Below are 69,710 nucleotides of genomic sequence, written 5' to 3'. Positions count from 1 at the left end.
ACTGAAGCTGAAATGCGTCCTCTTCAAATGTGAATGGTTCGACCCCGTCGTCAACAGAGGTGTTCGGTCTAACAAATTCGGTGTAGTTGATGTCAACGGTGGACGAAGGTACAACAAATTCGAGCCTTTCATCTTAGCTTCACAAGCAGACCAAGTTAGCTTCCTTCCATACCCTCGGATGAGAGATTCAGGTATAAATTGGTTAGCAGTAATCAAAGTTACACCTCGAGGACGAATCATCAGTGGAGAAGAACCACCATTGCAAGAAGAACAGATAAATGAAGTTGAGGAACCTGAACAAGAAATTGATGACATCCTTCTCATTGATCCGCATAATCACGAGTACGAAGATCTTACCGATGATGCCACAGACGAAGCTGTTGAAGACGAGTTTAATGAAAATGATGATGTTTCTAGTGATGACGAGAATGTCGATGTATCCGATTGATGTATTTGTTTTATGAATAAGATGAGAGAGTTTGTTTTATGAATAAGATAATGTGGGGTTTGTTTTATGAATAAGGTAATGTGGGAGTTTGTTTTATGAATAAGCAAATGTGGGAATTGTGGTTTGGAATGGAAATAAAGATGGGGTTTGGAATATATGAAGTAGAAAATAAGGAATATGGGGTTTGGGGTTTCGGGTTTCGGGTTTTGGATTCTAGGGATTTAAACATAACAGTCGTTAATTCCACGTAAGCTTAAATCGTCGTAAAGTCCTCGTATTCCAACGAGTAAATAACGACGAAGGACTCGTTAATTCCACGTAGGACTAAATCGTCGTAAATACCACGTAGGATGAATTCGTCGTAAAAACCACGTAGGATGAAATCGTCGTAAATATAACGTAACATAACGAGGAAATAACGACGAAACCTAAAAATAAATATGGAATATGGGATTTGGGGTTTGGGGTTTCAGGTTTCGGGTTTGGGGTTTGGGGTTTCGGGTTTTGGGGTTTCGGGTTTTGGATTTCGGGTTTCGGGTTTTGGGTTTTTGGTTTCGGGTTTGGGGTTTCGGGTTTAAGGGTTCGGGGTTTGGGGTTTCGGGTTTTGGATTTCGAGTTTCGGGTTTCGGGTTTCGGGTTTGGGGGTTGGGGTTTGGGGTTTCGGGTATGGGGTTTCGGGTTTGGGTTTTGGGTTTCGGGTTTCGGGTTTCGGATTCTAGGGATTTAAACATAACACTCGTTAATTCCACGTAAGCACAAATCGTCGTAAAGTCCTCGTAGGATGAAATCGTCGTAACTACCACGTAAAATGATTTAAACAAAACACTCGTTAATTCCACGTAAGCACAAATCGTCGTAAAGACCACGTAAACATATTTATACATAAACCCGTTAATTCCACGTAAGTACAAATCGTCGTAAATATCTCGTAGTGTACAAACTTGAAAAAAAAAGGAAAAGGAGAGAAATACCAGATTAACATGTGGCAAGACTTCCAGCAATTATAATACGTAAGTCTCGCCCACATGAATTCTAATATCTTCTCCTTTTCCTATTTTTTTCAAATATTTATAATTTGAATAGGATTTTTTTGAGGATTGTGATTTGAGATAAGGTGTGATTTGAGAGTTTGTGTGTGGTTTGAGAGTGAGAGTTGTGGGTATATTTATAGGAAAGCAAGCCTCGTTAATTCTTCGTAAGGTAAATCGTCGTTAATACCTCGTATAAAAAAACACGGGCCTTTGTGATTACTCGCAATTTCCTCATAAAAAAAAGACGGGCCTTTGTAACTGCTCGCTATTTCGTCGTAAACTTACGAGGAATTTGCGGTGATATGTAATCTTATATATACACCCGAGCGCTCACTCTTTCTTTCCTCTCTACTTCCTCTCTACTTCCTCTCCATTTCGTAGCAATGGTAAGCCTCTCTGATTCCTCTCTAATTTGGTTAGTTTAGGATAGATTAGGTGGTTAGTATAGGGAATTTAGATAGGTTTGCGGATTTTATATTATTTAGTGTTGATTAGGTGGATAATGTTGGGAAATATATTGTTGATGTTAATTTTAAAAATTTCATTTTTTTCCCAGGTTCGAAAAGGAAGACTTACTGCCCATTACAGAGAGATCTTCGGTGAGCCGGGTAGTCGTTTAGACCCGGCCTCTTCTTCCGCTCCCAGTTCTTCGGGCCAGGAGACTGTCCCCGAGACTCAGTACACTCAGAGAGTCTCTGGGTCTACTTCTTCTAGTGCACCATCGGCTCCTCATGTGCCTCCTCCGATGCCCTCCTGTGCCTCCTCCGATGGTACCTCCGATGGTCGCCGATATTCATCCTGATCTAATGGTGCCTCCGAGTGCTCCTTACTCGCAGTACACTGTAGAGGACATTCACAGTCTGCCAGGCAGAGAAGGTTTACCAGTCATCGACCCAGACCGACCAGACGGAACGTTGTGGTATGTTGCATTAATTTTTTTTAATTCGTTTAAATTTCTTTTATAACATTAAAAATAATTTATATTTTAAATTTGTATTTTCCAGGTGGGGGGTTGACGGATGTCTTGCATCGGACGTAACCGACACGATCAAGGGTTACTTCTCCATGGCACATCCAAACTGGAGTAAGACGCCTCACTACGTCAGAAAGACGTGGTTCAAAATTTACGCTGTAAGTTTTTATTAATTAATTATATATATTTTAATTTTTTCATGATTTATATATATTCTTTCTAAAAAACTAATTGTTAATTTATTTTTTCCAACAGCAAAAATATAATTGGGCCTTGGGGATCACTGAGAGGGTGAGGAAGAAGTTTAACGCGAAAGCGAAAGTTCGCTTGTTGGACACGGTCTCCAACTGGAAGGGTGACTGGATCGTGAAGGGGTATGAGCGTGGCAAACCCGCTGAGCTCACCACGGATGTGTGGGATGGCCTCATCCGTTATTGGCGCCTTCCTGATTCCATTAGAATCGCCCAGGCTTGCTCTAACTCCCGTAACACGGTCGATGAGCACGGGAACGGGCCGATGCTTCACACTACGGGCCAAAAACCCCACGCCGGTGTCCGTTTGGAAATGGTAATTAAATATTTTATTAAATAATTTTTTTAATACATATATTAATTTATTCTAACTTTCTTAACTGTTTTTTAGGCCAAAGAGACGGGACATCTCCCGTCTCTTATGGAACTTTACGAGAGGACCCACAAGAACAAGGCGGGCGTATTTGTAGATGGCAAGTCCGAGCAAATCTACAACGACGTAGTTGTTCGGGTTGAAGACCGCCAGACTCAGCTGACCCAGCAGTCTACCGACGGATTACCCGTCACCTTATCCACACTTGAAGTGGATAAGATTTACGAGGAGGTAAATTTTCAAAAAAATTAATTTTTAATTATTCATTTAATTTAACTTTAAATTTTTACTTACAATATTTATTTTTTGTTTTTAAGGTTGTCCCTAAAAAAAAGGGACGGACGTTGGGTATTGGTTCCGTCAACGATGTTCCGAGAGCGACATCGTCTTATGGTCAGCGACGGGATGATGAAGTCACGGAGCTGCGTAGAGAGTCCGCTCAGCTGCGTAACGAGTTGACCGCGACAAAATCTCGTATGGGTGGAGTCGAGGGCTTCTTGGACGTTATTGCGGCCACAAATCCGGAATGGGAGTCCATGTTGAGGAACATGCGACAACAACATCCCATTCAAGACGAGTCATCCGACGAGGCGGATGTTACGAGGAGGAGTGATGAATTCTACCGGGCGATGAACGACCCTTAGTTTTTTTTTTTGGTTGTTGTATTATATAAATTCAAAACTTATTTATATATAAAATATTTTCATATTGATTTATTTTTATTTTGAATTTTAATTTATTATTAAATTAAATAATTTTAATTATTTTTTAATTATATTTTTAAATTCTGTAAAATAATAAAAACGAAGTAAATTCGTAGCCAATGTACGACCTCTTTACGTGGAAACCTCACGAGGAAATGACGAGAAACATTTAACGAGTATTTTACGAGGAATCATTTACGAGGAAATAACGAGGAAAAGTTTACGACCATTTTACGAGGAAATCATTTCGTGGTTGTTACGTGTATTTTGCGAGGAAACTCTTTCAAGGTATTTGCGTGTAGGTTACGAGGAACTATTTTCGAGGTATTTACGAGGTATTATAGCGACATCCTTACGTGGAATATTGACGTGGTCTTTACGATGAATCGTCCTACTTCGTCTTTACGACGAAATATATTCCTCGCTAAGTTACGACGAATTAGCGAAGAAATATGTGTTACGACAGACGTGTAACGAGCAAACGCGTTTCCTCGCTAATTCGTCGTAAAGCCTCTTTTACGACGAATTAGCGAGGAAAACCGCTCTCGTTAAGATTATGTTTTCTTGTAGTGGATTGATTGATGAACACTTCAATGGTTTTAGTACACATGTGTTTCCTGCTCTTATTGCAATCTTTTTTCTTATTTCAAAATCATAGACGTTGCAGAAATAAATAAGGAAAACAACAGAACAGAGTTGGGGTTTAATTATTACTTGTCATCCACAGCTTCTATGTGTGTTTGATCCAGTAATGTCTTCGTACACTGCAAATACGAAGAATTACTATAAATAAAACTTTGAAAATATTATATTGAATAGATCTTGATATGGTTTTTCTATGTGTGTTTGATCCAGTAATGTCTCACACGCTGATTCATTAACGTTAACCTTTTAGTCATTTGATTAAAAGTTTACTAATGATTTTATACCTAAAAATTCTGGATTTTAAGTTCAGATATATATTGCGATTTAATTATTAACCAAATTTTGAGCTGTATTTTCAAATCTCATAATTATTCTTGTTTATAAAAATTAATTTAATAAAAATTATAACTACATCCACAATTTATGTACTTTTAGTTTTATATAATTTTATTTCAAATTTATGTATATTGTTTATTTTAATTAGTTTTTTGAAAATTAAATTTTGATTTTTAAAGAAAACATATAATCACTATTCTATATAGATTTTTTAAATTTACATATTTAAAATTAGATGAAAATAATTTATGAAAAATGTAATTTTTAGTTTTATTACATGTGTATAAGTTTAGATTTCATTTTTAAATCTTTGAAATAAAGCGACACATTATTTTGAACTGTTAATATATTTAGATTTTAGATTTGTGAAAAGTAATGTTTAATACACATTGCAAAAAAAAAAGAGTTAAGTTATATTAACTAACTCATACAATAACGCGATATCATAATTGTAAGATAGTATTTAATTTTGATAAAGTAAACAATGTAAATTTAATATAGATTGTGTTGATTTTTTTTTTTTTTTTTGAAACATATAGATTGTGTTGATTACAATTTTTTTTACGGAATAACATATGTTAATATAAAACTTTATATGTGTTTTTAATAATATATAGTTAAATTAAAATTTGATATAAATATAACTATATGATAATCAAAGATTCAAAACAGAATAATTGTTTTTCTGCTATTTCTCACATTTTTAGTTTATTTTTAACAAATTAAAATTGAAACGGGAATGTGATAAAAATAAAGAAAGAAGAAAAAAAAAATTGAAACGGGTAGTACAGATAGGAGGAAATGGTCAGGTTTCATTATTGATTGTGAACATTCTTAATATGTTTTTAGCTCTGTCTTGTGGCTGTCGACTGATATCACAACTTCGCTCCCCCCAATTTTATCCTCTGTGTAGAGTTTGTGAATTTTGAGAGTTCATAGATCTAAAAAAGTTACGTGGATTGCGAAAATGTATATGCATTGATTTATGAAATTTGATCATAACTTTTTTAGATTGATATAGATTTTCATGAATTTGTATTACCTATTTTCTATCATTTTTTTAAAATAAATATAAAATATATTTATTTTCTAAATCATATAGCATGATTATTTATTTTTGCTTTTAAATTAAAAAAAATAATAATACTGATACATACAAAATTGAACAATTTTTTTAAATAGTCATTTAAAAAGATTTTGTTACAAAAAGAGCATTAAAAAAAATGACCAAAAGAAGTTTCATTAAAAGTGTAAAAGACTATTTTACCCCTTACGGTATAGATGTATAAGTAATAAAAAATAAAATAAAAATAAAAAGCTGTTTTTATATTTTTTTTTCAAATTCGAATATTTTTATAATTTTTCTATTTTTTAAAAAAGTATTTTTTTTCAAATTTTCTTTTTGAAATTCGAAAATGTTTTTTGAAACTATTTAAAAAACATTTTAAAATTATTAAGATTTGTAAATCTAATTATTATTATTTATATTAAAAAATATAATATTTTTAAAAATAATTATATATTCAAAAATGTAAAAGTATATAAATTTAATGAATTATAGTTTTGAACATATAATTTGGATTTAAGGTGCAATAGATATTTGATAAGAATAATTATTTTGTTTTCTAGTATTTTTATCACAAGGATTTTGAAAATCACATGGATACATATAATATTTTGAAAGTTGAGTCTTATGAGTAAAAATGAATAGAATTCATCTCCCCATAACACTAGCTTTAGTTAGAATTAGAGAATCAATAATACCTAAACTTTTTGAATAACAAGAGATTTGAATAGATTTTGAAAAATTCTTAAACCAATAATAATAGATTCTACTAAGATTTTTGAAATCCAAGAACCAATAACAATGGATTCTTAAAATTCACGAACTCTACACAAAATTCATCTCCCGATAACCCCCTAATAGTATTTCAATCGTTGCTGTTACATAAACTAATTTAACAGGAGTGAATACAACACATTTACTCGTTTTGTCATCCAAGCACCAGTGGTCTAGTGGTAGAATAGTACCCTGCCACGGTACAGACCCGGGTTCGATTCCCGGCTGGTGCATTTATAGGATGAGCGATGATGAAAATATCTTGAGCTGTGGTGATGAATCTTCGGATGTGATATAAACCTCGCTTTAACCTGAGCTCATCCTTTCCAGTTAATTTTTTTGGTGAACAATTTTATATGTTGAAAATACACAATACTTTTATTTAGTTAAAAAAAAAAACCAAAAAGTTTACTGATCTCCACCCGAGTTAATGAGAAGCCAACCCAAAACCGACTAGATATAATAATAACACACAATCTTTATGTTGTCTATGAAGTGAACTTTGCCCTTTCATCAACTGAAACTCAAATAAAGATATCTCAACAGTGCTAAGTGTTACATAAATATTCTGATACAAAACTTTAAATTCCGAAGCAGCAGAGGGATTCTCAACTCAAGCACTGATGTTTTCGACACTGGCGGTTTTGTCTACTCTCTTGAATATCCCTGCAATCACCTGAGTGTTTGAAATGCATAAACACACATAACTATTAGACGAAGAAGAAAAAACCTCAAACTATATAACTTGAATCACGAAGCTAGAGAAGAAAACTACCTTTCCAGGTCCCAATTCATAGCTGCTCTTAAGCCCTTTGGATAAGAGGGTCTTCACCGTTGTCTCCCATTGCACTGGAGACGTCACCTGCGGTTTCAACACCCCTCTTAGAGTCTTTTTGTTTTTATCACATAAGCTCTACTGAGTATTGATTTTATTTTACCTGGCGTGCAAGTATCTTCTTGATAGTGTCTGGATCTGCATGAGGCTGTGCATCCACGTTGGAGATCACTGGGATCCTCGGACTTCTGATCTCCGTTGATGCCAATGCAGCTTCTAATCTAGACACTGCTGGCTCCATGAAACTAGTGTGGAAAGCACCTGCTACAGCTAGACGAACCTACACCAGCCAACCACCATGTTTTATTGTAGCCTCATAACATAAGATAACTGGAATTAGAGAGAGAATGATACCGTCATGCGGGCCTTGAAGGACTTAGCTTTGGCTTCGACAGCCTCGATTCCCTTAAGACCTCCAGATACTGCGTAGTTACCCTGTAATAAGAACACGCAATGGAATGTGAAAATGGTTTTATACAAGTGCATAATACAAAAGAATCATGAAGGACATATAATTTACCGGACACAAGTAATTAGCGATCTGAACTTTGTCAGCTTCTTCTACTTCTTGATTTGCTGCATCACACAACTGCTGAACTTTTTCAGAGTCCAACCCTATGATACTAACCATGGCACTCTTAGCAGCATCTGCAGCAGCCTGAAAAAAGGCATTTTTTTTTTATTAAATCAAACAAGGTTCAGCCAAGCAACAACAACATCAACGTAAACTTGAGATAATCAAAGAAGGATATACGGAATGAAGTTTATAAAATCATACCTGCATGGCTTCTCCTCTAAGTTTTACAAGCTTTAGGCCATCCTCGAAGCTTGAGGTTAAAAGCAGTAACAGAAAAACAGAAGTCAATTATGCAGACAGGTAAACAGAGCAAAGTAACATGTGCTTCTTAGGATACAGCTGATTCAGCTATTAAAATAAACTGGGGTTCTCATTTTATCACACTACAAGTACATTGTCCTGATTTGGGTATCATAAAGACATGAGACAGTGTTGTATGGTTAACTAACCTGAAGGCTCCAGCAAATGCGAGAGCAGTGTACTCTCCCAAGCTGAGACCACAAGTGACATCAACGGAGTTAATTATCTGCTCGCCGCCTTCACGGACACGAAGCAACTCAACTGCTGCTAGACTTGTGACATAAATAGCAGGCTGAGAAAAAATGAGAGAAACCATTAAGAGCAGACCATACACACATACATGAACATCATAAAAAAAAAAAAAAGCTACATAAAGGATTCAGTTCTCCCAAACCAAGATTAGCAAAATTTGAGATTCAAAAGAAATCAAAGAAGTACAGAGAGAAGATGAACCTGGCTAATGACAGTGGAATCAAGCTTCTCTTTCGGTCCATTAACACAAATGTCAAGAAGATCATACCTGAAAGCCCCCCCTCCCCCCACCCAAATATGGTTTTATTTAATCACTACTAAATGAACAAAAGGTATCAAGAAGGAAAGGGAGGATGCATACCCTAAGATATGGTTGGCTTTGGTATACAAGTCTGCAGCTGCAGCAACACTCTGAGCCTCTTTGCCCATCCCTATTGCTTGAGCTCCCTAATATATATATATATATATATATATATATTTATTTCAAAAATTTATTCATTACACACTTCAATTTTCAACAGACAGTGTCTGAACTCCTTGGTCAGGACTTTGCATCACAAATTACAATCAGATAAATCTGTAAAGGTGGAGCCTTTCTTATCCACATACACATTACCTGACCGGGAAAGAGAAAAGCAGAGGTGGGTTTGTAATCGGCGAAGAGAGAGTCGTTGAGAGTGGTCTGAGATCCAGCGGAGACGCTCATAGAAGCCCTAGATCGGTTGACGGAGAATCCGAGGGAGGAGGCATTTCGGGACTTGTTGAGAGATACGGAAGGAGGGAGGAGCAAGGAAGAAGAGTAGGAGGTGGCCATGGTGGTGGTGCGCAGGATAAGAGAATGAGCTTTCAAAGGAGGAGTGCGTAGTTTAGTACGGTTAAGCAGTGAGCGCATTCAGACAGACAAGTTTTTTTGTGTCCTTTTTAAAGAAAGCTTAAGCGGAGTTAACGAAGATACGAGTTTAGATGGAGGAAGTTGAGAGAAATCAAACCCCCCCACCCAACCACCTTTTTTTGTTTTCTCACCATCGGATTTTTAAAAGAAAAACAAATAAAAATAATTTTCTTTATCTACTAATGTTCATTAAAAATATACAGGATCATGAAAGATAACATCGATCATATAAAATCAAGAACTTAAACTCAGCGGCAGGATTGGCTAACGCTTTATATCTTAAAGTCAAGCAATTGCATTTGTGATTTCGTACCTATAGCAATGCGAGCAATGATGGAACCTGCATTGACACTGGAGATGAAAATAATGATCTTCTAATCGGACTGGAAACAACGTGTGACAGCAGTGCAGAAGGGTTCAACTATCTCAGATTTCCATGGAATCCCTTTCTGATATTTGGTTGTATTTCCTTTATTTTAAGCCATTTTGAGAACCTTTATTTTTGTGGATGGTCAGACATTTTCGATGTGGAACATTTTTGTCTCTAGTACATTTTGCTTTTGAGCATCAATTTCGGAATGTTCGACCAAAGATCGATATGCTAATTTTGGGTCCAATCAATAAATATCAAACTGGATTATATGAATCATATTAGACTATAAAGATCAGGATCTGATACTATGTTAATTAGATGTGTTTCTAACCTAAATTCAATCGGTGATAAGCGAATCAATCAATCTCTTGTGTATAAAACTTAAGAATCATTCCACCTTTCGATGTCTCTCTAATACTGGTGCATATATAAAAAAAAAATCATTATATCTTACATAAGAGTTAAGAAATATGTGTTATTATTTTTCTTCATGTTCTTAAATTTGTGTGTTGATGCAATCTACATAGAAGAATTTCATATGAAATTTGGGAAAGTAAGGTGAAAGAGGATCATTATCAGATTGCAACATAAGCTTTTCACTGATAATCTTTAAATCAGATATATCAAGACACTATATTACGAGAAAAATAACAAGAAAGAGCAGATGGAAACCAAAAGATGAACAAGTTTCAACCACAATACAGATTCAAAGACCCCAAAAGCCTTTCTGATTAAAATAAAAAGCAAAACTAAATCCCACAAATCTTTATCCAACGGTGAAAGATTTTATTAGCATCTTGGAAGATCCAACGGCGGAGCCTGCACAGATTGCAACTGTCCTCGTCCGTTCTCAACCAAGAAAACCATAGCCAAACCCCATCCCAAATGCGAATCAATGTGACAATGCATAAACCATGCTCCTGCAGTATTATAACAAAACTATGTCAAAATTCGTTTTTAATATGGACTAACTCCTTATTTCAAGGTTAATAAATTTAATTCACCTGGATTGTCAGCAACGAACCGGACTGCAACCCAACCACCTGGAGGCGTACCAATGGTGTTCCTCTCCGGTGGGTCAAACAGGTTAAACCGAGCCGGGTCAGTTCTCGGGTTAAAGTTCCCGAAACCAGACCCGACAACATAGAATTGGTACCCATGCAAGTGCATAGGATGATTCTCAGGCGTCACAATGCTCGTGTCTTGTAACACAATCTGAACATTAGCTTTGAACTTAAGCTTGTACGCTTTAGTTCCCTTCACGGGCTGCCATAGCCCACGGCTTACGTTACCGGTGTAATCGAACTGCACCGGTGGAACAGGCGGGAAATCGGTGGTGAAGATACCGGGCATGCCTTGGTAATAAGCCTGCATGATGGAGTTTCTTCGTGGTAGCACGAAAGACTGGTTGTTTATGCTGGCCGCGAAGCGAGTCCCGTTAGGACCCTGGCATCGCGGACTGTTGGGGTTGGAGCAGTTGATTAGTCCCAAACCGACGGTGAAAAAGAGGTTCTCGTCGATCTGAAGCGGTACTGGAGCTCTTTTCCAGTACCGCAGACGGTTTGTGAAAGCGGTTGCGGTTGCAGTGTCGTTGAACCCAGGAAGAACCGGGAAAACCGGAGCGATCTGACCCCGGCCGCGACCACGTCGAGTTGGAGCGTTGACGTACTCCAAGATAGCGGTTGTGGTTGTGTTGTCGAATGGGGCGTTTGCGCTGTTGTAGGCACGAGCTGCCATGTAGTATCGGCCAGGTCGCTGGTTCGCGGTGAGAAGGACGTTAGTGGTTTGGCCCGGACCGATCATGATGACACTTGTGGTGAATGGTTTTGTATATGCGGAATCAGTTTCAACAACAGTGAGCTGGTGGTTGGCGACTGAGAAGAAGAGCTGTTGGTTCAATCCAGCGTTGATGACACGGAGCTGGACAGTCTCACCGGGGAAGATCGGGAAGCGAACTGTTTCGGACCGAGAACAGCGGTAGAGATCACCTGGTTGGCCGTTGATTGTGTAAGCGTCAGAGACATTAGCTGCTGCTCCTGTGAACTGTGCTTGCCTCAGAACGTCCATTGGGTTTCTATCCCACCATTCCCCTGTTCCCATGATTTACACTTTTAGTTTTGACAATAGAAAATACAATTTGAAGTGATCAGAAAGTTGCAAGTTCTTACCGAGAAGAACTGGGATGTCGCGTTTGGGCATATGGAATGGATAAGGTGAACCGAGACGAGGGTAAATGATGAGAGCGCCGTAGACGGTGGCTCTTAGCCAGCGGCTATGAGCGTGCCACCAAAGTGTACCTTCTTGGTCTTCGATTGTGAATCTGTAAGTGTAGCTTTGTCCTGGACGGATAGGACATTGTGTTATGTACTCGGGACCATCAGCCCACGGATTACGCAGCTGTCTGATTCCATGCCTGTCCCAAAGATAGAGCAAAAACAGAGTATAAAAACAGAGCAGAACAGAACATATGTTTGTTGATATGATCAATTTAACTACCAGTGAATGCTAATGTTGTAACGGGCTTTGTTGATGACGGTGATTGCGAGAGAGTCACCGTTCCTGACCTCGAGCGTTGGACCAGGGAACTGGCCATTCACGGTGATGCTTTCGTGAGTTCTGCACAGCCTCTTCACTGGTTTTGGTTGGATCTAAAGTCATCCACAAAGAGAAAACAGACACGAGATTAAACTTAAATCAAGAACATTCGCTAATGCAAAAAAAAAAAACATACAAAGAAGCCAGCTTACCACAAATTCACGGACGTGAAGTTCAGCTGAAGCGAGAAAAGCGAAGTAGGCAAGAAGTGCGATGAAGGCTAGAGAGGAGAACCGTAGGGAAGACTCCATTAAGGCTGTATTGTGAAGCTCTGTGTTGTGTGAGTTTAGAGGAAGGAGAGGAGTAGTATATATATACACCACTAAGCGGGAAAGATTAGAGCTGAAACAACAGAGCTTAATGTGAATTCGTTAGCATTTTGACAATATATATTTTTTTTTTGTCACAAGCATTTTGACAATATTCTATTATATTTAAACTAAAATCGTCTCACTATTAGGTTTAGAGTCAGCAGGAGGGAGAAAATGATATGAAAATTCACAACGGGTTTAGTTGATTTGGTGCACCTACTAGACTGATTTGTTACTAGGATCATCTAATTCAAAGATTCATTTTAATATGTTTTTCCGTTTATTATATATGACAATGGATTAAGTTGAGAATCGCCATGCAATGTGCATTTGTCGCTTTGACTCGGTAACAATTTGGGAGTACGTAAATGCAAACGCAATATCTATGTTGTCACACACCCAGTAAGTTTTAGAGTTATTGTTGACTTAAATAACTACTTTATAAACACGGAAATTAATATTGTGGCCGGGGTCTAATTAACGACGACTAATCACTAATCAAATGTAATTTGGTTCGTCCAAAACCAAAATAAGTAATTAAGGAAGATATGTATAGGTAACGTTCTTCTCACTCTCGTATGTGTCAAACTTTAAATTAAAGCAAACACAAATATGCCGAACTGTGGAGTTGTTTGCTCATATATTTGAATGTTCGTTGCAAATTCCATATTTACATCGCAGCAATTGTTGCTAGTAATGGTGGGTATTTTTCGCCAATGGAAACTGGATGCAGCACAAATCAGATAGCAAAATAACCAAATTTGCAATTTAATCAACATAACTCTCTAATTATCTTGCCACTTAATTAACCGGCTTGCAAGTCTGTCGTTTTGAATTTGTAAATGATGTGTGTAAAGGAACCAAACTTGGTTTACATGATTCCCAGATAATAGCTATTCTTTAGTAATTAATCTGTATTGTTAAATTCCATGTAATAAAAATAAATAAATAAATTACATGTAATATTTCTGTACATATCATAAAGCTTTTTGACTAACCCTATAAACTGATCCGTGTTTAGTATGAAACTTACCGGCGACTATAGAAGAAACCTAATAATTAAGTGACAGATGGAAGATTTGGACGCAAAAGAAAATACCTAATAGCACTTAAACTTGACAATAATAAACCAGTGAAACTAATAATGTGAAGATCAAACTAAGAAAGAAGTAGTTCGATGGGAGTTGAAATTTATGGTATGGATTTGCTATAGAAAACCATAACTAAATAACTAACCTTCACCAATTTTATTATTTTTAAACAAAACTGTTAGTTGACCTTTTTCAGTCGTTTAACATTCATGATACACCTATGCTCGCAGTAAATCGCACCTCTTCTATATTTTATTTATGTTTATAAAAAAAAATACACTAGATGGTTGATCAATGCCTTATGTCTTCCGTTATTGTTTAAAGAAACATAGGATTATGTAGAGTTTTAAAAGACAGCTCAGACATTTAGATGTCATGCTTCATGTTAAAGGACAAGCGTACATATCCAATTGGTTATGTACATTACTTAAAATTAAGAAACTATATAATTATCATTATCTATATTAACTAAAATTAGTTATGTACATTACTTAAAATTAAGAAACTATATAATTATCATTATCTATATTTAAGTAAATCTGCAAATTAGGTTAACAATAAATCTGCAAACTATATATTTAAGTATTAGGACGACTTGAAAAATTACTAGCGTAATTAACTCACACCCAAATCAGGTAAACCTCTTAACAAATTAGGTTAACAATAAATTGACATATTTGGTAATAATGCGACTATGGGAGCATGGACCAATTGGAAGTATGTTTTATCAAGATTATGGGAGTTTTGGGTCTTCACCTAATAATCCGAGTATAAGAATTTTTTTTTTTTTGCTATAAGATTTCTGTTAAAATGCATACGGAACTGATCTTTTAAAATCTTATTTAGAAATAATATTCTGTATAAAAGAGAGTGAATTGAAAAAAAAAAAAATGGGAAATTGCCAAAAATACCATTTTCAAAGTACCACTTTTCATGTTTACATTAACCACTTTTACCCTCATCTTTAATGAAGGGTAAAAAACATTTATAAACTTTCGATTACTTTGACGAAAAAAAACATATGTTTAACTAACTTAAAACTTCAACTCTAAACTCTAAATCGTCAACTCTAAACCATAAACTATGAAACATCAACTTTAAACCCAAAACCCCGAAACATCAACTTTAAACCCTAAACCCCGAAACATCAACTCTAAACCCTAAACCCTAAACCTTCAAATCTAAACCCTAAAACATCAACTCTAAACCCTAAACGTAAACCCTAAATCTAAACTAAAAACATAGACTTTAAACCCTAAATCATCAACTCTAAACCCTAAACCCCGAAACATCAACTCTAAACCCTAAACCCTAAACCTTCAAATCTAAACCCTAAAACATCAACTCTAAACCCTAAACGTAAACCCTAAACCCTAAACCATATATTTTCTGAAATTCGAACCCTAAACCCTAAAATACTAAACCTTCAAATCTAAACCCTAAAACACCAACTCTAAACCCTAAACATAAACCCTAAAGCCTAAAACCCTAAACCTTCAAATCTAAACCCTTAAACATCAACTCTAGGGTTTTAGGGTTTAGGGTTTAGGGTTTAGAGTTGAAGGTTTAGGGTTTAGAGTTGATTTTTTAGGGTTTAGGGTTAATTTTTTAGGGTTTAGGGTTTATGGTTTAGTGTTGATAGTTTAGGGTTTAGTGTTGATGGTTTAGGGTTTAGAGTTGAAGTTTAGGGTTTAGGGTTTAGAGTTGATGTTTTAGGGTTTAGAGTTGAAGGTTTAGGGTTTAGGGTTTAGAGTTGATGTTTCGGGGTTTAGGGTTTAGAGTTGATGTTTCGGGGTTTAGGGTTTAGAGTTGAAGGTTTAGATTTGAAGGTTTAGGGCGCAGAAGACTTACAAAATAGGGATCAAGTTCAAATACACACATCAGCCTAATTTACCGTACAAAATAATCTAACGAAGCCTATTTATCACCCCTCATACGCACCCAGGTTGGCATCATTCTCCTTGTTTTTGAACTCATAAACGTCAGGAAGCTCTTGAAATATATCCACCGCCATCTTATCCCTCATAGTCTTCCCGTTGGCCTTGGCAAAGTCTTTTTTACTAAACTCTATCCCAAGAGCATGACATTCAATGTACTTTAGAGTGTACACGCCACAATCACCAGCTCGGGCCGGAGGTATATTGGTCGGTCTCTCATATGTGAATGGCTCCAAGCTGTATTGGGCACGTTGTTCGTCTGAGGAAGCGCACTCAACAAGCAGATAAGAGACCATGTAGAGAAAAGGCTCCATTACCACATCGAGGTCTTCAGGGGAGATACTGGAACAAATACTGTCCCAGACGACTATGTGCCTCTTAGGAATCGATATCCACATAGCAATCCAATGAGTGTCGTTGTAGTTCACTGGCGCATATACATCATCAATATCCGTCCCCCAAACCTTGTTCGATTGGCAAAATGATGGTGTAGTGCCTGCATAATAATTCCACGCCCCACCAGGGAGTCTTCTTCCTAAACCGTTCTGATCGGGCTCCGAGTCCTTAAAATCCTTGTAGTTGAATCTCCATTGCTGAGCAAAGAGATGATCAAGGAAGCACATTCTCTCGCTCCTGAAATGTTGTGGGTTAGCGTCGTACCTCTTCCTCAGCACATTAATCCAAGCATCAATATGTTGCATATAAAATAGGGTACAAGTTAGAAGATATCAGACGACTTACCAGACGACTTATTGGTAAGTCGTCTACAAAGAAAACTTATCAATAAGTCATCTAAGTCATAGCAGAAGACTTACACAGTCCTCCAGCCACTCTAAGGAGGTCCGGAGGATTTGATACCACCAAGTTCTACTTGTCCATGGTTTTTTTATCGAGAGGTGTTCTATAATGACTGCAAACACAAAATGTTGAAAAGCAATCAGTTTTTGTTGATTGTTCAAAACGATGCTGAAGGTCTTGTTGCGAATTTGTACTGGATTAATATTTAATGAAAAGCCGGGGGGGGGGAGACAAAATGGTGGAAAAGATTATTTAACGGAAGTTACTGTAGACAGTAGGCCTGGGCGTTCGGGTACCCGTTGGAGTTCGGATCGGGTTTTTCAGATTTTGGTTTTTTTTTTTTGCACCTCATAGGTCCCATTCTAGTAAATTTACAAGTACGGGTCGGGTTCGGATATAACACACCGGGTTCGGGTCGGTTTTGTATCACATCATAGAACCCATAAAGTAACCATATATCATTTGGATTCTGGTTATATCGGATCGGTTCGGGTATACCCGAAATAAAATCTAAAATTTAAAAGCAAAACATAAGAAATATATACTTGTTTATATATAATTAAGTATTTAAAGTAGTTATTTAATTTTAAATACTTATTGTTAGATATCATATCAAAATAAATATGAAATTGAATATTTGAAGTATATATTCATGTTTCATATAATTACATTGTATATTAGTTTGGACATTCGGACCGGTTTTTTCGAATATCTTTTCGGATTTTTTGATTTTTTCGGTTTTTCGTTTACCCGTTCGGGTTCGGTTAATAACACTTCGGGTTCGGATATGTTTTGTACCACCTTATAAGATCCATTCGGGTATTTTTAACATTTCGGACCGGATACGGATTTGGTTTTTCGGTTCAGATTCGGTTCGGATTTCGGATTATGGATTTTATGCCCAAGCCTAGTAGACAGGGCTGTACATGCAGCTCTCTGCCATCTTGACCAGGTCCTTAGGACGAGGCAGGTTCGATTGCCAATCCTGCAACAACGATAACAAACAACATCAAATCATATTTTTTGCAAAAGTAAATATTTTGACACCATAAAAAATATACATATGGGAGAATAATGAAAACTAACCAAGTTCATAAGTTTTGGCTCCCACACTGGCTGCAATGTTAGCAGAGATCTTTCTGATGTTTGTAAAAGGCGGATAGATCAACCTGTCCGCAAAGTTCTCTTCCGTCACTTGCGAGGCCAGAGCTTCCGCTGATAGAAAAACAAATTGGAACACACAATTTACAAAGAAGAATCAACAAATGGTGTCTAGCTAGTAGTAACGATGTAATTCGATGCATAAACTTATGGTCACACCTGGCGAGTTTTAACTATAACATTAGTTTCTTAAAACAGTTTTATTGTACTTACAAGCTGCTAGAAGCACGTCATCACGGACACGAATGGCAACAGACATGATAAAACCAAGACCGAGACCTGGGAAGATGCAGCAGTTGTTTGCATGTGAAAAAGGGTGTTAATGAAAAGGAACATTATCAGTGGATTGTGGAATAACGATGTTACTGTAAACAACAAACCGAACCTGGCCAGGAAAGAATGTTTTGCCTTCATACTCAACAGGGTCAAACGGGCTTCCACTTGCAAAGATTGCACGACCCTATAATCAAAACAGTCTTGTTAGTCGCATCAGATAAAAACTCACTTGTTTGTATAAGCTTTAGATCATTACCTGGGTCCATGTGTAAGCTTGTTTAGCGGTGCACTCGGCTTGAGAAGTTGGGTTTGAGAGAGCAAGAATCAAGGGTGTCTGTAACCAACCACAGAGAGAAGACATCAGAAAAAATATGCATAGATACAAAGAGAGCAGATAAAAGAAGGAAACAAAACCTCGTTGAAGGTGGCCATGGCCTCCACTACTTCCTTTGTGAAAGTCTTCCCCACACCAGAGGTTCCAATGAGCACGGTTGGCTTGATTGCCTGATTTGAGAAAAAGTTATGAATACTTAGATATATATGTCATCTACACATGAAAAGATGTTAAGATGAGTTTGTTTTAAAGTACATTAGCAGCTCTCAAGAGTTCATTGACGGGCTCGTGGTCATGCGCCCATGGCTGCTTGAAATGCTGAAGCGATTCCTTGTGTGAGCTAACAATCAGTCCCTGCAAGATCATTCAAAGGATGTTACGTAAGTGAACAAAGAAAAGCAACAGTAGTTAACAATGATGTAGTCAACAATACCTTGGAGTCCACAAGCCAAATCTTCTTCCTGGTCTCATCGATTGGTGTTCCAGTCTGCAAAACAATACAGTTATAGATTCTTGACAAGAAAGAGTAAAGGTATCAGAAATAGCATGAAGCCAAAAGACTACTATCTAACCTCTTTGGAAATCTTAAGAGCAATTAGCTCAGCGATTCCGGTTCCAGCCTGCAAAGATTTAAAAAAGAAAAGCATTAGTAACACAAAACGGACTATATAAAAAGCTTTATTTGGTACGTATATGTTTTCAGGTCTCACCTCTCCAGCACCCAAGAACAAGAAGGTATGGTCAGCTAGGCTTTTACCAAGCACCTTCTGAGCCGCAATAAGACCAGCAAGCACCATGGATGCGGTACCCTGTAATGTTACACAGACAAAACAAGTTTTTACTAGTCACGTTTCAGAAAACTCACAAAAAATGATATTATGCTGAAGACAAGATCTCACTTGGATATCATCATTCAAAACGAGATGACTAGAGTAGTACTTGGAGAAAAGCTCAAATGCGTGGTGGTTTGCAAAACCCTCAAACTGAAACCAAGAGTTACATGTAATGTTATATCAACACAAGATTGAGAAAACAAGTTTTAGCAGTATCGATCATATGGTTACCTGCACCAGCACTTTTTCTCCATAGTTCTGTTTAACAGCACACATGAACTCGTGCAGAAACTCAGTGTATTCCTAAAATAACAGAAAGCAATCAAAACTCTCAGTTTCTGTCTGAAACATAGATAGATCGAACACTAGACGTGTAGAGAGAAGTATGAAAGATAATAATAGACCTTGCCGGTTTGCCCTCTTCTGTTTAAGTCCAATGTAAAACTCATCATTCAGGAGCTTCTCGCTGTCTGTACCCACATCAATGGTAATTGGAAGGCACTGCATGTGAAAATAGATATACACAGTAACATCAGAACTACGGAGAATCAAACATAAGTGAACAACATGTTCAGAAGCTTTTGGTTTCAGTGCTTACAGCCGATGGACGGATTCCTTCCAAAGCTGTGTAAAGAAAAAGCTTGCCAACTGGAATTCCCATTCCTTGTTGGAAATTTTACAGCATTCAAAAACCAACAAAAAAGGTAAAGAACGCATATCACATGTGGGATCGAGTGTTAAAGACTCTGATTACCTGGCAACCAAGATCTCCAAGACCGAGGATACGCTCACCATCAGTGACCACAATAACTTGAATCCTTCTCTGTGGCCAATTCTTCAACACTTCAAGAATCTTTCCCCTAAAAGAAATGTCAAACTGTACTTAGAAATACAAATAATTGAATCCAGACCATATTGTAATAGAGAATGTTGATTTTATTAAAACCGCACTTCTCTTTCAAGCTGATGTAAAGACCTTGAGGCCTCCTGAAAATGCTCCCATACTTCTGACAAGCCTCACCCACGGTGGGGGTGTACACAACCGGAAGCAATTTATCTATCAAAGCTTGTAAAACAATCTCTCGTTCCTCTCCTAAAAGTTTTAAAATTCTCATCAGCTCCCCATTGTATCAAACAAACAAACAAAAACACAAATCCATGAGGGCCACGTAACGGTGGAGAGGAACAATGTACTGACGGAGGTTATGCATCATCTTCTTCTCCTATTAAAGCCAATAAAGTGAGAAATCAATATATAAAGGAGATGTTAAATTAGACAAGGATCCTTTCTCCTATTAAATTAGACAAGGAGATAGTGTTCAGCTAACTCACTTTGGAGGGCGATGGAAAAAATCCACCACGGTTATGGTTCATGTAGTGTTGACTTTGCCTTCCCTTTGTCCCCTGGGCATTATTACGGACAAATGAGTGATACTACAAACGATGAAGACAGTTATTTAGTCAATGATGATAATGACAAACCTGAATCAATGCTATTTTGACCGATGGAAGAAATCCACCACGGTTATGGTTCCTGTAGTGTTGCATTTGCCTTCCCCTTGCCCTATGGGCATTATTTGACCTTCGATAATTATTTCTCCATGTCTGCCCCTTCCTCCTTACTTTCCTAGGGGCCACAGTCCTTCTCCTCTTCTTCATAGCTTGCCTTGCTATTACGGCAGGTCATGTCGTGATACCCTGTCCACACGAGTTAGAAGCGTATCCCAAACACGCCTTACAACCTCTCCTTCATCAAATTTCAGGAATTCATCGCATCTTGAACCTCTACAGTAGGTTAACAAGATGCAATGAGCCGCCGCTCTGATTCGATCGATAGAGTCTTTGTAATCGGCGTCCCATGTTGCAATGAGCGTATTTTGAGGGGTTTTACGCTTTTGAATCCAGGTCTTGATCAAATATCGAATCTTAATATCTGCCGCTTGATCTCCAATGGTGTTAAAAAAATGTTTAGGAGGCCCTGAAATACATAATTAATAATTATCAACAAACCTAATAAAAACACACATAAAACACACACCTACAATTTTTGTGCACTTTTCCTTAAAAGGAATTTTAATGTTCTTTGAATACTGTGTACAGAAACTACATCCACAATTTTTGGACGTCAATTAAGTTATTAATTAGATTGTTCAAAACGATGGTGAAGGTCTGTCTTGTAGCGAATTTGTATGGATTAAATATTATCCCCCATCTCCCATAGTATTAATCACACCTCCAAACTTCACATCCATATTATTAGCGATGTCATTTAAGCCCTTTGTGGTGATAGAGTCAGATAAATGTATTTATAATGTCTAAAACAGAACTCTAAATTACTTATACTGTTTTTATCTTTTACATTTCCATTAGTTAAATCAATCTTTATTGACAAGCCGTTCAGGACTTTCAATGTATTTATCTGCAAAAAGTTAGTCTTAATTTCGTCCCAATGGTAAAAGCAAGACCACTTTTTGACTACCATCGTGCAACCACACGCGTTCGTTAATGCTATATAGACATTAACTTCATTTGTGGTGCCAAGAAAAAAACATTGGGTATCATTATCTATTACTAGGGGCGAGACTGACTTTTTCTGTATTTACAGTAAGTTTTTTTTCTTATCTTTGGAGTCTCTGCAGTTTGTGAAGTTTTTTCTTTGTGAAAAGTGTAGTTTGTGAAGTTGTTATTGAAACTGTGCAGTAGGTGTGGGTAGAACTGTATATTATGTATTTCATGAGTATTTTTTGGTAAACCGTAGGTCGCTTTATGAGTTTATGTAGCTAGAACTGGTTATATTGTGATGAATTTGTGAGTTTGTTATTTTTAGTGTTCAAATGGCTTATCCCAAAGGTACGATTATATGTTTGTTGTTTCTTTGAATTTGTTTAATTTTTTTTGTTAATTGTTTATGTGTGTTACGGTTAGTTGATTGCTTTGGTGTGTTTTATTTTATTTTGCAAGGAAGACTATTTTTAATTTCATTGCAGAGGTAGTAACTGAAATTGCATCGATTATAATTTTAGGCTGTAAGCCTGTAATCTACATTTTTTTGTAATCTACATTTTTTGACTCAGAGAATATTAAAAAAATTCATGTTTACATGACCGATTTTTATGCATTAAACTTTACTGATTTATAAAGTTGGAAACATTGGTTAATAAGTAAAGACACGTTGCTCCTTTTACTATTTTTTTTTAAACAAACTCCTTTTATTATTAAAGTCATAGTAATTTTTACACCGGTAAGAAATAGTGTACATCAAATCAAAGAGAACCAAACTTCACACTTCAAAGTAGAGAAAACACTTAGAAATAGATAATTAAAACAGAGAGGTCGACGGTTAGATGGCCTTGCGAGAATCACTCAGGGGGGATTTGTTATCGTCGGCTGCAGAACCTTGCAGACTTGCTTCACCAACTCTCAGTGAAACCTTTGGCGCATCATATATGTTGCTGGCAGATTCTATATATTGTTCGTCCTACCTCTGCCTGAGTGCCAAATAAGATGTGAAGCTTCACTGATTGCTGAGACTGTGAACGTACAGTGATTTGGAGTGAGGCTGTAGCTTGAAAAGGACATTTTGGTAGCTCCATTTCCTCACCGCTACTAATCTGAATTAGGTAGGGGGTTTGTGGGGATTTAGAGTAAGAGAAACAATTATATACAAAATTATAATAGGAATTGTGTGAAAGTAAAACGTAACTCCTCAAGAGTCAGACTTGCTACCTCCTTGATGAGTTTTGTCATCTCTGTTGTCTGTCCCTTCCGTCAACAATACCTAGTTCAACACAGAACCTGTATCGAGAGGACGTGAAATTTTAGCAGATATTTATATTAGTTTGTTAATTTGAAAATGAATCATCGTGAATCATAGTTTATACCTGATGACTCCTGTCAAGGTGGAAGAAACACATCGGTTTCCTTTGTAAGCTTCCTACTACAAGTTGTGCAACAAACAACGGACCAGCCATTTTGTTGGAGGACACCAAAAATCTGACCAACAATTTTAAGACTTGAAAACAAAATCAGTTTCATGTGTCTTGAGGAGGACAACAGTGCTAACCTTAGTTGAGTTGAGTCTATTCTGGAACAACATAAGAGTACTAAAATATGTTTAAAGAATGGGTGTTACCTGCTCAATAGAGTTGGAACCGCGAATCACATAATTCTCGTAGTGACACAAATCTTAGAGAAGAGACCAGTTTTGAGAAAGAGGCTGAGATTATGTACAACGATCAAGAATAAAAAGGCCAGAAAAAAAAAAGAAAAAAAAAACTTACAGCTCTAAAGAGACGAGAAGGATACGATCAAATCTCCATGTTTAGATGAAACTCACTGCAGGTGATGACAATGCGAGATAAGCTGTTTACAAGTGAGGTTGAAGAATCATATGAAAGAAATCACCAATTGGCAAAAAGTAATGAAGAAGGAGAAAATCTCACACAGGCAAAGAGAGAGAAGGAAACAGAAAGAGGGATTAAAAATTCATAAAAGAAAAGGAAGATATTTTAGTTCTTACCATTCATAGGTCCTCTGAGATCCACTGCCTTTGATTCTTTCCGTGAAGCTTTTGATATTTCTGATTGTGTTGTACCTGCAAAATTCAACTCTTAAGATACCATACGTCCATAACGGAGAGGTCGACATCGTTCAATGTATTTCTCCTATTTATAGATTTGTCATGAAGAATCCAAAGAGGTTGAAATGGTAACTAAGTGAAATGTGGATAACAATTATTGGTGAAATTGAAGCCAGTTACAAAAAAAAAAAAATTATTGGTGAAATTAAGATACGTTGAATGATAGGGGAGGTTAAGAGATGAAAGGAAAAATCTTTGGGTTTGCAGATTAAGTTAACCGTTGACGGCGAGAAAGAAACTGGAAGAACGAAAAGAATGAAACTCTAATCTATTCAACGGCATAAACGCAGCGTTTGACTTATAATCTAACCGAACATGGAGAACCAAGATCAGACCAAACACCAAACATAATCGACCAATCAAAACCGTACAGAACGCGGGACCCACAGACTTTAAAAACTGCATATGTGGACTGCTTTAGGAGTGAGCAAAGTGTACTATTATAATATAGATAGATTGTTCTTCGTTTCATAATAAGAGTTTCTAAAGTTTTACAAATGAATTTTCTTAAAATATCAATTTTTTATTTTACCCCTATTTAATACATTGTTTTATTTATTTTTATTAATAATAAACTAAAATTAAAAGTAAAAATTGGAAAATTTATTTGATAATTGTATTTAAAATTTAAAATGACACTTATAATAAAAAAATTTGAAAACTTAAGATGAAACTTAATATGAATTAGAGGGAGTATAAAGTCTTACTTTAAATATATTTCAATATTTAAAATATTAGCCATTACAAAATGACAAACTTATTAAAGTTTATAATGAATTTGATAGTAACCATTTATAATAAGAAAATCACATATGCTAAACATTAAAATAATTTTTTGTTCCAAAATAACATACAAAGAATTTTGTTTTTTTCCTCAAAATATCATTAACTAAAATTTTAAAGTATTTTATGTTTGAATTTGAATTTAGTTATTAAGATTTATGATTTATTATTTACAAACATGGTGGTGTTAAACCATCTCCAATGTATTGTCATTTCTCATTTAAAATAGAGGAATTTTTATAATAGAAATGAGATAAACTCTAATTTATTCTTCTAATATAAGTATTTGTAAATACAGAGTAAAAATAGATGAATTTTATTTCTTACTCTAAAAATAGAGAAAAATAGCAATCTTAAATATTAAAAAATAGAAATGAGTTAGAATAATTTTATCTCTGAATACTATTATAGAGGTAAAACTATCAATGAATTGGATATGTTCTTAATGTAAAGATTTAAAGTTTGGAAAATAGTCATTTAAATATTTAACTAGTTCTATTTTGAATATTATTATTTGTATGTTATCTTTATCATCATAATTTTGTGCTATCTAAGAGATTTGATTTTTAATATATTATAATTGTATTATAAATTTGTTAAAGCCTTTAAATCTTCTACTAAAGTGTAATTCTATTTTCTCTCTTCCTCTTCTAGTTTTTGTATTTTCCAGGATTCAACAAAAATAAATCTCCAACAATATTGATGGCTTAAATCTGGTGTATAGTTTTAGTTTTCTTCTGTAAAACATTTTAATGAATAAAATAGCTGAGGCGTTTACCATGGTTTTTGTCTTACTTTGGCTTTAGTTAAATAAGACAAACATTTTTTTTTTATACCCGGACGAGCTAGCTCAACTGGTAACACCTCAGACTCCGGTCTGAGAGGTCACGAGTTCGAGTCTCGGGTGGGAAGAAGTGTCCAGGGCCGTAATGGTACAGACTGGCTCCGGACCTAGGAGGGGATTAGGGCTCGTCTTGTTAAAAAAAAAAAAAAGTTTATGAAATTTTATATTTGGCTCTCCGTAATCCGACAAAACAAATGTTGCTTTTCACGCATCGAAGACTGTCCTAAGATGCGTCGCAGAGATTCTGTCCTATGTATTTCTATAGAGAAATACTTATAGTTATCCCAAGTTCTTAATTTAATCAGTATCTTCCCATGAAAAGTCGGGCATCCCCAACATTATTATTCTCATAACCACTTCAAAAAGTTTAAAATAGTGTGAGATGAATTAAGTAATAGCATAAAGAGGAAGTGTTGTGTGAAGGAGAGATTGGTTGAAGTTTTGATGTGAATGTCTTTCTAGCCAACAAACATTCACATTGGAGGCCATTTCTTAAGGAGTCTCGGTCCTAATAAGGGTTTCACGTCATTCTCACTTCCTTCCATAGTGAATTATCCTAACATTTAACCACTTCCTCTCTCCTGATTTTGGCTCGGAATGGTGACTGCGGTTTGAGCGGTACGGGACAAGCGGTTCAACTGCGGTACGATTTTAACAGTTATAAAAACGTATAGATATATGGTATATGTAGAGATTTTTGTTACTGTTAACTGCGGTGCAGGACGGAGCGGTTGTAAACATTCGAAGCCTTTATTCCATTCTTATATTTTATTAATTAATTGCTTAACCAACTTTTCTGTTTCGTTTTTCCTTGTGTTAGAAAAAGTCAAATATAAGCCGGCATATATTTTATTTTCAAACCATGAAATACACTACTGTATATCGGTTATATATTGTTAGTTGTTTGGTTGTGTAGAAGGTGAAATTACGCAAATAAATTGTTTTAAAATCGTATCTATGTATTGATCTGGGTTTTATATAGTAATCCACACGCATTTATGGAGTGATTTTTGTATAATAATGTTTGTTTATTAAATGGTTTTAATATTTTGTAACACTACAATATTTATCGATTGTAAATGACGAATACAAATGTTCGTCTCTGAGATGTATCATCTTTTTATCTTTATTGAAGAGTTAACGTTTTACAGCTTATTTTAATTATTATTAAGACTTTATATGCACAAAAATAAATTAAATTTTGCGGCTGACACAAATCACCAAAACCAGATAGGCAACATCGATTGTAAAATGACGAAAGTGAATTACGTTTTGTGCTCTTGATTTGTGTACTATTGACTCTCCATAAGTGATTTTATTTTTTACCTTTATAAAATTGTACTTTCGTTCTCGTTTCTTTTTCCCTGATATAATTTTTTTTCTGTGAATTCGGTGCATTACATAAGTATCAAATTAAAAAAGATGAACATCTGTAAAAATTAGTTCCACTCCAGATACATATCTAAGAATCAAATTTTTGAAGAAAATCACCGGCAAACTTTATTCACAGGTTAGTGTTCAAATCTAATATATCAAAATGTTATAAAATATAAGTGCAGACTCGAAATACAAATGTATGTCTAGTATATATTCACCAGTTCTGTCTAAAAATTTAATTCTAGAACAACAAAAACAAATTATTTGTTTTATTAGAGGTTTAGTTACTTATACCGATAAAGATATATAATATTTTACCATTCTATTGTATGTAAACTATGTATAAACTAATAAATATTTTTTTTATTAAATGATAAACCAGAAAGCTTATAATAAATAGTTCACATCTCTCATTCACAATTATAATAGATAGATATGATATTCGGGAGAAACAAACATTAGACGAATGATCAAATCTCTCATTCTTCGAACAAACTCAAAAGAGGTGATTTGAATCTTGTCATGATATTTCATTAAAAGATTTTTAGGAATAAAATAAAAGACTAAATTATTTAATCTTAATGAAATAAGGGAAATTGCCAAAAATACCATTTTCAAAGTATCACTTTTCATGTTTACACTAACCACTTTTACCTTCATCTTTAATGAAGGGTAAAAGACATTTATAATCTTTTTATTAACTTTGACAAAAAAAACATATGGTTAACTAATCTAAACTTAAAACATCAACTCACTAATCTTTTTTATCTCCACACAAGGTAGGATTGACGAAATCCGTGAAGCTAAATTTCTTACCTATTATGCAAGGTAGATAATTATAATTGAGGTTAAGGATTCAAATTGTGATTTTGAAAGAAACAATGAAAGAAGGCGAAAAAAGACGATTTGGAAACGGTTATTCTTTGGACTTTGCACTGTTATTTCGGTAACGGTTATTGATGTTTTCGACGGTGGACGACGGTTTACTGCCCACTCCCCGACGATTATCCCCACAATGGCCTCTACACATCGTGATGCACTTATGTATTGGAGTTACTACCCGGAACTCTATATATGGCAATCTAGAATCATTAGATTCTTCCACACACTCAATCCTATCTTGAGCAAATTTTTATTACAAAAATACAGAAGATTGATAACAATGGCGGATAACCTTCACCGGAATTTACAAGAGTTAGATTTGGGTGTTGAAGATGAACCAGTGGCACTACCTCTGGACGTGGTCAACCAAGAAGCAGCAGAGAACCGTTTCATCATCATTGGTCGCCCTGTAATCCCAAGGCGACAAAACATTCGTGAGATCATTGCGGCTTTACAAAGACAGTGGGGACATGCAGGGTTGGTCCATGGAAGAATTGTCGAAGGAAGGCGGTTCCAGTTTGTGTTTCCATCTGAGGTATCAATGGAGAATGTCCTCAGGAGAGGACCCTGGCCTTTGCTGATCGGATGCTCATAATGCAACAGTGGTCTCCTCTGTTTAACCCTTTGATGTTGAACTTCATTCCTCTCTGGATCCAGATAAGGGGTATACCGCTGCAGTACATGAACCAAGATGTAATCATGCACATAGGACGTGCATTGGGGCAATACATGGATGTTAATTACAATGCAGAGACGACGGTTCGTGTGAAAAATGCTCGTGTCAGAGTTAACTGGGATGTTGATCTTCCACTTCAGTTCCAGAAGAACTTCCAGTTCACTCCAGGAGTCAACACACTCCTCAAATTCCGTTATGAGAGGCTAAGGGGTTTCTGCGAGGTATGTGGAATGCTCACACATGATTCTGGCAGTTGTTTGATCCAAAATGGCGGAATGGATCATGACTCTGAGGATGATGATGAAGATGATAATGATGAGCCGCTTCTTGTTCCTCTGGCGGAACAAGGAGTCCAGATTCAAATTCATGAGATGGATGAGGAGAATAACAATGAGGAGAATGACGTACCAAATGGGGTAGAGTACCAGGTGATGGAAGATGATGAAGACTACAATGCGGAGCCGCTGGGATGCATGTTTTCAGGAGAACTGGAGTCAAGCGAGCTTTTCAATCCGGTTCCAATCTTCTCTAACTCCACAGGAGACATTCCAGGGGATGATGCACGACAAGGCAAGAGAATCATGGAGGAAACCGATGGGAGTTCCATGCAATCGTTATATGATACCATGCCTCCACGCTCTAAGTCCCAGCAGGCACGCAAGAGGAAAGTAGAGGCAGCTCTGATGGAAGAAGGCCTTCTCAAATGTCCAAATTTGGAGAGAGGTGAAGCTAGCGGTAATGACACAACAACTGATCAAGTGAGAGGCGCGGTGGGCCCTAACCCACCAGCTCCACCATGAATACAACCGTTTGGAACTGTCAGGGTTTAGGTGTAGACCCTACAGTTCGACGCCTCAAGGAAATACAAAGGAAGTATTTCCCGGACATACTATGCCTGCTGGAAACAAAACAAAAGGATGATTATGTGCCAGACTTGGTCTGTGATCTTGGTTATGACCGACATGTAACTGTTCCACCACAGGGTATGAGTGGTGGAATTGCTGTTTTATGGAAGAAGTATGTATCTGTTTCAGTTTTGTTTCAATATCCAAATCTTGTAGACTGCGTTGTTGGAATGAATGATGTTTCCTATTATCTCTCCTTTGTCTATGGTTATCCTGATCCTTCTCTGCGACATCAATTATGGGAACGTTTGGAGAGAATGGCCACTACACGAACATACCCTTGGTTGATTATGGGTAATTTTAACGAAATCAAGAGCAATGATGAGAAACAAGGAGAACCAGCACGACCAGAGAGATCATTTGTTGATTTTAGAAGAATGATTGCAACATGTGACTTTCATGATCTGAAAGCAACAGGAATCAAATTTTCTTAGTATGGGAAGCGGCATACTCATGACATACGTTGTTGCCTTGATAAAAGTATGGCTAATTCAAACTGGTTAGCTCAATTCCCATCGGCGCAAACAGAATTTCTTGCGTTTGAAGCTTCTGATCACCGACCTCTGGTGACGACAATTTAACAGACAACTAACCGGCCGGTGAAACTGTTTAGATATGATAAAAAAATGTTCAAAGAGGAGAGCTTCCAAGAAGAAGTTAAATCTACTTGGATGGAGCAGAGATCAGGCACATCTACTCAGGATAGACTAAAAGCTTGCAGAGGTTCAGTTTCTCGGTGGAAGAAGAAACATACATTTAACGCAGTCATCCGCATTGCTCACCTAAAAGAAGAACTCGACTTTGCGATCTCCTATGGAAGTCACTCGACTAATGAGATACGACAGATACATAAAGAACTATCTCAAGCGTATTGTGATGAGGAAGAATTTTGGAGGTTAAAAAGCAGAAACCAATGGTTGGAGGCTGGGGATAGAAATACTCAATTCTTCTATGCTTGTACAAAAACAAGAGTGGCTCGAAACAGAATAATGGCAATTGAGGATGAAAATGGAATGGTGCAAAGAGGTGATGAGGCTATTGGTCAAGCCGCAGAAGATTGCTTCAGGAACCTATTTACTACAACAAGAGATGCAGATTTTGATTATGATGGCGCTTTTAACCAGTTTAATGCAAGAGTTAGAAGGGAGATGAATGAGGATCTTACCAGGCCAGTTACAGAAGCGGAAGTTAGAAAAACTGTCTTCAGTATTGGTCCAAACAAAGCTCCGAGACCGGATGGCTTTACTGGAGCTTTTTATAGGCAATTTTGGCCAACCATTAAAGATCAGATCATTCGAGAAGTTCAGCAGTTCTTTGATAATGGTATCTTAGATCCTCAGATTAATAAGACTAATTTATGTTTGATTCCGAAGATAGAAGTTCCAAGAGCTATGGGTGACTTTCGACTGATATCACTCTGCAATGTAAGCTACAAAATTATTAGCAAAATACTTGTTGGTCGATTGACGCAGCACCTGCCAAACATAATAGCTGAGAACCAAGTCGCTTTCATTCCGGGGAGAAACATTATTGACAATGTTATTATTTCCCATGGGATGTTGCATTCTCTTAAGAGTAGGAAAAGGTGGGCGAAGTCATATATGGCAGTAAAAACTGATATTTCGAAGGCGTATGATCGTTTAGAATGAAAATTTTTGGAGGACACAATGATTTGCAAGGGATTTGATGCAAAATAGATCAGTTGGATAATGAAGTGTGTTAGTACTGTAAGCTTCTCAGCATTGATAAATGGATCTCCAACAGGCAACATCATCCCACAGAGAGGAATACGCCAAGGTGATCCCCTTTCACCTTATTTGTTCATCATCTGCAGTGAAGTGCTTAGTCATTTTCTATTGAGGGCTACTGCGGAGACAAAACCGAAGGGAATGAAGATAAGCACATATGGACCAACCATAAATCACCTTTTGTTTGCTGATGACGCCCTGTTTTTCTGCCATGCTCATCCACGATCATGCAAGACTATACAGAGGATACTACAGATGTATGAAAAGGCTTCTGGGCAGGCGGTTAACTTAAATAAATCAGCTATTACATTTGGTTCTCGAGTTCCAGACAATATGAAGACAAGACTCCGCACGATCCTTAACATACATAATGATGGAGGATGTGGTAAGTATTTGGGTCTACCAGAAGTTATAGGACGGAAGAAGAAAGAGATATTTGAATTTATCTTGGAGAAGATTAAAAACAGAACAAAAGGGTGGTCAAATAAATATCTATCTGAAGCAGGGAAAGAAATTCTACTTAAGACAATAGTCTCAGCTATTCCTGTTTATCCAATGAATGTTTTCAAACTTCCTAAAGGAGTATGTGAAGACATTGAGAAACTCTTTGCTGAATATTGGTGGAGTAAAGGAACGGGGAGACGATCGATGCACTGGTTGAGTTGGAAGAGAGTGAGTATTCCAAAGAAAGAGGGTGGGCTAGATTTCCGGGATATTGAGAACTTTAACTTGGCGTTACTTGCCAAACAAGTATGGAGAATTGGCCAAACACCATCTAGTCTACTCGCGAGAGTTCTGCGTTGCCGTTATCATCAGGATACAACTATTCTCAATGCGAGGGTTGGTAATAAACCATCCTTTATCTGGAGATCTCTAATGGAAGGAAAGGAGCTCCTCAAATCAGGCTTGAGGGTTCAAATTGGTAATGGCGAAGAGACTTTGATCTGGAGGGATGTCTGGCTCCCTACTCATCTGCCTAGAGCTCCAAGAGGTATTAATAATATAGAGAATGATTATCACACAGTTAATTCTCTATTTCTGCCTGGTACAAGACAATGGAATGTTGAACTAGTAGAGCGTATCATGGTTCCAGAGGATGTGGATTTAGTCAGGCACATTGTAGTAAGCCAATATGGAGGACAAGACTTATTGGGTTGGAACTATACTGAAGATGGTATGTATACGGTTAAGTCAGGTTACTGGTTGAGTATGCATAACCAAGATCAACAAGTTATACCACCAAGGGGATCAACTGAAATTAAAGCATCCCTATGGAACGTTAAATACCGCTCCGAAGCTCAAACATTTCTTATGGAGAATTCTATCTGAAGCAATGCCTGTGGGATCAATTCTAAAACGAAGACAGGTCTCTCAAGATAGTGTGTGCAGAAGATGTTGTGTGTTGGAAGAAGATATGGAACATCTTTTCTTTAACTGCTCGTATACTCAAGCACTTTGGATAGGAGCAAACTTACCAGACCGTACTTTTATTGACACTCGTATCAGCTTTGAAGAAAAGTTAAAAGCTATTATATCCTCAGTAAATAATAAGGCTCTCAACCCAATCGATAGACAACAACCTTTGTGGATACTTTGGCGCATAAGGAAGAGCCGTAACTTATTGGTTTATGGTCGGAAGCAAACTAGTTGGAAAGAAGATCTCAAACAAGCTCAACATGAAGCAAGAGAATGGACTCATGTATTGTATAAAAATGAAAGAAATATCAATACAACCCAGAGACTAAGTGGGATGCACAAGCACTCGAAGTGGAAGAAACCTCCTTTGTTGAGCTGAAGAGAAGATAGAAGCTTGTGCAAAGATAGGGCAAGCTTCAGGAGATGTTCAGAAGAGTTCAACCAAGCTTCAGAAGTACCCTGAAGTGTTTATCTTGAGAAGTTAAGTCCAGGAGGGACTTAACTGATCAGAAGAAGGGTTTGGAAGAGTTTGAGAGAAGAGGGTCCAAGGTGCAAAGATAGGGCGTGTGTACGGCCTTGTACGGACATGTACGGACATGGGCAACTAAGAGAAGGTGTGTGGATCATCAGAAGAAGAAGGAAGAGTATTGTGCATAAATAGGGCGAGTGGTACGGACAGGAGATCCGTACCATCGACCGTACGACCACACCTCTCGACCATACATCCGGGAAACCCAAAAGAAGAGAAGTGCAAAGTTAGGGCATGGCTTGCTTGAAGAAATGTGACCATTGGAAGCTAAGGGAGGAGAAGAATATTCCTTAGGATCAGATGAGTCAAGGGACAGGCTGGAAAGGGAAAAGAGTTTTACCTTTACAGCCTTATTCACTCACGGATCCATCCTAGCCGTGTAATTCAAATGAAGCTATCTCCTCCCTCCATTCAGTCAAGGCGCGCCTCTCCTTTCCAGCTTGCACTAAGGAGACCAAGACCTGTCTACTCTCATCCTGTCCATCCATATTATCCAGCATTTCCAGCCTTAGGATATAGGTTAATTGTTGTAGAAAGTAAAGACATATAAAAGCCTCCTTATGCGAGATTGTAAACCTTAGGGAGAGAGAGAGTCTCTCATCTTCATACTCTGTTCTTGAATCTTATTCTGGTTACCAAGTCTCCTAGTCTCGTTCCTTATTCTCTCAGTCTCCTTATTCTCTCATACTATCTCTTATTCTCTTAAGACTCATCACTATTCTTCATTCTCTTCTACACAAACACTCCTTACTTTGATTCTAGAAAACTCAAGCACTTGGACTCTGTAAAATCTCATGGTATCAGAGCCAGGTTACTCAGACTCCTGGTGATAGCTTCCGCAACAAACCCAAACACAAGCTCCAGTTCATCATTAGCTCACGCCATTTCATCTTAGCTCACACCAGTTCTTTCTCTGGGTTCATACATCTGGGTAAAAGTTAAGACAGGCTCCTATTGTGTGGAGAAGTCTTGAGCTTTGCCCCTTGAAACCCAGAGTAACGCTCCTTGAAGATCCAAGTTCATCCAGTTACAAAGCTCTCATCTTTGAAGTGCACTTAGACAGTGGTGTTCTTTTTCCCTCAAGATGAGTTACTTAAGATCCCTGGTCATCCCAACATCATATGAAGGTCCTAACTACAGAGGTTGGTTGCGCATGGACAAGACAGCTCTTGGAGGAAGGGGTGTATGAAAACATTGTCTTAAGGATGCACCAAGATTTTCAAAAGCATCCATTGGTCCTGCTGGTGGTGAAGTCAGCTAAAGCACTCCTCAAGAGGAGAAGTGGCAACGAGAGGATCGCTTGGTCATGTCTGTTCTTCATGATTCCTTGGCGCCAATCATATGTGAGATGGCTAGAAAGCTATGGAACACACTCAGCAAGGCATATGTGAACCAATCTAGATGGAGCTCCCAAGAAGAAGCTGAGGTCACGGCACATCCAGGGAAGTCCAGATCTCTATGGTCGGGACTAGAGATGCTCAGACCTCAGTCCATTGATCCGGATGTCCTAAACAAGAAGAGAGAGCAAGACAAAATGTCTAGTCCAGCCTACGGCTCTCTCATTCAGTTCACCTTGAGAGATAAGAAGCTCCCCACGCCTGAAGATGTGTATTCCCAAGTCCAGAAAGAGGAGGGTTTACACGGATTGCTTGAAGCAAAGAAGGCGGAGGGAAGCTCTTGGTCCAGCAAGGAAGGTGGTAAGAAGGCGGATGAAAAGGGTGTGAAGAGTGAGCATTGTAAAAGGGATGGAGACACTAAGGAGAGGGGTTGGGTACTGAATCCAAGACTCAAACCTGCCAAGTTCAGATGAACCGTGTCCTTGGAGGTTCAAGAGATCAGCTCGGATCTCTTGGTTGTAAGAAACCTTCTAACCCTTAATAAGAGCTTGTGTTATTATTTATTGTGCCGTGAGTTGTGTCTAGAGTCCCAGAATCTCATATTTTGTTTTGTGCATTGTCAGAGCTTGTTTAATCATGATTGTGTTGTAGAATTGAGTAGATTGTCTCAGCTACTTGCATCATGTTTTTAGAACGGTTGTGCTTTCATAAGCTTGTCTCATTGAGAGTTGTGTGCATGAACTTTAAAGCTAAAGGTTCTTTAAAGAAGATGCATACTGTCTTGAAGCATCTTTATGTTGAGGCATTAGGTTCATACCTAATAGCTGATTAAAGAGGTTTAAAATTGGCCATGGCATCTAGTTTCTAATTCTGTAAGATCATTGCATTGCATTGTATCATTGTTTTAAGACATTGGTGCTCAAGCCTGGTGGTACACCAAGGACTGACCCAATGCATTCGTTTCTAATCTTTACTGGAGGTTGAGTGTTGTTTCAGGGTCACAGGAAGTGCCCTTAGTCCATCACCAATCCGAGTTAAAAGAGGAAGAAGTTACCCATTGTGTGTGCAATGGAGAGAAGGCTAGTTACCAAAAGGCATTGGTGATAACAGGGAAGGGTTGATCAGTGGTTGAAAGCGCACTCCGTGAGGAGTGTGCTCCTGATCATTAGGCTCATTAATGATGCTCACCATAAGCTTGGACCCCATACACTATCCAAGCTTGAAGAAGAGTGGAAATGGAGCTACCTAAAGACCCTGTTACTCAGTGACCTGTGTAACTCAAGACCATTGCAAGCTGACCATGGGTGATGATCTAGCCGAAGTGAAGGGAAGAAGAACGTCACTCACAAGCAACTAGTAAGCTGCTCGTAGAGGAGGCGGAGGTATCTCCTCAGTGCATTGGTAAAAACGATAAGCTGTTAGTTCAGCAAGTGAGGAATCCATGTGGTATGTGAAGAGCTGCCACTCCTCACCTTTTACACAAGGAAGTAAACCTGATCTATTTCTTGTTTTGCTTTCATGTCTGGTTCTGTTTCTCGTCATGTTTCTAAACTTGTCTTTCTTTGTTTCAATCCGTGTGTGTTCTGCTGCTATAGCCCTTGTCTTATCCTGCCTTGGCATCTTGCATCATTTAGAAGTTTGTCTGAAGTTGCTTGAGTCTTTGGTCTTGATTAAAACTGTGTGCATAGATGTTGTTGCTCTCGGATTGAACCTGTGCATTCATATAAAACTGGTCTTTAAGATTGTGCATTCATGCATTAAAAAAAAGGTTTTGTATTTGGTTGATTAATCTTGTTCCTGTGTTTGCTTGTTTCAAAAATTTTTTTATTGAGGCATTGGTGATCAAACAAGATGTATGATCTTGCTTTGGTCCCAATGGGATGAACCTAATCTTGCATTGAGTTGTGGTGATGTTAGGTACACAAGGAGATTGATTGTAATGAGATATTGCCATTGCATAATACCAAAAGACTACAGGAAGTGTAGCATGGGACATTATGCAATGAAAGACTGTCTTGTGAGGACTCTCTATGGTGATTCAAACACCCTAGTTCCTGGTATAAGGAAGAGAGCAGCTCACAAGACCAAGACCATCACCAAAGTCTGTTGAGACCGATAGTCTAAGGCCATGAAATTGCTTAGACCTGCACAAGCTTAGTCCCAAATCAAAGTATCGGAAACTAAGCTTTAGGGGGGAAAGGTAATAAGCAAGTTTCATGGTCTGATAAGTCTTTGCAAAGGCTTCTAAGAAGGACGAGTGAGGAGGAAGGCTCTCCATCAATGCGGCTTCAATGAGAGGTGGTTGAGGAGAAGCTGATAGACCCATTCAGTCATCCAACAAGTGATGGTGCCAAGAAGATGGTGCATTGGCCGAGTGGGAAACTCAGCAAAAATAAAAAGGGAAGTCTACTTATCATGTTACTCAATATGATAGACTTATCTCCTTAAAACTCATTGATTTAATGCGGCTTAGTCTGAAAAGATAAGCTTATGTCATTTGATTTCTCTCCTAAAGAACTGTGGCACTGTGTTCATATTGTATCAGGTACTTGTTATCTTGATAAGCAATCTTTAGGAGATGGATGTGATACCTACAGAGACTACTTGAGGGAGCATCAAGTGGAGAGTCAAGCTGTATCAGTCCCTAAGATGAGCCGGTACAAGGGAATGTGTACAAGTGGAGGAGGCGTATGCTCATAGAAAGCTCCTCACCAAAACAAAAAGGGAAGTGTCCCTTAGTCTCTTTCAGTTCAATTCATTATTCCATTAAGTGCTTAAGCTTGAGAAAGTTACTAGAAATGAATTGATTGAACTGTGATTATACTGAAAAAGATTGATTAAATTGTGTGCATCAATTGTGATGCAGGATATTCAAATTCTTGTTTCTTGATAAGTACTGATGCACCTTTGGGATATGTATCAGGTACCTTTGCTTGGCGCCTCATTAAACAGTTCCGGGTCATCTCTTAGCTTCTCTAAAGAGGCTGTGATGTCTGTTGAGAGGGGGAGATTCCAAACCTGGTCTATGAAGAGGGCAAGCCTTGTGGTGAAGTGTTGATCAGCCTCACTGGTGTTTTGAAAATGATCTGGTCGTGTCCTAGCTTCTCTAAGATGGCTGTGAAGTCAGTTGAGAGGGGGAGACTTCAAACCGGTTCCATGAAGAGGTGAAGTTGAGTTGTTAAGTGCGCAAAGTCTTGATGAGTTGCTGCACCATTTTAGGCCGTGATCCAGAACTTCTTGTGTCCAACCACACTGGTTCTAAGGCGCAAGAGTTCATTGGCCAATCCCTAGGCCCTTAAGAGCTCTACTCTTTTTCCCTTGCAAAGTTTTGTCCCACAGGGTTTTCTTTGCAAGTTTTTTAATGAGGGAGACTCTTCAGGGTTCCAAGCTTGGCTCAGGATCTCCTAGAGTCAAGCTTGAGGGGGAGTGTTGAGCTGAAGAGAAGATAGAAGCTTGTGCAAAGATAGGGCAAGCTTCAGGAGATGTTCAGAAGAGTTCAACCAAGCTTCAGAAGTATCCTGAAGTGTTTATCTTGAGAAGTTAAGTCCAGGAGGGACTTAACTGATCAGAAGAAGGGTTTGGAAGAGTTAGAGAGAAGAGGGTCCAAGGTGCAAAGATAGGGCGTGTGTACGGCCATTTACGGACATGTACGGACATGGGCAACTAAGAGAAGGTGTGTGGATCATCAGAAGAAGAAGGAAGAGTATTGTGCATAAATAGGGCGAGTGGTACGGACATGAGATCCGTACCATCGACCGTACGACCACACCTTTCGACCATACATCCGGGAAACCCAAAAGAAGAGAAGTGCAAAGTTAGGGCATGGCTTGCTTGAAGAAATGTGACCGTTGGAAGCTAAGGGAGGAGAAGAATATTCCTTAGGATCAGATGAGTCAAGGGACATGCTGGAAAGGGAAAAGAGTTTTACCTTTACAGCCTTATTCACTCACGGATCCATCCTAGCCGTGTAATTCAAATGAAGCTATCTCCTCCCTCCATTCAGTCAAGGCGCGCCTCTCCTTTCCAGCTTGCACTAAGGAGACCAAGACCTGTCTACTCTCATCCTGTCCATCCATATTATCCAGCATTTCCAGCCTTAGGATATAGGTTAATTGTTGTAGAAAGTAAAGACATATAAAAGCTTCCTTATGCGAGATTGTAAACCTTAAAGAGAGAGAGTCTCTCTTTTTCATACTATGTTCTTGAATCTTATTCTGGTTATCAAGTCTCCTAGTCTCGTTCCTTATTCTCTCAGTCTCCTCATACTATCTCTTATTCTCTTAAGACTCATCACTATTCTTCATTCTCTTCTACACAAACACTCTTTACTTTGATTCTAGAACACTCAGGCACTTGGACTCTGTAAAATCTCATCCTTGTGGTTATGTGAAGATTAACTACGATGGGAGTAAGAGACAACATATGTCAACAGGAGGTTGGATATTCAGAGATGATCAAGGATTCTTTCTAGGTGGAGGACAGGGTAAACGTTCAGTTAATGGAGATGGAAGTTTGGAGACTGAACTGCAAGCTCTTCTAATGGCAATCAACATACGTGCATCAAAAGTTATTGTAAAGTGGTTTTTGAAGGTGACAACAAACAGGTTCAGGAGTTATTGACAACGTCGAAGAGGAACTTTCATATGCATACCTGGATTCAGGAAATCAAAGGATGGAAGGAGAAATTTGAAGATGCTGAATTTATATGGATTCCAAGGGAAGATAATAAAGCCGCTGATCTCTTGGCTAAACAATTTTATGATTCTCCGGCTGTTTTCAATCCTATATATAATATACCTGTATCAATAACTCAAATCCTCCATGAGGATTATTATTCGACATTATAATAAAGTTGTAAGTTGGAAAAAAAAAACCATCAATTCTAAACCCTAAACCATGAAACATCAACCCTAAACCCCGAAACATCAACTCTAAACCCTAAACCGTAAACATTAAACCATCAAATCGAAACCCTAAAACATCAACTCTAAACCCTAAACGTAAACCTTAAACCCTAAATCTAAACTTAAAACATCAACTTTAAACCCTAAATCATCAACTCTAAACCCTAAACCATGAAACATCAACTCTAAAACCTAAACTCTGAAACATCAACTCTAAACACTAAACTCTAAACCTTCAAATCTAAACCCTAAAACATCAACCCTAAACCCTAAACCTTCAAATCTAAACCCTAAAATATCAACTCTAAACTCTAAACCCTAAATGTAAACCCTAAACCCTAAAACCCTAAACCTTCAAATCTAAACCCTAAAACATCAACTCTAGAGTTTTAGGGTTTAGGGTTTAGGGTTTAGGGTTTAGAGTTTAGAATTTAGAATTTTGGGTTTAGAGTTTAGAGTTTAGGGTTTAGAGTTTAGGGTTAATTTTTTAGGGTTTAGGGCTTAGAGTTTACTTTTTAGGGTTTAGGGTTTATAGTTGAAGTTTAGGGTTTAGGGTTTATAGTTGATGTTTTAGGATTTAGAGTTGAAGGTTTAGGGTGTAGGGTTTAGAGTTGATGTTTCGGGGTTTAGGGTTTAGAGTTGATGTTTCAGGGTTTATAGCGTATTTCAAAACGAAATAGGGTTTAGGATTGATGGTTTAGGGTTTAGAGTTGAGTTTTAGGATTTTTATTTTTTTAAATATTTATTTATTATATATATAAAGAACAAGGACATAAGAGTTTTTTGCCACTTAATGAAGAATGTATTTTTGAAAATGTCCTTTTATTGGTGCTAAAAATGAAAAGTTGTAGCATGAAAGTGGTAAAAATGTTATTTCCCCTTGTATTAATTAATGCGTTTGCTTAAATATAGGAACTATTATTGATTAAAAGTTAATGGCATCCTATTGTAATTTTTTAGGAAAAGTTAGGGTCAATTTCTATTTGTACTTTAGTTTTAATAGATTAGATAAATATTTAAATAAATAAAAATCTAAAAAAATAAAAAAATAATTTTTTTAGTTTTTTTCGAATTGTACTATTTCGAAATTCAAACCCTAAACCCTAAAACTCAACTCTAAACTCTAAACTATCAATCCTAAACTTTTTTTTTTTGAAATACGAACTCTAAACCCTGAAACATCAACTCTAAACCCTAAACCCCGAAACATCAACTCTAAACCCTAAACCCCAAACCTTCAACTCTAAACCCTAAAAAATCAACTATAAACCATAAACCCTAAACTTCAACTCTAAAGTCTAAACCATCAACACTAAACCCTAAACTATCAACACTAAACCCTAAACCCTAAAAAGTAAACTCTAAACCCTAAACCCTAAAAAATTAAGCCTAAACCCTAAAACATCAACTCTAAACTCTAAACCTTCAACTCTAAACCCTAAACCCTAAAACCCTAGAGTTGATGTTTTAGGGTTTAGATTTGAAAGTTTAGGGTTTTAGGCTTTAGGGTTTACGTTTAGGGTTTAGAGTTGATGTTTTAGGGTTTAGATTTGAAGGTTTAGTGTTTTAGGGTTTAGGGTTCGAATTTCAGAAAATATATGATTTAGGGTTTGTGTTTAGGGTTTAGAGTTAATGTTTTAGGGTTTAGATTTGAAGGTTTAAGGTTTAGAGTGTAGAGTTGATGTTTCGGGGTTTAGGGTTTAGAGTTGAAGTTTCATGGTTTAGGGTTTAGAGTTGATGATTTAGGGTTTAAAGTTGATATTTTTAGTTTAGATTTAGGGTTTAGGGTTGATGTTTAGGGTTTAGAGTTGATGTTTTAGGGTTTTGATTTAAAGGTTTAGGGTTTAGGGTTTAGGGTTTTGAGTTGATGTTCAGGGTTTAGGGTTTAGAGTTGATGTTTCATAATTTAGGGTTTAGTGTTGATGATGTAGGGTTTAGAGTTGATGTTTTAAGTTTAGATTAGTTAACCATATGTTTTTTTTGTCAAATTTAATCTAAAGGTTATAAAAGTATTCTACCCTTCGTTAAAGATGAGGGTAAAAGTGGTTAGTGTAAACATGAAAAGTAGTACTTTTAAAATAGTATTTTTGGCAATTTCCCTTAATTCAATATCTTATATATTAAAACAGAATTCATGACTTTGTGTATGTGTGATTTTTTTTTTGTTTAGACCCTTCTCTAGAAAGCTTATCAAGTTTTACATAACCTAACGGAAAATTGCCAAAAATACCATTTTCAAAGTACCACTTTTCATGTTTACACTAACCACTTTTACCCTCATCTTTAACGAAGGGTAAAAGACATTTATAACATTTTGATTACCTTTGACAAAAAAAAAAACATATGGTTAACTAATCTAAACTTAAAACATCAACTCTAAACCCTAAATCATCAACTAAAAACCCTAAACCTTGAAACATCAACTCTAAACCCTAAACCCCAAAACATCAACTCTAAACCCTAAACCCAAAAACTTCAAATCTAAACCCTAAAACAATCAACTCTAAACCCTAAACGTAAACCCTAAACCCTAAATCTAAAATTAAAACATCAACATTAAACCCTAAATCATCAACTCTAAACTCTAAACCCTAAACCATGAAACATCAACTCTAAACCCTAAACCCCGAAACATCAACTCTAAACCCTAAACCCTAAACCTTCAAATCAAAACCCTAAAACATCAACTCTAAACCCTAAACGTAAACCCTAAACCCTAAACCTTAGTGAAAGAGTGTATAGACATTTTCAGCAATTTGGACATGGATCCCATGGATACACTTAAACTGGCAGAAACGGAATCGACACTATGCCCGGAAGCATAAGTATTAAATGATCAGAGAACGGCTCCACCAATAAATACGACATTGCCATCAATTCCAGGAAGATGGTGTTTTACGGATGGCTCGTGGAAAGAGGGTTCTAATTTTTCAGGTCAAGGTTGGCTCAGTACTTTAGTAGGTTTTGATGGATTACTGGAGGCAAGGAATGTTAGAGCCAGTCTCTCGCCTTTACATGCGGAGATGGAAGCATTACTATGGGCAATGGAATGTATGAGGAATTTACGTCAATTTCAGGTTACGTTTGCAACAGATTGTTCTCAATTGGTGAAGATGGTTTCGGAACCAGAGGAGTGACCAGATTTTGCAAGTTATTTGGAAGATATCAAGACCCTGAAAGAGTGCTTCACCCGATCAGAGCTTATCTATGTACCACAGACGCAAAATTCAAAGGCGGATAGTCTAGCACGCAGTGCTAGGAAACAACCGTCTTTTGTCCTTCACATGGATGCAGATCATCCCGTTTGGTTTACAGAGTCAATATGAGTCTGTATAGTTGATGACAAAAAAAAAAAAGTTTGACATACATTTTAAGAGAGTAGCAAATCATTTTCTCCGTAATTCTATGTATATCATATGAACTTAAAATATGTGTAGTATCAATATAAATATTTTATATAAAATGATATATGAAACTAGAAATATATGGTTAATTATACATATATTCGGTTATCTTCGGATATCCAATCTCTTCTAATTCAATACCTGTTCGGATATTTTGCTACTTCGGTTCGGATTTCGGTTCGGGTTTTTCGAATCGGGTTCGGGTGCGGCTTCGGATTTCGGGTAAAGTGCCCACCCCTATTTGTTATTATTATATCATAATTACCTATTTAGATTACTTTTATGATTTGGTGGCTTTAGTACAATGGATTAATATAAACCCCCAAATTAAAATGTGTATATAATTTAAAATATTAATTAATTGACCTATTTGATCTAATATAGTTTAAAATATATCATATTGCCCAAAGTACTTATTTTAAAGAATATATATATAATAAATGTGTATAATTTTATAAAAAAAAATAACATCTAATAAGACTTATCTATCTAATTCATTAAGAACTAAAATGTATATTCGACATAAAAATGAATTATTATAATAAGTAAATGATATATAAATAAACAAATAAATAATAATTCACATTATTGTTATATATATTTATAAAAAAAATAAAACAAATGGCAATTTTAAACAATTAAAAATTTTAAATTTAAAAATTAATAAATATTGGTAAGTGGTAAAAATAATAGAACTAATCATATATGAAATTTTTTGAACAACCGCTTTAAAATACATCTGCACGTGCGTGTGGGTCAGAATCTAGTTTATTATATATATAAAGAACAAGAGTATAAGAGTCTTTTGCCACTTGGTGAAGAATGTATTTTTGAAAATGTCTCTTTGGTGGTGGTAAAAATGAAAAGTGTTAGCATGAAAGTGGTAAAGATGTAATTTAATTTCTCCAAAAAAGATTGATCCTATTGCATTTCCAGTGGGTCATCATACATGAACTTTGCTAGCTCTAAGATCGAAACAACGTGTACCGTTAGATCATTTTCGATTATAAGTTTGTTTTACGGACAGTCCATAAAAGATTTTGCACACGAGCTTAAATCTATAGCGACGTGCATTATCGACTGGAGATATCTCCAATATCTAAGCTAAAGTCTTTATGTTATCCTGTTAATTTGTAGTTATACTATCAGGTTCATTCCCCTTAAACATTAGGGAATTGGAGAAATGGGACACTTTGAACTTTTATTTGTCACAATAGGATTTCTGATATTTTGGGCAATTCTGGATATATTTTACCTTTTTTTATGGAAAAAAATAGTAAACTGAATTTTAAAAATGTTAAAAAATATCAAAACTATTGGAAACATAAGTATGACAATATATATGTTTAAATTTTTTTTTTTTAAATGAATCATATTTTATTTCATCTTCTAGCTACAGTTACAATACTCATTCTAGTGATCTACTTAGTCTAGAAATCGGCTACTAATGTTTATACATAGATATATCTTTGGTATACAACGTAACCTATCTTTTCTTATATATTCTAACCAAAGCTAGGTTACGTTACGTTATAATCAAGAAAGATGTCTTTCTTATACCTTTAGCTTGATAACGACATATAGCCACAATGCGTTGATATACCCTATCTATATTTGGAGCCATGATATGGTCTGTCTTTTACCTTATGTGGCGCCTAGGGAAGAATATGTTTCACATCTACTCTACCGTATTCTGACTTACATAGGTTATACATTCTACAGGAAATCCGAAAAATATGGAAACTTCCATAATCGGTTAAAGATGTTTCCTAAATGTAAACTAAATCTTCCCTAAATATCTCCAAGAATATTTTCTCCCACGTTTTTCTCCTTCTCCCACGATCTTTTGTCGTCGTTCTTTGTGTTTCTCTCTTCTTCATCGACATAATCATCTCTCTTTTCTCTATCAATACAACATGGTTCTAATCTATGTCAAATCGGGTGAATGGATGTGTAGTCGCGGTGATGATTGGAGTTTCGTGGTAGACAAAGAAAGGCGTGGTCGAATGGTAACATTAGCAACTACTACTACGTTGAAGCAGCTCAAGATAATGGTGTGTGAGGATTATGGGGTGGACCATGATGCCATTAATGCCGAGTTCAGTTATTCGTTGTTGAATCAAAAAGGGAATCCTCCAATTATTATCACCAATGATCGGCAAGCATCTAATTTTGTGGGCTATGCAAAGAGGGAATCGTCCACTACCTTGTGTGTGATGTTCTCTGTTTCTGGTGTAAATCAAAAGGAACGAGTCAATATCGATTTGAATAAGGAGCCTTGTGATTCAAGTAATGTTGAGGATGAAGAAGTTCCTGAGATAAATCGAGTAGAGTTTGTCAAGCCGTCAAAAGAGTCTTTTGTTAAAAGAACGGATGGTTGCGGTGCTTTAAGGAGTGAAAACATTGAACTTTGTCAAAACAATGGAGACAGTGATAAGGATGGTCGAGCTTGGAGAGGAGACTTCGTGAAGAAGGATCAAATTTTCACAAGTAAAGGGGTTCTGAAGGCAACAATGGAAATTTTGGCGATGAAGAATAATTTCGATTACACTGTTATCAAATCCACGAGAAAATGGTGGTATATTCGATGTAAGGAAGCATTGTGCAACTGGACTGTGCGTGCAGAAGGAATAGATGGGTCTACATATTTCATGATCAACCAATGTGATGGAAGACATTCATGTGCTCCTTCAAAGAAAAGGAAATTCGGAAAAACAGCATCTGCAAGAACAATTGGGACTCTGATACAACATCGATTTGATGATGCAAACGATGGCCCAAAACCGAATGACATCATTCAATTTATGAGAATGGAGCATAGTTGTGAGATTACTTATTGGCACGCTTGGGAAGCTCGTGAGTTTGCTATTGCAGCTGCTAGAGGTATACCAGATCGCAGTTACTCTAAAATACCAGCATATTTGCATATGATTAAAGAAGCAAATCCTGGTACGCATACTCACTACGAAACTAATGAGAAGGGAAGATTCATGTATCTATTTATGTCATTTGGGCAATCAGTTAGAGGATTCTACAATGCAATGCGAAGGGTGATTGTCGTTGACGGAACTTTTCTGAAAAATAAATACAAAGGGACACTTCTTGTTGCTACTGCTGTAGATGGTAACTCTAATTTGTATCCGATTGCATTTGGGGTTGTTGATTCAGAGAATGACGATTCATGGGGGTGGTTCTTCAGACAGTTGAAAGTGGTTATTGCTGATTGTCAAGATCTAGCTTTTGTCTCAGATAGAAATGCGTCTATTTCTAAAGCTATTGGGACTGTCTACCCTCGATCAGCACATGGAATTTGCATTCATCACTTATTGACTGCGTTGGTGGAAAAGGCTTCACGGGCATATAGGTACACTGAATTTCAAGAACGTATCACCGAAATTTTTGATATGAGTCCTGAGCTTGGAAGATATCTACGGGAGGCTGATGTGCGCAAATGGGCTCGTTCTCTCTTCCCTGGCTCCAGGTATGACATTAGGACCACGAACCCTGCAGAGTCTATAAATTCAGTTCTTAGAATACCTAGAGAATATCCGGTTATTCCTTTGCTTGATAGTATAAGAGAACTGTTGACTCGATGGTTCTATGAGCGTCGCTTGTTAAGCTCAAAGCATGTAGATCCTTTAACCGCTAAGGTGGAGAGAAAGATTGATAGGAGAATTGTGAAGGCAAAAGGATTCCAGGTTTACAAGGTTGACAACTTCAGATCGGTTGTAAAAGGAGACATATATGATTGTCATGTTGATTTGGAAAGAAGAACATGCACATGTGGTAAGTATGATATAGGAAAAATTCCTTGCCGACACGCCATTCCTGCAATTTATTCACGAGGTATGGAAGTATAAACACATGAATACTTGAGAATTATTTATTTTCGGGATTTTCATCATATAGACTTCATATTGATCAAGTTTTTTTTGAGATTGACAGGTATGGAAGTGCACAGATTCACTGACGCCTTGTACAGCACTGCAGCGTGGAGAACCGCCTATGCAGATTCCATTAATCCAATAGCAGTTCTAGAGTCTGAATGGAATGTCCCTGCTGAGGTTAAACTTGCAAAGGTTTTACCACCAAAGACAAGAAAGAGTGCTGGTCGACCAGTAAAGAGAAGGTATGAATCAGTAGAAGACAAGATCGCATCTTCTCAAGGATCAAGGAAGAATAAAAAGCATAAGTGCAGCCGTTGTGGAACTGAAGGACACAAGAGAGGAACATGCGATTTACCCATCTAGTTTGTTATGTGTCTGCATCTGTCTCTGTTTTTTTTCTTATTGCTTTTGAAACTATTTGATCTTCTGTTTAAAAACCTATTTGACAATTTGGTATTTGCTAAACTATAGAGACAAATCGATTTATTCTAGTAACAACCAAAGTATTTGCAAAATAATTCGTTTCAGTAGATGATGATCACCTCGAAAGAACAAGAAACATGGTCTTAACTTCTTTGAAAAAAAGAAACAACAAGTTGAGGAAGCACATAAAAGTAGTTGTGCGCGAAGTCGCTGCCTTTGTTGAACATCATGCATAGATATGGTACAAGAAGACCATCACCAAACAACACACAAACAAAGCTTTTATGCCCCTTAGTTCCCTAATGCATTCCGAGGTCTTCTCTTCGTAATGGCACATTGCATCTTCCATCTCTTGAATTCTACTCTCATGGCGTGTCATCATGGCCTCACCAGCTCTCACTGATTTCTGAAACTCGGAATTGTCAACGAGTAACACGTCAAACAGGTCTTGGAAGTCTTCAATCTCCTCAACAACTGACTTGTCAGTCCATTTGAACAAGTGGGTTTTGTCCTTCATCAGTAACATCCAATACACAATTAGATTGACTAATTCTACTCTCATCGGACAACAAGGAGACAGTTATATGATAACACGACTAACCTTCTGAGATCCCAAAGGACAACAATGAAATAATCTTCCCGGATTTTGAATTGTTTTTGAAGTGAAACGATTCACTGCCTCACCGCAATTGCATCTTGTGGGAATTCCCCGTTGTTTCGCGAGGCGATCTCTTGTAGTGGATGAAGAATTTACTGAAGACATGAGGGAGTCGATCTCCAACTTTTCGCCGCTGCAATCTCTCTGTCGAGGAAGAATGAGGAAGAAAAGTGATTAGGTCAAAAAAATAACCAAAACTACGTCGTTTCATACTCCCATAACGCGTATTCTAGCTAAGGCAGAGCAGAAAAAAGTCACTAAATTTATCGATAACACCACAAGAACTTTGTCTTTGAACCCTCTAAATTAGTGTTTAAACATCTATCAAACATAGTGGACGGACGTACTTAGATAGTGACCAATGTACAATAATCAATAAATAGGTGTGTGTTTGAGGCGTTGGATTAATTTGTACTTTGGTTTTAGTTAAGGGTTTGGTTAGAGTATGTCTACGGTTATGGTTTTAGAGTTTGTTTAGGGTTAAGGGTTTGACTATGAATTACGGATTTAGGGTTTGTTTAGGGTATGATTAAGAATCATTATTGTATTATGGTTTTAGGGTTTGGTTAGGGTATGTCTATGGTTATGGTTTTAGTTAAGGGTTTGTTTAGGGTTTGGGTCCTCAGGTTTTATGATTTTGTAGCACACAATTCTTTATAGGGTTGTTTCATAATTTATACAAAATCAAATCTAGAGTTGTTTCTTAATTCAAATCAAATACCAAAGCCAAAGTTGTTTTCTAATTCTAACAAACCAAACTACTAAAATCACAGTTAATCAATCATCCTCGAGGTCAAAGACCTCAGACCTCTCCCATGGTGAAGGCACATATCGTGTCATAACCTCAGCAAAGATGGGGTCGTGTGCAGCCTCCCATAAGTCCACTCCAATCTTCTGTCTACAACCCATAATGATTTCATCATCCACTAAACTGACGTCAAGACCAAGCAGCGAGCATTCCAAGTGCTTCAGAGCGTATGCACCGCAATCACAACAACTTTTGTTCAATCTCAACTTCATAGGCACATCCACGATAGAATATGATGAGAGGAGTAGCTGCTTCTGTCTTTCTTGTGGTGCAACGGACTTCACTATCCTAGGAATGATAGCAGCAAACTTCTCAACGTACTGTCTGTTCTTTCCCCGACCGCAATCAAAGACTTCCACTTTTCTTTCAATGATGTTTACACAGACACCAACCCAGTGATTACCTGCGTTCGAGTCCACAAAAATATGTAAACGAAGAAATGTATACTAGGATGTAAAAAGAACTGAATGGTTACCATTTACAAACAGAGGAAAGTAGAGTCGATCAACATCAACACCCCAAACTAGATCAGTCTGCCCATGAGATGGAAGCTCTCCTCTGCCGTACCCAAGAAGGAAATCAGGCAATTGATAGGCTTTTTTGTTTGGTAAAAACTTCTTGTATGCAGCGTCTACTTGGAGGCAAAACATAGCACTCATGAAAGCAACACGGCGAGGGGCCCAACGATTCAATGTAGTGTTCACACGCCATATAAACATAACCGCATCCATCTCCTAAAAATTTACAATGAAAGTTAAGTAATATAGCATATAAGAAGTATTAGGAAGATAAATTCACTAAAGGTTAGTACAAGATTCATTACCTCGTTTCCAAGCCATTTTCCAGCACTTACTACTCTTGTAGCTACAGACAAATTAAAGCATGTAGGACCAATTGTTAAAGGTATAGGCTTTAATGCCCATTCCGTGAATCCTTTCCATGACTCTTCGGAGATATAATAAAGTGACGCCTGCGGAGAAGCATCTTCTGGCAATGGTGAATCGCTAAGCTGAAGTCCATGACCTTTTCTTTTGCACCATTTCTCCCACTGTGACGGCGGTGGAGCTGTATTCATCTCTGTCTTTTCTTTCTTTACTGGATTATCCACTGAACCTCGGACCGAAGTCATTGGAGTCCACCAGTCTTCTTCTTTTTTGTCCTGAGATGGATCAAAGCCTGGCACATACGACGTCTGAGAAAGCCCTTCAACCCCTTGCGTACCTATCCCGCGACCCATATCATCTGCTTCACTATAATTCACATCGAATGTAGTCTCGGAACCATCCTGTTATGTCACGACAAATAAGCAATAATTGAGACACCAAAATACATTATCATTACATAATTATTTTACATAAAAGTTCCAGACCATTACATAAGTTCAAACAAGACACTTACAAACCAAGGACACTTACACACCAAGCACACATACAAACCGAGACCTTATAAAGTACAACAAAATTCAGGCCGATAACTTAGATGCCAATAAAACAAACAGACACGCAAACCACGAACTTAAACAAGACAAAATAACATTGAAGAGGATGGTGAAGACTAGTGTTTGTTTACCCCGCGTGTGGACCTCCTCAACGGTGCCTGGCTCGTCGATGGCTTTGTCGGTGAAGGCTCTCCAAGCTCAACTTCAACGCTGGCTTCCTTACGTGATTGTTTAAGCTCTGTCCGCATCTGCTCAAATGTCTCGGCCATCTGTTTCTGTATCCTTTGTTCCATTCCAGAGAAGTTGTGCTCAAACAACTGTGTCATAAAAGCCTTCATGTCTTCATTAAAAGGAGCTTGCTTTGCACCACTTGCGAGAACCTTATGCTTTCTCTTCTCCATACCACGATCGGGAAGCCTCTTTTTACCCCTCTTTGATCTAGAACCAACGTTTTTTGATCCTTTCGGAGTCTGAAAGTCGTCATCACTCTCGGCTGCTTCAACATTCACGCTTGCTTCATCATTCACAGCTGATTCGTCATCGAGAGATAAAGAAATCACTTCATTTTCTTCAGTTTCCCAAACATGCTCACTAAAATCATGCCCCTTCTTTATCATCTCCATCAGAACATTGATTCTATCATCCTCCACATCATCATCTCTGCGAAACGCCTGAGCTTTGACAACATCATAATTTCCTGTCCATGAGATGTATGGGTAGATGTCATCCTACACAAGAAAGGGAAATACAGTTAGATACTAAATACTCATTTCAAACCGGAAGGAATCGTCATAAATAGATAAAATTACCTTGGGTGTAATAATCTCCTCCAAGCGAATGATCTCCTCATATGACACCTTCGCAGCTCCCATCCAGTTTATGCATCTAGGACCGTCCTTGAAACCCTTATCCAGCTTTTTTCCACAAAGCTTCCCAATTTTTGGTACCGCTTCCATTGCCCAAATCTGCAAGGCGTATGAGAAGCCATCCAAGACATAGCTAGTGGTCTTTTCCTTCAGTTGGGAACGATTTTTGGCTATTGATTTGCAGAGAAGGTCATAAGCAGCAACTCCCCAAGGATACCTTCGAACTCTGTCAAGATCCATGACCACCGCGATGTACTTCAGGGGGATATTAGCCTTCTCATCTCTTGCCAATACCACACAAAGAATGATCGCCAAGTAGACAAGACGTATGCGATCTGCATTCCTCCACTTCTTTACAGCTTCCTTGTCCTTAGTCCACAGGTTGAAGAGTGTAATTGTTCCATCTTTTCTCCTCAAAACCTTGCTCCAGAAACCACCATCATATTTCCACTCTTCAAACTCCTCAAGCGAGATATGAGTATCGCATTCAAACCCGGTTACGGCGTGGAACTCTTGCAATGAGAATCGAAGCGGTCTCCTCGCAAAGACAAACCATAGCTCGTGCTGTAAGAAAGTCACCAGCTCCCTACACAAGAAGCTGTGTATCACCCTGGCAGAGTATCCAAGACCATTCTCGTGGAGCTTAAAAATCTGATGAAAAACCGGGTCTTTCTTCACGACATCCAACTCCTTTGGCAGCCACGCTTGGAACTTTTGGATTATGTAGTCGATCCTGCAGTTGTTGTTGATCTGAGTAACTCGGGGCTCCTCGCCCTCCTTAAAAAGCCTCTTCGGTAGCTCCTCAGACATAGCTACAAACCGTGACAAAATTGTTAGTTCAAACACGCCAAATCGTTTTTAAAAAAAAATCGAGCTTTAATGGAAGAACTCTTCGATTTCGTTTAATATGAGAATCTATAGATGTAATCCAATACCTTATGTGAAGAATTGTGAGATTGAGAAGCGAAATTGATGGAAGAACACTTCAAAAATCGATTTGACCCAACGAAGAGGAAGAACGATTCGCAGCCGTTATGTCTTCAGTGAGATCGAAAAGGATGGTGACGGAGACGAGAGTAGAGACCACGGGCTGATGAAACACCGACGAAGAACAGAGCTTCTCACCGTTGAACCCTAAATCGCCGTGGGAGAGCGACGACTCACGACGGAGAAGACAAGGAGAAAAGGAATTAGTTTTGCGGCATCCTGCGTCTCCCTTTTTCCCATTTAGTGTTTTTTTTTTAATTTTAATAGATTTTACTTTTAACATTAAAACGACTTTTTTTTTAATTTTTATAGATTTTAATTTTAACATTAAAACGAAAATTATTATAATTTATAATTTAAATTCAACATAATTGGTAAATTAAGGGTACTTTGGTATTTTACAAGATCTAAAATCCTATTTTCCTAAAATATCTTCTAGAAATCCTAATGTGACAAATCCAAGTTCAAAGTGTCCTATTTATCCAATTTTCCCTAAACATTATCCTGTCTCGTATTTTGCTTGTAACTACGAAATCTAGTAATCTATAAGTTAATATTTCCAGAATCTCAATTTCTTTTTTAATAGTAGAATTCAATGTAATTCCAGTTCAGATCAGCTTTGATGTTTTGTCTTTTACGAATAATAAAATAATTAAATCAATAATTCGTGAACACATATCGTCGTTATCCTGTATACTCATATTTTCACAAGGAATATAAAATTTATTTCAATAAGAAATTTACAATAGATGTGTCTTTGTTTTTAGGGATTTTTGCCAAAACTAACTCACAACTTGATTTTAACTCCAAACCTATACCCAAACTTGAATCAAATGCAAAACCTAAAAACTTAGTGAAATTACAGCTCAGCCCCTTGTGACCAAACAAAAAAGCAGAAGCCATTTTTACGAATATAGCCTCAGTAAGTCGTATGAGTCGTCCACTACAAGAAAACACCGGTATTCCGACGACAAATATCGTCGGTATGTCCTCGGAATAACGGTATTCCGAGGACATACCGACGAGAATGATCGTCGGAAATTTCTCGTCGGAAAGCAAAGTTTCCTCGGAATTTCCTCGGAAAATTCCGAGGGAATACCGAGAATTAAAGATTCTGAGGACATTCCGAAGAACCATTTCCTAGGACTGGTCGTCGGTATCTCTTCGGATATTTCCGATGGAACGGTCCTCGGAACCATTCCGAGAGAAAAGAGGTATCGGAATATTCCGACGAACTTTGGCCGTCAGAATATTCCGAGGAAGTGTCTCCGTCGGGATATTCCGAGGAACTACGGCCGTCGGAATATTCCGAGAAATATTTGACGTCGGAATATTCCGAGGAAGTGTATCCGTCGGGATATTCCGAGGAGATATGCCCTCGGACTATTCCGAGGAAGTTGTCGTCGGAATATCCCGAGGGATACATTTCCTTGGAATATTCCCAAAAATATTTTTTAAAAAAAAAATTAAAAATTTATTTTTTTTAATTGAAATTCGAAAATATAAAATTAAAATTGAAATAGAAAACATATTAGATAATATTCAAAGTTGTACATACCAAAATAAAACATTCAGAGTTTTTGAAAAAAAAAGAAAGAAACTACGGGAAGTGCTCGTTCGGGTACATCCTCTTCATCATCTCCATCATTTGCACGTTCTGCTTCCTCGTTGCCTCCCATCCCGCCTCTTGATCCGCCATCTTTTGCTCCAACGCAGCTATGCGGTCATCTTTGTCCTTCAACTGGTCCATAAGCACTTCTGGATCAACATAGGGCTGTGGTGCAGAAGGAGGAACCGACCGGGCTCGACGACCCAAACCGACCAAACGTCCCTTCTTCTTTGGAACCGACTTCAATAGAAAATAAACAAATTTAAATAATAGAAAAAATGATAAAATGAAAATAAAGAAATAAATGAATTGAACTTTTTTATAAAGAACATACCGATTCAACGATTTCGTTGATTCGAATACGGGACAAGTTGGTCAAAGCCGTCGAAGTGGCGTCCAGGTCAGTTTGAAGCTGAGATAGACAGGTCTCTTCGTCTTCCTTCTGAGTTTCGATCAGGCTGAGCACATCCCTCACAACACCATCATCAATCTCCCCGGTGTGCTTGTTGGTATGCGCCTTCTTCATTAGGACGAAATCATCAACCAGCTCGCCATAATTTTCATCCGCCTTGAAAAAAACAAAAGTTAAACAAACATTAGAAATGAGAAGAAATGCATAAAAAATAAAATAAAAATACTTAAATAATTAAAAAAAAAGATTGAACTTACCAAGCGATCCCCCAGAGTGGCAATAGTCTGGGCACCCAAATTGTGCTTGTACATGCCCTTCCCGCCACGATCGCTCTTGCGGTTGGCTCAGCTGGTCACGGAGGTAGCTTTCGTCTCGTCCTTATCCCAATGCACACACAACTCCTCCCAGACCGTGCTGTTGATCGACTTCGGGACCTTTTAATAAAAAAATAAAAAATAGTTTAATAAATCCAAAAATAGTTTAATAAATTCAAAAAATTGTTTAATAAATTAAAACATAATCTGGTTTATGAGTCACTTCTGCTTCCACTCGTAGATCTGCTTCCCATAGTTGTCCATAACTTTATGTACGAAGGCGTCACGGATAAAGTTCGTGTGATCGGGATTCGAGGTGAACTCTTGCTGAAAAAAAAAACACAATTTGTAGAAATTTTATATTAAAGATTAAAAATATAAGTTACAAAAATTAGAATACTTACCGCAAACTGACAAAACCACATCTCCTGATCCTCGGCAGGGAAGTGAGTGAAAGTCGGATATCCCTTGCTGAGGTTCGAGTACATCATGTTGTTGACCCATGCGCTGATCCCGTTCCCGGATCGGTTGAACCTAATATAAGAAACAAATTATTAATAATGAATCAAATTTTAATGAAAGGAAAAAAAAAGACTTTTAATTACCATGTTTGACGTCGTCCCTTTGGACACGGAGTGAGATAGGGAAGATGCTCACGACCGGGCTGTTGAACCAACTGGGCAACAGTCATCACTCCCGGAACGACTGAAGGAGCGGGAGGGGGTGCAGCAACAGGAGGGGGTGCAGCAGCGGGAGCAAAAACCGGAGTGGGAAATGAAGAATACCGACAGTGGCTGCTCGACCCCCGAGAGTGGCTGGACGAACCCTGAGAGTGGCTCCCCGTACCACTACGACTTCGTGGTGAGCACGACGAGATCGAGACCGGGTCTGATCACTAGTAGACCTATAAATTAAAAAAAAACATATTTAAAAATAGTTTTAATAAATATTAATTGAAAAATATGTAAAATTAGTTATAATAAATATATAAATTAAAAAAACATATTTAAAATATTTTTAATAAATATTAATTGAAAAATAGTTTTTATAATTAAAAAAAATAATAAAATAGTGTTTATAAATCAAAAAATGTCTTATAAATACAAAATTAGTTTTAATAAATATAAATATTTTTATAAATATGAAATCATCTTTTATAAATCCAAAAATCGAATTTATATACAAAAAACGTTTTGTAAAATACAAAAAATCGAATTTATATACAAAAAATGTTTTGTAAAATACAAAAAATGTTTTGTAAAATACAAAAATCAAATTTATATACAAAAATCGATTTTATAAATACAAAACTAATAAAAAAATTCTAAATCAATTCAACACAACAAATTTTCCAACCAAATCACAATTCTAAACCTATTACACAACCAAATCACAATCCTAACCAATCACCCTAACAAAAATCTATCAAAAAACTTCTAAAATCATCAAATCTACACAAAAACCTAACAAATAGAACCTAAGAGAGTGAGATAGAATCCTTACATGATTTGTGTAGGTGTTGAGAGGATTCGCCGGAGAGATCGTCGCGAGAGAAGGGGGAGATCGCCGGAGAGGAGGGAGAGGAGCCAGAGAGGAAGAAGAGAGAAATGGAGAAGAAGAAGTGTTTCGTCTTTATAAAACCTAAGGTCCGACCGAAACTATCCGTCGGAATTTCCTCAGAATTTTCAATTTCAATTTTCGCGAAATATTTGGCGGCTGGTTTGCCCGGTTAAATGAAAATATTCCGAGGAAATTCCGACGGACACTTAAATATCCGTCGGAATTTCCTCGGATATTTCATTAATTCGAGGAAAAAGAATATCCTATGCATGTATTTCTATTTGCTTATATTGTTCCTCGGAATTTGCTCGGAATATTCTGAGAAAATTCCGAGGAACACATGTTTGGGGTTTCAAAACATCAAATATTTTTGCCCTATATAATTTCTTATACAAATGCAATGCATACCATTGAGGAATCTTTATATAGAGATCATAAACTATGAAATAACAAAATTTCAAAACGAATTGTAAGTATTCCCTTTACCGTTCATTAAAGTGTATAAGTGTTTCTCTTATGTTGTGGGGATTTCGTTCATACAATCGGAAAAGTGTTTATTATAGGGTAATAAACAAATTTTTGACTTCATAATCAGTCTAAGACACTTAATAAGAGTTATATAAGTGTTATTAAAACAGCAAAACATTGTTTTCGGTTTAAAAACCCTATTTCTTCGGAAAAGCCTCAGAATATTCCGAGGAAATTCCGAAAAACACTTGGATTTCCTCGGAATTTCCTCGGAATATTCCGAGGCTTTTCCGAGGAAACAGAAACCCTAAAAGAAAAGCCTTAAATCTTCGGAAAAGTCTCAGACTATTCCGAGGAAATTCCGAGGAAATCCCTAAATCCTATTATCCCTCGGAATTTCCTCGGTATTCTTATATTAAAAAAAAAAGGGCGATGCTACTCTGTTTCCGAGTCATCATCACCAGATGAATCTGAATCTGGATCTTGGTGAAACTCTCCAATCTCTTGTTTGTCCTCTACGTGAACGACAGCTTCCTCTCCAAAGTCGGTTAAATCGACTACAAGGCCAACTGCAGCTAAATCTTCTGCTGCACTTAAGTTACTGGATGTGCTTGGTTGTAGTGGGTCTTCCAGCTCAGAACTTCCCTGAACTCGGCCTCTCGGGTTGAGTGATGTAACAATGACCCATGGATCATCTCTGTTCCTAACCCGGGGGTACTTGATATAACAAACCTGTAACATTTAAAAAATTATTTAATTTGTAAATAAGTGTTATTAATACACATGATGATGAATCATTATGAATAATTGATATATGTATATTTAATTACCTGATCGGCCTGAGAAGCAAGAATGAAATGATCATAATATTGCAACTTTCGCCTCGAATGTACTGATGTAACACCAAATGCATCTGTTCTCACACCTCGATCTGGAGTGTTCTCGTACCAATCACAATAGAAAACAGTACAGCGCAATCCAACCATGCCCGGATACTTGATTTCCATAATCTCCCGTATGTTTCCGTAGTATACATCATCTCCAGATGCAAAACAAACGCCAGCATCATAAGTCGTACTCAAACGTCTCCTCTTTTGAGTTGTGAATGCATATCCTCGAGTACAAAATCTCGGATATGAATTCACAACATACTCTTCTCCACGCACCATCTCGCGTATCCAATCGTCAAATGTTTCACCTCTGGTCATACCAGCAGACACCTATTAATAGCACATATATATGTTATATCAATATATGTGAATTAGTATAAATATGTGATAAATAATATTTTAATTTGTTTAAAGCATTCACATAAGTAAGCATCCATCCAGAAAATTCTCTACTTCAGTTCTTCAAGTTCCTCCTCTGTGGCGTATCTATATTCGAACCGCTTTTGTGCCATGAAAATTCTGTACATATGTTGACAATAATATAATTAATTAAGATTTAAATTTCAACTTGTTAAAATAAAATTTTGTAAGCTAATTTATTTACCTCTCATATTGAAGAAAATCTTCGCAGTTGGTGAGCAAATATGTTTGCAAATGACTGCGCTCCTGCTTAGTAAGTAGACGGTCCTTTGGTTTTCCGCTAAGTCGTCCAACATCTGTGAAGATGTCTGGAACCGTAACATGATATGTTGCCCGTTCGCCTCTATCATCATGCCGAGCAGGTCTTCTGTTTTTGGTCTGCACTTCTGCTGGAAAGTAGAACTCGGCAAAGTTTGAAGTTTCTGAATTTATCATCTGTGCGATTATAGAACTTTCCACCCTACTATAATTTTTCACCATCTTCTTCAAATGGTACATATACCGCTCATACAAATACATCCATCTATACTGCACAGGACCACCAAGTTCCAATTCTCTTGTCAGGTGAATAACAAGATGCTCCACAACATCAAAAAATGATGGAGGAAATATCTTCTCAAGGTTGCACTGAATCACGGCTATGTTAGTCTTCAAATTTTCAATACCTTCAAGAGTCACTGATCTCGTGCATAAATTGCGAAAAAAGCACTAATCCCTGCAATTGCTTCATGAACATTCTGTGGTAATAGTTCCTTGAATGCAAACGGAAGGAGACGCTGCATCATTACATGGCAATCGTGACTCTTCAAGCCGATAAACTTTCCTTCCTTCCTTCCAGATGCGTAACCGTCTGGAAATTCCACATCGTTTGAAATCCAATCAAAGAACGCATCTTTCCCTCTGCATCAAGTCGGTATATGGGAAAAGGAGCCCTACCATTCTCATCAACATGAAGTTCGAGCACATATATCGACTAAATCCAGTCTTGACTTCAAATTATCCTTTGTTTTACCTTGAACGTTAAGGATCGTGTTCATGAGATTGTCAAAAAAGTTCTTCTCAATATGCATGACATCTAAATTATGTCTCAGCAGATGATCCTTCCAGTATGGCAGATCCCAGAAAATACTCTTTTTGTGCCAGTTATGTAGCTCTCCAACCGCACTGACTCGAATGTTTTCATGTCCACCTACATCTGGCATCCTTTCTGCATCAAAATACCTAAACTGCTTCAACAAATCTTTCCCACTAACTTCCTCAAGTGGACCATCAAACACCTGCTTGTTCTTCGTAAACGAAGTCTTACTCCTGCGGTATGGATGATCAGGTGGTAGAAATCGTCTGTGACAGTCAAACCAACACGTTTTCCTTCCGTTCTTTAGTTGGAAAGCATCTGTGTCATCTTGACAATATGGATATGATAGCCTTCCATGCGTTGTCCATCCAGATAACATACCATATGCTGGAAAATCACTTATTGTCCACATAAGTACTGCCCGCATTTGAAAGTTTTCTTTACATGAAACATCGTATGTTTCAGCACCTTGAGCCCATAGTTGTTGCAACTCATATATTAGTGGCTGAAGAAACACATCAAGTGATCTCTTAGGATGCTCTGGTCCGGGAACAAAAATGGAGAGAAACAAAAACTCTCGTCGCAAGCACAAGTTTGGCGGTAAGTTGTATGGTGTAAGAATGACTGGCCATAGAGAATATTGTCTTCCACTCTTGCCAAACGGGCTGAAACCATCAGTACATAATCCAAGGTAGACATTTTTTTTCTCATACGCAAAGTCGGGATATTTTGATTGGAAATGCTTCCACGCTTTTGCATCTGAAGGATGTCTAATCTCACCATTTGTTAAATGCTCCGCATGCCATCTCATTGGTTGCGCTGTGCGTTCAGACTGATACAACCTCTGCAACCTTTCCGACAAAGGCAAATACCACATCTTTTTAAATGGCACTGGAACTCTTCCACTTTTTAAACGAGCCTTTCCACAAAATTTGCATGTAACCCGCTCTTCATCCGCCCTCCAATAAATCATGCAGTTATCGCTGCATACATCTATTACCTGATACGATAAACCAAGACCAGCTACCAGTTTCTGAACCTCGTAGTATGAACCAGGGGCTACATTATCCTCAGGTAGAATACCTTTTACAAAATCAGCAATCGCATCCACACAGTCTTCAGCCAAATTATAATCTGTTTTAATGCCCATCAGTCTTGTTGCAGATGATAAAGCTGAATGACCATCTCTGCAACCTTCGTACAAGAGTTGCTTTCCATCATCCAACATATCTTGAAATCTCATAGCTTCTACATTGGGTAAATCTTCCCCTCTAAAATGATCATTTACCATCTGCTCAGTACCTACAACATAATCTACATCCATTCTAATTGGTTCTTCTAACCTAACCGCAGGCTGAGGTTCGCTAGTACTACCATATTCATAATCAGTTTCTCCATGATGAAACCAAATTTTGTAACTTCGTGTAAACCCATTCAAATATAGATGAGTCCAAACATCCCACTCTTTAATAATCTTTCTATTTTTACAATTAGAGCAAGGACATCTTAACATACCCGTTTCTGCTTCCGGTTGTCGTTGAACTAACCCCATGAATTCGGTTATACCTCGTTGGTATTCTTCCGTAAGCAATCTCGTGTTCGGATCCAAATGAGGTCGATCGATCCAAGAACGATAATAATTTGAAGAAGACATGCTTTTTTCAATCAAATTCGTGTGTAAATATAGTATGTGAGAGGATGAAGAAATGGAGTGAATGAAGAGGTTGGGGGGTGCGGGTATTTATAGATGAAATGCTGCCGACAGTACCGAGGAAATTCCGACGGAATACCGACGGCAACGGCTCTTTCCTCGGAATTTCCTCGGAATTTTTAAAATCCCCAACGGCTCTCCAACGGCTATAATATATCCTCGGATATTCATCGGTGTTTTCCGAGGATTATGCCTTCCTCGGTATTTCATCGGTATATTCCGAGAAAATTCCGAGGAAACCCAAATTTTGGGCTCTCGGAATTTCCTCGGAAATTCGTCGGAATATTCCGAGGATCTCATTTTCCGTCAGATTGTCCGTCAGAATTACGATGTTTTCTTGTAGTGGTCTGAGATGTTGGAAGTTGTCTGGACGACTTACGTGTAAGTCGTCTGGTACCAGTTTATTTTAAAAATAATTTATAAATCTTGTAAAAAATATTTTGATGCGTGAAAAATAAAAATCATGTAATTATAAACAGTTTTAACTGATATAAATTAAGATATGATAAAATTGATTTGTTTTCAAGATAGATGAGTGGAAGTAGTGAATCATGATATTCTTTGGTTTAGGAGTTTGGCAAACATATGTTGTAGTATTGTATGTATTCTTAGGGTTAGATTTTGGAAAACTGAAATGTTTTTTTCAAAAATTAGTTTTCACCTATATGTATTTATTTCTGTGTATAGTAAACACTTCTCAAGTCTGATTTGATTTTATGAAGTGTTTAATTAGATAATTAAGTTTAGGGGTTATGTTTAGGGTGTGGACGACTTATATTTCAGTCGTCTGTTGAATAATTTACCCGGACGACGTATATTTCAGTCGTCCACATCGTACCGAACCTTTAATTTTACCAATTTACCGGACATATAAAAACTATTTTTTCACTATTTCACAACTTTACGAAACCGTAGCGCAGTTTCTCTCCAAGGGCGATTTCGAAGGCGATAAGACGAAAACCCTACCGTGGTCGTGTTCCGCCGTTATCTTCGCCGGTAATCTCTCCGACTACGACGAATCTCGTTTCTCCTTCATGCGGTATAGTATTTTCTTAATTTAAACTGACCATCCGCTTCCTTTTTTTTCAGATCTGAAATCTCGTTTGCCAAACTCCGCCGCCGGTATGTTATTTCTCATGTATTAAGACGTTTAGCTGCCGGAAAACCCTAAATATTTTAGTCTTGATTCTTCTTTTCCCTTCGATTTGCAGATCTATAACGGCTTGGGACCACATCTTCTCCGACCATATCTTCTCAGACAATATCTTCTCCAACTGTAAGTCATTCGTCTTTTGTTTAAAAGATTGTTTTTCTATTTATTCAGATATGCATGCTCAACAAGATTTTGAGATTGTTGTAGTCTTTTACTGAAAGACTACTTGGACGACTTCCAGGAATTCTTCTACGATGTCTTACTCCCTGGACTAAGTCCAGGGAATAAGACATCGTAGAAGACTTCCTGGAAGTCGTCCATGTAGTCTTCTCACTTCCTGGAAGTCATCTGAGTAGTCTTCTCACTTCCTGGAAGCCGTCTGCAAGTCTTCTATAGTATTTAGAATATTGCGCTACCTATGTGTTTGAGATGGTTGTTTGTGATTGTTTGCAGGCCTTAAAATGGATTTACCAGAACTCCCGCCGAGGATGTTTACATTAGGAGAAGAGCCCGCTGCAATCAGGAGCATTTCGTATCATTCTGATGACACGAAGTTGTTTAAAGCTCTATGTGATTGTCTCACAGCTGACGAATATGAGGATCTGAAGGCGTCGAAGTTGGGAGTGTTCATCAAATTCAAGGAGCTTGAGTTTGGTTGGACTTTAAGGCTGGTACATTTTATGCTCTGTTTCCAGCTGGACATCAAGAAGAAGTTTGAGCTCTGAAGTCTTGTCGCTTCACAACATGCGAGGTTTTCACTAATAGAGTTTGAACACCTCACTCGTCTGAACTGCGATTATATCAAGGACCTGGAAAATCCAAGGTGTGAGGTTACGAAGGAGATGGCTGCTTTATGGGAAAAGATGCGTGTTGATCTCGATACTGGGCCAAGTATTGAACAGATAACAGAAGCATTTTACCACTGCTACGAGTGGTCTCGGGATGATCGCATGCGTCAGGGATACCTTGCCATCTACGCAGGATACATTGAGGGGAAAAAGTTCTCATCCGCTACACCAGCTAGTCTTGCAAGGCTAGTGATGGATTTAGAAAAATTTGAGAATTATCCATGGGGAAGAGTGGCGTTTAAGGTGCTGATGGATTCTCTAAAGGCAAAAGACTTGACGCAAACAGGTTACACTGTTGATGGGTTCATACAAGTCGTCCAAGTGTGGGCGTACTATGTTATGCCAGAATTGGGTGCTAATTATGGGTCTCCCGTACCAAACAGACCGTCTCCACTGTTGCTGGCTTACAAGGGTGGCAAAGGACAACGCAAATGTTTTAAGGCTGCTATCAAAAACCAGGTACTTAACTTCACTCTCTAAGACTTCTCAGACGATTTAAAGTTAAGTCGTCGGAGAAGTCTTCCAACAAAAATACTTTTCAGACGACTTAACTAAGTTTACATCTTTTATTTACTGCAGAATAACGTGAACAACTTCGTTCGGAAGGACCTTGATGAAATGTTTCCAAAATGGGACGGAGACGTAGATGACCCTGCCGCAGATAACATAATTAAAGTCATGTTTAATGATCCTGGATGGAAGTGGACCATGGACTGCTGGCAAGTCACCGGTACTCACAAGGTTGTGAAGATGGAAGTGAGTCCAGGGAAGAATGAAGTGAGTCCAGTGAAGACGGAAAAAACTACAATGAAGTCAGAGAGTGTTGTGAAGGAAGAAAGTAGCATACCTCGGAAGAAAGCTCGTAAAGAGTCTTCTATTTTTGCTTAGACACTTGCGTCGGGTAGTGATGGCTTTGGGATGACGAAACAGCAGATTGAAAAGGCCTTCAAGGACATATCTGATGCCATTAGTGATGGCTTTGGGACGTGCCTTAGGGAGATCAAGTTACTGGGGGGATAGGACGGTAGCTGTGGAGAAGAAGGTGGGAATCACCAAAAAAGGGGTTCATCTGATGATCGTCAGCTTAAAACCACTTCAAATCCACCAAAACCTGTGCACGAACCCGGGGTTAGTACCAAAACCTCTCCCAAAATTGCAGAGAAGAGAGTCACTAGGCAAAGTGTTAGGAAGAGTCAGAACTGATGTGCTTTGTTTCTTGTGTGCTATAATGAACCATTGTATGCCTTGATTCTGAACATGTGTGCTTTGTTTCTAGTGTGCTTTGATGAACCATTGTATGCCTTGATTCTGAACATGTGTGCTTTGTTTCATGTACGAATTTGATCTTTGGTTAATAGTTTTTAAAAACATTGTGAACTCTAAATTGCAGAGTGAAAGTGTGAATGGGGCGAAAGCAGGACATAAGAAAGCCAAAGAACCGAGTCTTGCTACAGAACCGAGTTCCTCGAGAGAGCTCTGGCTTGTGAGACCTGCAGACGACTTACCGAGTGATGATCCTAGCGTTCTTATATTGGACAAACAAGTTTCCACTGCTTCAGATTTACTCTTGGAAGAAGCTAGAAGGCAGACAAAGAAGGAGACTGCTATGGTGAATCTCCGTGAAAAAAGTGAGCGAGAAAGGAAACTTGCTCCCACACAGCAAACTCCTTTTAAGGGAAACAACACTGCCAAACAGATCATTCCACACAAAAAGGTTGGCCGAGTCTATGATCCTTTTGCACCCTATGACAAGAAGAAGTCGAAGGAGCTCACTGAATGGCTGCAACAAGATCCGTAAGTTGCTGTACAAAAATGATTATTTACATTTGATAAAAAAAAAGCATCCATTTGATTATTTAAATTTTGTGTTTGCAGTTCTTATAAACTACCTCTGAAAAAAAAACCACGTAGATGTCCAAGTCGATTTTATCAGGTCCTCCGAACCCCCTTAGAATGGCTGACCGACCATGTAAGTCTTCTGCTATTTTCTTACTCTTATACGTAAGTCATCTGTAAGTCGTCTGGTAGTTTTCTGATTTGCATAAGTCGTCTGGTAGTTTTCTGATTTGCATAAGTCGTCTGTAAGTCGTCTGGTAGTTTTCTGACTTGTATAAGTCGTCTGTTAGTTGTCTGGTACTTGTATAAGTTGTCTGGTACTTTTCTGACTCGTCTGTTAGTTGTCTGGTACTTGTATAAGTTGTCTGGTACTTTTCTGACTTGTATAAGTCGTCTTTGAGTCGTCTGGTAGTTATCTAACTTGTATAAGTCGTCTGTAAGTCGTCTGGTAGTTTTCTGACTTGTATTGTTTTATATGCAGCAAATGGATGCTTTTATTAATTTACTGAGGCAACGGTACCAAGACCATCCACAACATTTCAGGAGCGACAGAATGTGCTTTCTTGATCATATATTTTCTCGGCAGTGGAGGGCCTCCTACCCTGATTTTAAGAGCGGCAATGGAGATGCCAACGGTTTAGGAAGAAGACTCCCTGGTGGGGCGTGGAATTATCATGCAAGCGAGATACCTTCTTTTTGAAAATCTAAGAAGGTTTGGGGGGTGGATGTGGATGATATCTATGCACCTGTGAACTTCAAGAACCAGCATTGGATTGCTATATGGATATCGATCCCTAAGAGGCACATAGTCGTCTGGGACAGCATTATCGGTCATATTAGCCCTGAAGAACTCGATGAGGTAATGAAGCCTTTTGTCACAATGGTCCCTTATCTGCTTGTTGAGTGCGCGCTCTCTGACGAACAAAAGGTTCAATACACATTGGAGCCATACACATATGCGAGACAAACCGATGGAGTACCTCAGTGCCAAGCTGGCGATTGTGGCCCCTTCGCTCTGAAGTACATTGAATGTCATGCTCTTGGGATGGAATTTCCCAAAGCGTTTAACAAAAGAAACGGGAAGAGCATCAGGGAGAAGATGGCGGTGGATATATTTCAAGAGCTTCCTATGTGCCATGAATGGGAAAACTAAGACAATGATGAGAACCTGGGAACGTATGAGTAGATATTGGATGTGTTATTTGTATTTGAACTTGATGCTTTTGTATATTGTTGTATGGTAGATTAGGGGACGTTAACAGGGTCAGGATAGGATGATGTTTTTTGTAACCTATCCTCATATCAAACTAGAATTCCGTAAGAACTTAGTTTGGTAGTGCAGTAACCTGTCGGGATATGTAATGTTTGACCAGAAGGTCTTCTGGACGATTTACCACCACTTCCAACAAAAATACATCTCAGACGACTTAATGTTAAGTAGTCTGAGAAGTCTTCCAACAAAAAGACTTCTCAGACGACTTAACGTTAAGTCGTCTGAGAAGTTTTTCAACAAAAAGACTTCTCAGATAAGTTCATAAAACATAAACTCTACAGATAAGTTCATAAAACATAAAGTCTACAGAGACAATCATAAAACATAGAGTCTACAGAGAAGTTCATAAAACATAGAGTCTACAGATAAGTTCATAAAACATAAAGTCTACGGAGAAAATCATAAAACATAGAGTCTACAGAGAAGTTCATAAAACATAGAGTCTAGTTAAGTCGTTGGACGACTAACCAGAAGGTCTTCTGGACGACTTACTTGAAGGTCTTCCACGTTAGTTCTTACATTGTGGATGCTTATGGCCAGTTTCTTTGCAGACTGAGCACCTATAAACCCTGTGTTGCTTCCGGGGTTTGCGTCCTCTCATCCTGGATAGCTCCAACCAAGATTGCCATCTTGATTTCTTCTATCTCCCCGGACCACGCTTTACTTCCGGAGGAAAGCATGTGCGTGCCTCAACAAGTTGTCCAACACAAGGATATATATTCTCTGAGTATCTTGCAAACAAAGTATCCTTTGAGTAGACCGGCCATACAAGTGTGGAGATGTGCACACCAGCTGCTGTTCCAGCTGCTATAGCATGAGAGCAAGGAATTTTCTCGACTTGATAGACACCACAATCACACTCTTGAAGTTCTAGATCAACATTACAGTCCCTATTGCCACCTTTCACAAAGAACTTCCATCCATCAATTTGTTGGACTCTCAGAGTATACGCGTTCTCCTCTCAAATAGCAAGCAAGTGTTCAACACCCCGACTATGTTGAGTTGTAAGACTCAAAGCATCTCCTCTCCTTTTCCAGTACCACCTTCCTAGCTTCTCCCTTATGAACTCCAGCAGGAACTGAATAGGAAATCCTCTTGCTGGCTTCAGTGCGGAGTTAATTGATCCAGCGATATTGCTCGTTTTTAAGTTGTACATGTCTCCCTGACAATGAACCCTTGACCATAGGCTCACATCGGCTTCCTCCAGATACTCAGCAAGATCCGGATTTGCACTCCGTATCTCATCCATGTACCGATCAAAATCGTAAAGTGTATGAGCATAAGCAGCACCTTTCACCAAGTACAAGAGATGCTTCCCTTTATACTTTTAACAATATTCTCTTGAAGGTGATAATAACATATTCCTCGGGTTGCCCAAGGAAACACCTTTTCACACGCATTTATAATGGAGGAGTGCCTGTCGGAGACTATCACCAGAGGATACTCATCAGATACACAATTCGCCAATTTTGTGAAAAACCATTCCCAAGATTCATCATTCTCACCATCTACGATCCCAAAAGCCAATGGATATATCTGAAAATTACCATCTTGGGCGGCTGCAACCAACATAGTACCCTCATACTTCCCACTTAGGTGAGTCCCATCCACCACAATGACCCTTCTCTGATACTTAAATCCTCTGATAGAAGCTCCAAAAGCGAGAAATAGATACTTAAATCTATTCAGAGAATCAAGTTCTATAGCTGTGATAGAACCCGGATTTGCTGCCTTGATTTGCTCCAAATATGAAGGCAGTCGCTCATACCCATCTTCCGCTGATCCTCTCACCATTTCTTGCGCATATAACAATGCTCTGTATGAAGTGGTGTAATCAAGTGTCATGCCAAACATGTTCTTCATTGCATCTTTGATATGCTGCGGATTCAACCCATCAATGATTCCAACACGATCTATGAAAAGTCGACCAATGTACTTCGAAGTACAGCGTTTCTGCTGAGCGATTCTGTCTGGGATGGAACCTGTATGGGTTGCCACATACTTGGTTAGCCAAAACGTTTTAGTCCCATGTTTCACACTTGCTCGGACCTTCCATTTACAACCACTAACACGACATGTTGCCACAAAGAGAGTTTTCGTTGACTTGAATATTCTGAAGGAGAACCTACGCCTCACCGCTGTCAACCGCAACTCTGAAAGCAGTACATCCTCACTAGCAAAACTCTGGTTGACATAGATTCTGTCTGCAGATGATCCTTCTCCTTCACAACCATATGCCCCTTTGTAATCATCAAAACATATTTCGTCATCTTCTTCCTCATCTTCGTCTTTAACTATTCCATACTCACTATAATCCTCAGCATCAGCGACAACAGGGATGTCAGCATCCTCCTCCCCATCATGATCCTCAACTTCTTGCCCCACCTTAGCTTCATCCCCCTCCTCAGCTTCATGCCCCTCTTCATCTTCATCTTCATCCCTCACATCAGCTTCATCCCCCTCCTCAGCTTCATCCCCCTCCTCAGCCTCATCTCCCACATGATCTTCATCCCTTTCTTCTGAAACCGTTCTCATCTTGCTAAAGCTTGATATACAAAGACGTACTTCATGCGTTTTAGTTATCTCGAGCAAGTTCCGAACTTGTCTATCACTTGTAACATGAATATGAGGAAGGTCTGGAGCCATCTGTTGTAATGAGTAGGTTAACTCCACAGACTCTGTGTTCATGTCCAGGTTATAATCTTCTTGAGCCATTTCAACAAGATCAGCATGTGTCGAACCTTCACTCAAGAATAACATTCTCGCTCCTTTGAAATGATCAACCACAAAATTCCAACATCCATCTTTCAACAACCATTCTCCATACACTGCATGTAACTGACGCATCATCTGAAAAAGTCAAAATAAAACACATTAGCAAACTTAGAACAAAGAAAATGAAAGTTTATTAAAGATCGAAGCGGACGACTTCAATCTAAGTCCTCCTGACGACTAAAATGTACGTCGTATGGTCAACGCAGAGGTTATTTTTGCAATTGACTTTGAAATCTGTTATTTCAGACGACTGAAAATAAGTCGTCTATTTTTGTTTGGTTAAAAAAAACTCCAAAAAAGCTAGACGACTTACATTTCAATCGTCATAGGTTAGTTTTGCATTTGACTGGATTATTTCAGAAGTTTGACTTTCCTGGACGACTTACGTTTCAGTCGTTTCGTGAAAATTAAAATAATAATATTTTTTTAAAACTAGACGACTTACAATTAAGTCGTCATAGGTTAGTTTTGCAATTGAAAAAAAAACTTCAATATTTAATTATATATAGACGACTTACAATTCAGTCGTCCATCAGACGACTTACATGTAAGTCTTCCAGGATTTACGAGATTTTACCAGAATCTCGAAATAAAATCTTGGACGACTTACATGTAAGTCGTCAGGCGGATGACTGAATTGTAAGTCGTCTGGGTATAATTAAATATTGAAGTTTTTTTTCAATTGCAAAACTAACCTATGACTACTTAATTGTAAGTCGTCTAGTGTTAATAAAATATTGATATTTCAATTTTCACCAGACGACTGAAATGTAAGTCGTCCGGGAAAGTCAAACTTCTGAAATAATCCAGTCAAATGCAGAACTAACATATGACGACTGAAATGTAAGTCGTCTAGGTTCTTTGGAGATTTTTTTGTAACCAAACAAAATCAGACGACTTAACTTTCAGTCGTCTCAGAAAACATATTTCAAAGTCAATTGCAAAAATAACCTCTGCGTTGACCAGACGACTTCCAGGTAAGTTGTCTACAGCCAGACGACTTCCCATGTAAGTCGTCTGACGAACAGATCTGGAAAAAAACTCGATGTCATACCTTAAATTGGTGAGACAACTTCCTTAGCACACATATGGCTTCTCCAAGCACAGAAAATCTCAAATGAAAGTGACCCACCCAGAATCGTTAGCTTCTATGACTCTATGAACCATAAAAATGTAGAATCAAAATCTTGGCTTTTTTTAGCTCATTGTGGAGAGAAAGTGAGAGATATGTTGTGTTTAGTTCACAAGAATGGAAAAAGAAGAAGGGTAACTAGATTTTAGGAGCATTAAGAGCTTCAAATTGCTTGTTCATGGTGATTGGGGTATTGATGGCAATGGCAATCTTATAATTACTTGAAGAAGATGAGGGTGAGAGAGGAAAAATGTCATTTTCAAAAAAAAAAAAAAAATTGATGGCATTTTCGTGAATTATATGAACTTGTGGGGTGAATAGGGCAAAACTAATTTCCAAAAAAAAGGAGGTTAGTTTTGTGTTTAACTTTGAGTTGTAGGTCAATTTTGCAAAAAACCCTTGTTTTTAAGTTCAAATTAGAGTTTGACCTGCACGTCCGTGCAGGTATATAATTTTTTTATAAATAGATATTCATTTTGTAAAAATGATAATATTTATTTTTTAAATTTACATGTATTAAATAATTATTTAATATGCTTATTTTAAACACAATAATT

The 69,710-nt window shown here is 37.8% G+C and overlaps 4 protein-coding genes, 2 long non-coding RNA genes, 1 other non-coding gene and 2 pseudogenes across 9 annotated transcripts; 4 read left to right on the top strand and 5 right to left on the bottom strand.

The window, feature by feature from the left end:
• The first annotated feature begins 6,763 nt into the window (after positions 1-6,763).
• On the top strand, positions 6,764-6,834 carry TRNAG-GCC. The gene has a single exon. It is a non-coding gene; the product is annotated as a tRNA-Gly (tRNA).
• A 198-nt stretch (positions 6,835-7,032) lies between these two features.
• Positions 7,033-9,584, bottom strand: LOC106451436 (malonyl CoA-acyl carrier protein transacylase). The gene is made up of 10 exons (XM_013893364.3): positions 9,182-9,584; positions 8,927-9,012; positions 8,767-8,833; positions 8,463-8,605; positions 8,215-8,263; positions 7,957-8,094; positions 7,791-7,871; positions 7,540-7,716; positions 7,377-7,463; positions 7,033-7,277 (listed from the first exon to the last, which is right to left on the bottom strand). Exons 1-10 carry the CDS (start codon positions 9,455-9,457, stop codon positions 7,215-7,217), a joined length of 1,167 nt encoding a protein of 388 aa, XP_013748818.2. The 5' UTR covers positions 9,458-9,584; the 3' UTR covers positions 7,033-7,214.
• A 908-nt stretch (positions 9,585-10,492) lies between these two features.
• LOC125585382 (laccase-3-like) lies at positions 10,493-12,912 on the bottom strand. The gene is made up of 5 exons (XM_048754321.1): positions 12,578-12,912; positions 12,327-12,478; positions 11,999-12,243; positions 10,835-11,920; positions 10,493-10,750 (listed from the first exon to the last, which is right to left on the bottom strand). Exons 1-5 carry the CDS (start codon positions 12,674-12,676, stop codon positions 10,620-10,622), a joined length of 1,713 nt encoding a protein of 570 aa, XP_048610278.1. The 5' UTR covers positions 12,677-12,912; the 3' UTR covers positions 10,493-10,619.
• A 4,542-nt stretch (positions 12,913-17,454) lies between these two features.
• Positions 17,455-20,825, bottom strand: LOC125585823 (annotated as a pseudogene).
• A 1,528-nt stretch (positions 20,826-22,353) lies between these two features.
• On the bottom strand, positions 22,354-24,074 carry LOC125585381. 3 transcript variants are annotated; one of them, XR_007322308.1, is made up of 5 exons: positions 23,960-24,066; positions 23,686-23,760; positions 23,048-23,528; positions 22,870-22,961; positions 22,354-22,777 (listed from the first exon to the last, which is right to left on the bottom strand). It is a non-coding gene; the product is annotated as an uncharacterized LOC125585381 (long non-coding RNA). The 3 variants fall into 3 exon arrangements; XR_007322306.1 differs by having other exon boundaries at positions 23,686-24,074; XR_007322307.1 differs by having other exon boundaries at positions 22,893-22,961; positions 23,686-24,069.
• A 1,443-nt stretch (positions 24,075-25,517) lies between these two features.
• LOC106369501 lies at positions 25,518-29,167 on the top strand (annotated as a pseudogene).
• A 15,359-nt stretch (positions 29,168-44,526) lies between these two features.
• On the top strand, positions 44,527-46,860 carry LOC125585822. The gene is made up of 2 exons (XM_048755518.1): positions 44,527-46,456; positions 46,556-46,860. Exons 1-2 carry the CDS (start codon positions 44,527-44,529, stop codon positions 46,858-46,860), a joined length of 2,235 nt encoding a protein of 744 aa, XP_048611475.1.
• LOC106374578 lies at positions 46,272-51,528 on the bottom strand. Its single transcript, XM_048754320.1, has 2 exons — positions 50,634-51,528; positions 46,272-50,552 (listed from the first exon to the last, which is right to left on the bottom strand). The coding sequence occupies exons 1-2, from the start codon at positions 51,498-51,500 to the stop codon at positions 49,941-49,943; spliced, it is 1,479 nt and encodes a 492-aa protein (XP_048610277.1). The 5' UTR covers positions 51,501-51,528; the 3' UTR covers positions 46,272-49,940.
• An 11,732-nt stretch (positions 51,529-63,260) lies between these two features.
• LOC125585380 lies at positions 63,261-65,240 on the top strand. The gene is made up of 2 exons (XR_007322305.1): positions 63,261-64,106; positions 64,455-65,240. It is a non-coding gene; the product is annotated as an uncharacterized LOC125585380 (long non-coding RNA).
• Positions 65,241-69,710: the final 4,470 nt, after the last annotated feature.

This window comes from Brassica napus, chromosome C4 (genome assembly GCF_020379485.1).
Source record: "Brassica napus cultivar Da-Ae chromosome C4, Da-Ae, whole genome shotgun sequence".
NCBI classification, from domain to species: Eukaryota; Viridiplantae; Streptophyta; class Magnoliopsida; order Brassicales; family Brassicaceae; genus Brassica; species Brassica napus.
This window is presented reverse-complemented; position numbering and strand designations above follow the sequence as displayed.

What these genes read in the sequence shown, in the direction of transcription:
- LOC106451436 (XM_013893364.3), bottom strand. Translation starts at nt 9,457, where the DNA reads ATGCGCTCACTGCTTAACCGTACTAAACTACGCACTCCTCCTTTGAAA. An exon ending in ATTCCACTGTCATTAGCCAG is followed by an intron (nt 8,606 to 8,766) that starts GTTCATCTTCTC and finishes ATTTTTTCTCAG; the next exon opens with CCTGCTATTTATGTCACAAG. An exon ending in CCTTCAAGGCCCGCATGACG is followed by an intron (nt 7,717 to 7,790) that starts GTATCATTCTCT and finishes TGGCTGGTGTAG; the next exon opens with GTTCGTCTAGCTGTAGCAGG.
- LOC125585382 (XM_048754321.1), bottom strand. Translation starts at nt 12,676, where the DNA reads ATGGAGTCTTCCCTACGGTTCTCCTCTCTAGCCTTCATCGCACTTCTT. An exon ending in TACAACATTAGCATTCACTG is followed by an intron (nt 12,244 to 12,326) that starts GTAGTTAAATTG and finishes TCTTTGGGACAG; the next exon opens with GCATGGAATCAGACAGCTGC. An exon ending in CGACATCCCAGTTCTTCTCG is followed by an intron (nt 11,921 to 11,998) that starts GTAAGAACTTGC and finishes TCATGGGAACAG; the next exon opens with GGGAATGGTGGGATAGAAAC.
- LOC125585822 (XM_048755518.1), top strand. Translation starts at nt 44,527, where the DNA reads ATGGTTCTAATCTATGTCAAATCGGGTGAATGGATGTGTAGTCGCGGT. An exon ending in TCCTGCAATTTATTCACGAG is followed by an intron (nt 46,457 to 46,555) that starts GTATGGAAGTAT and finishes TGAGATTGACAG; the next exon opens with GTATGGAAGTGCACAGATTC.
- LOC106374578 (XM_048754320.1), bottom strand. Translation starts at nt 51,500, where the DNA reads ATGTCTGAGGAGCTACCGAAGAGGCTTTTTAAGGAGGGCGAGGAGCCC. An exon ending in AGGAGATTATTACACCCAAG is followed by an intron (nt 50,553 to 50,633) that starts GTAATTTTATCT and finishes TTTCTTGTGTAG; the next exon opens with GATGACATCTACCCATACAT.